A 72,089-nucleotide genomic window follows, 5' to 3' on the forward strand; every position below is an offset into this window, starting at 1 on the left:
CCATAAGTGTCCGTCATCCACAGATTCCCCCCATAAGTGTCCGTCATCCACAGATTCCCCCCATAAGTGTCCGTCATCCACAGATATCCCCATAAGTGTCCGTCATCCACAGATATCCCCATAAGTGTCCGTCATCCACAGATCCCCCCATAAGTGTCCGTCATCCACAGATCCCCCCATAAGTGTCCGTCATCCACAGATCCCCCCATAAGTGTCCGTCATCCACAGATCCCCCCATAAGTGTCCGTCATCCACAGATCCCCCCATAAGTGTGTGTCCGATCCACATTTCTTTCTTTTTTTATTCTCTTATACGTTAATAAGGATACAGTGTTATGCAGAGGTGTACTTATAACAATTTTATAGACAAAAGATACTATTTACAGTCGCGCGGGGGGGCGCAAAATGTTTTCTTCTTCCTAGGGGGGGCATGACAGAAAATAATTGAGAAGCACTGGACTATGGATATAATTATTATTTTTTTGACTGGGTCGCTAACTTTTTGCCCTATACACTCACCTAAAGAATTATTAGTAACACCATACTAATACGGTGTTGGACCCCCTTTTGCCTTCAGAACTGCCTTAATTCTACGTGGCATTGATTCAACAAGGTGCTGATAGCATTCTTTAGAAATGTTGGCCCATATTGATAGGATAGCATCTTGCAGTTGATGGAGATTTGAGGGATGCACATCCAGGGCACGAAGCTCCCGTTCCACCACATCCCAAAGATGCTCTATTGGGTTGAGATCTGGTGACTGTGGGGGCCATTTTAGTACAGTGAACTCATGGTCATGTTCAAGAAACCAATTTGAAATGATTTGAGCTTTGTGACATGGTGCATTATCCTGCTGGAAGTAGCCATCAGAGGATGGATACATGTTCTCATTCTGTTTACGCCAAATTCGGACTCTACCATTTGAATGTCTCAACAGAAATCGAGACTCATCAGACCAGGCAACATTTTTCCAGTCTTCAACAGTCCAATTTTGGTGAGCTCGTGCAAATTGTAGCCTCTTTTTCCTATTTGTAGTGGAGATGAGTGGTACCCGGTGGGGTCTTCTGCTGTTGTAGCCCATCCGCCTCCAGGTTGTGCGTGTTGTGGCTTCACAAATGCTTTGCTGCATACCTCGGTTGTAAGGAGTGGTTATTTTAGTCAACGTTGCTCTTCTATCAGCTTGAATCAGTCGGCCCATTCTCCTCTGACTTCTAGCATCCACAAGGCATTTTTGCCCACAGGACTGCCGCATACTGGATGTTTTTCCCTTTTCACACCATTCTTTGTAAACCCTAGAAATGGTTGTGCGTGAAAATCCCAGTAACTGAGCAGATTGTGAAAAACTCAGACCGTCCCGTCTGGCACCAACAACCATGCCACGCTCAAAATAGCTTAAATCACCTTTCTTTCCCATTCTGACATTCAGTTTGGAGTTCAAGAGATTGTCTTGACCAGGACCACCCCCCTAAATGCATTGAAACAACTGCCATGTGATTGGTTGACTAGATAATTGCATTAATGAGAAATAGAACAGGTGTTCCTAATAATTCTTTAGGCGAGTGTAATATATATATATATATATATATATATATATATATAATTATCCCTCACATAATTTTCTTTTTGTTGTTCCGCCAGTAGGAGCCGCTCATCTTCCAATTTAGAAACTTTCTCTATCCAGTCTTTGTAGTTTCTATCTATGGGGTTTTCAATGTAATTTTTTTTCATATTTTTCTGCCTCTTGTTCCAAGTCCATTATTTTTTTCTTATCCTTTCTTGTATATTATTGTATATTTTACAAAAATCCCTCTAATGTAAGCCTTTGCAGCCTCCCATACTATATTAGTTACTGCTGAGCCTTCATATATATAAAAAAACTCTGCTATCTCTTTTGAGATCCTATCGTGTATTCCCATTATATTTATCCATCCTAAATTTATGTGCATCCCTCTTGTTTTTTTATTTATTGTTTTTAAACTTATAATAACTTGGTTATGATCCGAAATCCCACGCTGTCCATATCTAACCTGTTCAATTTCAAACGAACCTTTATTATTGGTGAAAACCCGTGATAAACTCCTGTGGGTCTTTGAAAAACATGAATATTTTTTTAATTTAGGGTGCATTACTCTCCAAATATCAATCCAGCCCATTTCCTCCGTGATATTTTTTAATTTAGATCCTGTACAAACGTTCTAAACATTGCCTACCCTACATCTATCTATTTTACTATCCATAACATTATTAAAGAGGACCTTTCACCAGACTAAAGTATCTAAACTGACTATACAGACGTGTAGAGCGGCGCCCAGGGATCCCCCTGCACTTACTGTTATCCCCGGGCGCCGCTCCGTTCTCCGGTTATAGCCTTCGGTATGTTCATAGTTAGGCTCCACCCAGGGGAACCTGCCATGGTCTCCTTCTCCTATGCTGTAGCGCTGGCCAATCGCATACTTTAGTCTGGTGAAAGGTCCTCTTTAAAGTCACCCGTGACTAAAAGTGGTTTATCCCCTACCTTAAGCAGTCGTGAATTTTCAATAGGACCTCTGTTTTAAAAGGTGGTGGTATATAACCGTTGGCTATTTATCCATGGTCTCTCTTCCAATAAGCAGTCAATCAAGACATATCGGCCCTCCCCGTCTATAGCTGTTTTCCCTATTTTAATCTCAATATCACGGTGAATTAATACGCTCACTCCTCTAGCGTATGATGAATAGACTGAATGAAAGGAGTGCTGTATCCACAGTCTAAACAGCCCATTTGTCGTCTCACTTGTCGTCAAATGTGTCTCCTGTAAACAGACTATGGCCGGTAGGGTTCTGTGTATTGCATCAAACACCGCCACTCTCTTTATACCCCTACTCAGACCACTGATATTCCAAGAGACAATTCTCATACAGGCCTATTTTATGTTCTATCTTTTCCCAAGTTGTGCTGGAGAACCCCTGCAGGGAGTGGGAGAGAGAAAGGCAAACAAAAAATAATAATAAAAAAAAAAAAAGAAATAATAAAAAATAAAAAAATACCCTTCCCAACCCCACTCCCTTCTGGATGAGCCAGGCTACCTCCGTCCTGGTTCGCTATCTAAGCATACCTCCTCCCCAGCCAGCCCCCAGACCAATTTACCCCTCAACTCCCTATCTTTTCTTTGATCCATATTTCAGCCGCCTCCACTGTGTCAAAAAAACAGTTCTTGCTTTCCCATTCTATCCTCAATTTAGCCGGGAACATCATCGAATATTTCACATTATTTAAACGTAAAGTTTTTTTCACGTCAATAAAGTGACTTATTTCCTTCACCGTTTCTTTTGCGTAGTCAGAGAATAACATTACTATTGCTCCTGAATATTCTAACTTCCCTTTCTTCCTCGACCTGCGTAATATCTCCTCCTTATCCCTAACTGATAATAGATTGAAAATGATAGGTCTCGTTCCGGGTGGGGGCAACTTTGACGGTTGTCTGTAGGCCCGTTCCACAAAGTTTTTATAATCTGAGATGTCCTGGCCCAGTTGTTCCTTCAACCAAGTTAGTATAAACGCGCAGGAGTCTTGCCTATTTTTCAGTTCCCTATTTTCCTCCTTTAAGGAATTTTTTTCTTTAATTATTGTCTGCAGGAGGTCCTCAGAGTCAGATGCTCTTTTCTCTATTTCTGTAAACCTTTCTTTGTATTTTCTTACATCCGCTCTGAGGAGTCCCACAGACTCCCTAATATTTCCAGTCTGGAGAGACTGCCAAGCTGCATTTTTTTTATTTCTTGGAATATATCTTGCAAGCTAGGAACCTGCTCTTCTTTTGTGAAGGCCTTTTCTTCCAGTTCCCTTAACTGTTTACTGCCTCTCTCCCCAGACTGGAGGCCAACCTCAGATACTTTCAACCCCAAATTTTCATCTATGATAGACTCACCCTCTTAATCTTGCCACACCTCCTCTTTTTTTTTTTTTTTGAGGGACTAGTCTGCCCACGCATATTGGTCAAGAGTAATTGCTTGGAGCTTTCTGTTTTTTTAAGTATTGGGGAGATTGAGGTATTTAACTCCACTTGCGCCTTGCCCTTTTTTCCCACCCCCTGTTTAGCCATCTCTGAAACCTTCCCTGCTACCTACCAGTCTCCCCGCTTCCCCCCCCCCAGCACCCTCACAAATTCTGCAAAAAAAAAAAAAAAGACCATCAGAGAAGGGAATCAGCATTCGAACCCAAAACATCAATACATTAAACAATCATGTAGTACTTTATCAGGTCTGCAGTCAATCCATAAATCCACTAGTATACCATCTCCTCCTCAATACATTATACATTATATTACGTTGTAGTGCGGTTAATTTATTTGAGGTCTTTGGGTGGTTATCCAGCCCGCAACTCAGACCCTGATAGTACAAAAATCAGTAGCAGTCTCATGATTAATTTCCTGAGTCAGTTAAGTTAGTTCATGGTACTAGTAGTAGTCGCATAGTTGGTTAATTGATTAGCTGGATTAGTTGAGTTAGTTCGTCAAATTCTTGTTAATATAATATGTTAATATTTGTATTATATAAACATAACACTGACAATAGGGATCTCATATTATTATAGCTTTGCAAAACCCCTCAGTTACATAAATGACTCGTAGCTACCAATTTTCCAGGGCCAACATTCTCTGCTATTGGAGATTAAAGCTGTATATTGAGCCCCACGCTATAGTCCCTTTTTCAGGGGAGCCACCTCCAGCTCACCCCCCTCCCCCCAAACCCCCAGTCACTGAACGGTAGGTAATTCAAGCCTGTGCAACCTTCCAGCTTAGATCATAGCACTTGCGGCCTTTTTGCACCGTTGATAGCATTCCTCCTTCTTTATCATCTCCATACTTTTGCACAGGTTTTCAGGGGGGGGGGGGGGCACTTTTAAAACCCGTTCACGTGGCCCCCTTCCAGCACCCCACAGCCCACGCCCTCTCTCCGTTGTTGTCTAAAGTTTTTCAAATAGCAAATTTCCAAACAGGGAAGAAAAGAGTCATCAATGCATCTCACCTCATCTTCGTGAGGAAGGGGGGAGGGTGGCTGGGCGAAAAGCACTCACAGACCGCCGCGCCAGTGTACTTCCCCTCCTGTCTCAGCTTTGCAGTCGGCTCCGATTCGGCTTGTTGTATTCCGCTAGAGGTGCAGAGGAATGAGGCAGCAGAGCAAAGCAGGTGGTCAGCGGTATAGCAGCAGACAGTGGATCCTCACTACCAACAGGGGAAAGGGTAGAGCAGCGGCAGGAGCAGCATCACATAGCAGGGCTTCACATCGGGCTGGAAGCTCAACGGCCGGAAGGGAGGTGCGTGCGAGGCAGCAGAGCAGAGCGGAAGGTCAGCGGTATAGCAGCAGACAGCGGATCCTCACTACCGACAGGGGAAAGGGTAGAGCAGCGGCAGGAGCAGCATCACTTAGCAGGGCTTCACATCGGGCTGGGAGCTCAGCGCCCGGAAGGGAGGTGCATGCGTCACCTACGTGCTCCCGCCTCCATGCCTTCGCAATCCCCTTGGGCACCTTAAGTAAGTGATTGACAGGTTATAAAAAACAGTTTTTTGGGCAAATAGAGCCACAGTGAAGTTTAATAAGGCCAGCTTAGGATTCTTCTTATTAGTCTGGACATGAGCATATGTTTAGGTTAGAGGGCTTAAATCTGATGACAGAATCCCTTTAACTTCATTCCAGACCAGCTCTTTAAAGGGCATCTGTCAGCAGTTTTGTACCTATGAAACTGACCTGTTACATGTGCACTTGGCAGCTCAAGACAACTGTGTTGGACCCATGTTCATATGTGCCCACATTGCTAAGAAAAACTGTAATTAGGCTTACCGGTAATTGTTTCCTTGAGTCCACCATGACTGCTACACATGAGATTGACCCCTTGATCTCTGTAGGGGCAGGAACACAGAGTTTAAAGGGCCACCACCCACTCTCACCCTCAGTGTTTACAAATTACCAAAGTAGTTCTTTTTGAGTAGTTCTTCATACTGGAACCTATTTATCATTTTTAGGGGGGGAAATACGAGCCGTCACGGTGAACTCAAGGAAACAGAATTACCGGTAAGTCTAATTACGGTTTTCCATTTCGTCCACCATGATGGCTACAGATGAGAACTATCAGATTACTTGGTAGTGAGGGAAACTGCTTGTAATACCTTCTGGTCAAAGGTCATATCAGCAGAAGCAGAGACATAAATATGATAATGTTTTATAAATGTATTTATACTCGACCAGGTGGCGGCTCTACAGATTCTATCAAGTGAAACGCGAGCTCTTTCCATCTATGAAGAAGCCACTGCCCTCGTGGAATGGGCTCTAACATTTGAGGGGCTAGTAAGACCTGACATTTGGTAGCAGCAGGATATTGTGGATTTAATACAACGACCTATAGAGGCCTTGGAAGCTTTTTTTCCCCTTTGTTTTGACCTGCGAATTGAATAAGGAGGTTGTCATCCTTCCTGAATTCTTTTGTAGCTGCCAGGTACTGAATAATTGTCTCCCTTACACCCAGGAGCTGGAATTGTTCTTCAGATGAACTTTCTGTGTCTGTAGAAAAAGAAGGTAGGATGATTTCCTGATCTCTATGAAAGTCTGTGACGACTTTTGGAAGGAACCCCGGATCTAGCTTCAAAACAATTCTGTCCGGAAAAATAGAGAGATATGGTTCTCGGCGGGACAGAGCCTGAATTTCTCCCAGGCGTCTAGCTGAGGTTATGGCTATTAGAAATGCTGCTTTGAAAGAAAGGTATTTAATTGAGATGTCCAGTAAAGTAGAAAATGGTGGTTTCATTAGCTCTTTCAAGACCAGGTTTAAATCCTACTGGGGACCCCTTGGGGTTATAGAGGGTCTTAGTCTAGAAGCGGCCCTTTTAAATTTTCTTATCCATCTATGGTTGGCTAAATCTATATCATAGCAAGCACCCAAAGCAGAGATCTGGACCTTTAGCGTACTAGGCCTGAGACTGATATCCAAACATTTCTGGAGAAAATCTAAAATTTTCTCGATACTTGGGGGAGACATAATTGGGGAGTTCATACCTATACTTATACCTAGGGTCTTCACAGTTTTTCCACACATCGATATTCATTCCACCTGTCTCCTTAGGACAGGAAACAGAACTGGGGATATGGGAGGATGTTCCCTCCTTTCAGTTATTTTGGTTCCCGATTCCTGTAGAAGGATGTGGTCTCTCCAGGGATGTTGTCATAAGGCGAAGGGGGAAATGGTCATACTGAACATTCTCACTGCAGAAAAACATCTTCGAAACAAAATGTTCTTTCACATATACACATGCTTGTCCAGCGTGTAGTGCTGCTTTTGTTTTCCTCTATGCCCACTTTAAAGGAAACCCGTCACCAGGATTTAGTGCATAGAGCTGGGGACATGGGCTGCTAGATGGCCGCTAGCACATCTGCAATACCCAGTCCCCACAGCTCTCTGCGCTTTTATTGTGTTATAAAACCGTTTTGATCAATATGCAAATGAACCTGATATGTGTCCTGTGTCCGGAGAGGAGTCCAGCGGAAAGGAGCCCAGCATCGCCCCACGTCCTCCGAATCTCCTCCTTGCTGGCTGACGTCACAGAGCTGGAGCGCCGAAATCTCGCGATGCGCGAGCTAGCGCATGCGCAGTGTCGGCATGTTCATTCCCTGTGCTGGCATCAGCACAGGGAACGAACTACGCATGCGCTAGCTCGCGCATCGCGAGATTTCGGTGCTCCAGCTCTGTGACGTCAGCCAGCAAGGAGGAGATTCGGAGGACGCGGGGCGTGCTGGGCTCCTTTCTGCTGGACTCATCTCCGGACACAGGACACATATCAGGTTCATTTGCATATTGATCAAAACGGTTTTATAACACAATAAAAGCGCAGAGAGCTGTGGGGACTGGGTATTGCAGATGTGCTAGCGGCCATCTAGCAGCCCATGTCCCCAGCTCTATGCACAAAATCCTGGTGACAGGTTCCCTTTAACTTTCCCTACCCAGATCTGACTTAATAGATTGCCATTAGTTACAGAAAAATGCATATTAGTAGCTAGCCCCAATGGTCTTTATGCAGTGCTTCCTAGAGGAGTAACATTTTATGCACATTATTGTTAAGGTCAACTGGCTGATTGGCAAAAACATGGCACAAGAAATGCTGGTGTAAAGCAGTGTCATTGTAAAATGGCCCCATTAGTTTTCAACTAGAGACAGAAGAGGTAACCTAAACATAGTATTTTTTTGCATGGCAAAAGAATTAGGTTTACCCAAAAATGTACCCTCCAAAGAGAAGTTCATCAATGGAGACCTTTGAAGAAGACTGAGTGTAAGAGATATAACAAATACAACAGCACTGTGTAATGAAAATCTCACAAAAGTTCTACTAATCCAAAGAATATAAAGCAATGTGTTTCCAGAATTAATATAGTAACTAAAAATGTATATTAAACTGTATATTAAAAAAATCTGAACATTTCAAAACACAATGATTTTCACAGCATATAAAAATGTTCCCAAATACAACATCTGAAGAAAATGTAGAACAAAGCCCCGGGATTTTCTTTTTCTCTACTAGGCCTAACATGGCAGAAGACGTACTGTTGGATTGAAGTGCAATTATTTTTACAGCACGGTCTACTAATCTGTTCCTATAACCGCTTGTGTCATTATTTTACTTTGGTTCTGAATGTAGCTGACCCCTCGAAGTTATAGTCGGAGGTCCATGTATAAAAAGCTCCAAGATGTTGTGGGAAATCTAATCATATCCATTTTAAATTATAACAAGACTAAAAGGATGCCTTCAAAATGACGACTTTCTGTCAATACTTTAAATCGTAAACAGGGCAGGTAAAGTATTTGGGGACAACCAGAAGTATTCAACCAAACTATACTGCATGTGCCCCATAAAGAAGCCAAATAACACATCTGTTACATTGTGTCTACCCAGCATGACTCTGGACAAACTAACCACTATAGCCCAAAGCATCACAAGGATCCTAACTGGAACAGCTAGTACAAGGTGATTAAGCATAAAACGAGAAACCATTGCAGCTCGTGTAGCATGACCTGATGGGAAGGAATACTTGTCCACAGAGAATGTAGCAAACATGTCCATGCGATTCTGGGTAGGTCTACGACGCTTCACTATTCCCTTCACAATTCCCACAAGAATGATATCCAAAAGAAGAGCTGCCAAGAAAAATAATTCGCACATTAAAATGTTTTAGACTATTTGGACTGAGTTTTAATAAAACTTTTGATATGTCACAGAGACAAAGATTTTGGTCGGTGGAGGTCCGAGTGCTGAGACCCCAACCAATCTTGAGAAGGAGGAGAATGAACTGCTCACATAGTGCATTCTCTCTCCTCGCTGCAGGAGACGAGCTCAATAGAAAGTTTGAGGGCCCATCTCAATTAAGCCCCCTGCAATGAGGAGAGAAGCTGTGATATGCATGTGCTTCTCTATTCGTGTTCTAGAAATTGGTCTCAGCACTCAGACCATCACAGATCCAACCCTAGGTCTCTGACATGTCAAAAGTCTTAAGATAACTCAGTGACACTTTAAATCAAAATTATTCAAAGACCATAGACAGCAGCACATTGTTCCATGCACAAAGACACATGCAAACACTGGAAACATAGATAAATCTAACTATATGAAAATTAGAAGCTCTTTTCACACATTTTTATCAAAATTGTGGCAGGGCCCATCTACCAGCTTGAGGCTTCGGTGTCTATTTCAGGAATATACCAATACAGGCCACTAAGTGGCAGCATTGTATTGGTATAGTGCAAATGAAGTCTTCAATGATGGCTATTTAGCCATCAATGAACACAATGGGCAATCTAATGATTGTCAGTTATTGTCACCCAAGGCGACAAAAAAAGTTACAAAAAAGTTTTCACAAATAAATAAAGTTCAAATCACCCCCCTTTCCTTAAAATAAAAATACTTAAACAATGAAAAATAAATATCATGGGCATTGCCGCGTGCGAAAATGCCCATACAATTAAAATATAACAATATTAATGGCATACGGAAAATGAAAAAAAAAAAAAAAACTTCAACTACCCAATAATTTTTTTTAATAAAAAGTGATCAAAAGGTTGCACACACTTCAAATTGGTATCACTGAAAAGAACCGATCGTCCCGCAAAAAATGAGCCCTCACACAGCCCTGTACAGAATACTACAAAAAAGTTATAGGGGTCAGAATATGGTTATAACCTGGAGCAGGGGGCAACTGATGGGAGTTACCTGGAGCAGGGGGGCAACTGATGGGAGTTACCTGGAGCAGGGGGCAACTGATGGGAGTTACCTGGAGCAGGGGGGCAACTGATGGGAGTTACCTGGAGCAGGGGGGCAACTGATGGGAGTTACCTGGAGCAGGGGGGCAACTGATGGGAGTTACCTGGAGCAGGGGGGCAACTGATGGGAGTTACCTGGAGCAGGGGGGCAACTGATGGGAGTTACCTGGAGCAGGGGGGCAACTGATGGGAGTTACCTGGAGCAGGGGGGCAACTGATGGGAGTTACCTGGAGCAGGGGGGCAACTGATGGGAGTTACCTGGAGCAGGGGGGCAACTGATGGGAGTTACCTGGAGCAGGGGGGCAACTGATGGGAGTTACCTGGAGCAGGGGGGCAACTGATGGGAGTTACCTGGAGCAGGGGGGCAACTGATGGGAGTTACCTGGAGCAGGGGGGCAACTGATGGGAGTTACCTGGAGCAGGGGGGCAACTGATGGGAGTTACCTGGAGCAGGGGGGCAACTGATGGGAGTTACCTGGAGCAGGGGGGCAACTGATGGGAGTTACCTGGAGCAGGGGGGCAACTGATGGGAGTTACCTGGAGCAGGGGGCAACTGATGGGAGTTACCTGGAGCAGGGGGCAACTGATGGGAGTTACCTGGAGCAGGGGGCAACTGATGGGAGTTACCTGGAGCAGGGGGCAACTGATGGGAGTTACCTGGAGCAGGGGGCAACTGATGGGAGTTACCTGGAGCAGGGGGCAACTGATGGGAGTTACCTGGAGCAGGGGGCAACTGATGGGAGTTACCTGGAGCAGGGGGCAACTGATGGGAGTTACCTGGAGCAGGGGGCAACTGATGGGAGTTACCTGGAGCAGGGGGCAACTGATGGGAGTTACCTGGAGCAGGGGGCAACTGATGGGAGTTACCTGGAGCAGGGGGCAACTGATGGGAGTTACCTGGAGCAGGGGGCAACTGATGGGAGTTACCTGGAGCAGGGGGCAACTGATGGGAGTTACCTGGAGCAGGGGGCAACTGATGGGAGTTACCTGGAGCAGGGGGCAACTGATGGGAGTTACCTGGAGCAGGGGGCAACTGATGGGAGTTACCTGGAGCAGGGGGCAACTGATGGGAGTTACCTGGAGCAGGGGGGCAACTGATGGGAGTTACCTGGAGCAGGGGGCAACTGATGGGAGTTACCTGGAGCAGGGGGCAACTGATGGGAGTTACCTGGAGCAGAGGCAGGATCACTAATGGATGGACACTAGGGCAGGAGTATTACTACTAGAGGCAAATACCAAGCCTGCTGCAGCCCCCTGCACTCAGCACCTGATGCCGCTGCCTACACAGAACATCCTCCTCCGAACCCCCCTCAGAGCTGAGCCCCGGGGAGCAAGTCCTCTGTCAGGCAGCCTCACGCAGAAGTGCCCGGGCTCTGGAAGAGGAGGGAGCAGTGTGCAGGCCGCAGAGACTGCAGGATCTGGTGATGGCGCCGCTGCGGGTGCTGGAGCTGTACAGCGGCATCGGAGGCATGCACTACAGCCTGTCAGGTAATGGGAGCCCCGGCCCTCCGTGCGGACACCTGGTGCGGAGTACAGCTGTGTAATGAGCGGTGCGGGCAGTGTGTGGAGCGCCGTGTGCTGATTAGTCGGTGCTCCGCGCATGCGCAGTTTAATTATTGGCACACACGCACGGACACGGAGCACGCACACAGGGCTTTTATTATTATTATACATTGTGTTTGAGGGAATCAATGGTACAAGCATTCTCTTATAATAAAAGCCCTGTGTGCGTGCTCAGGGCTGCGTGTCTGTATGTGTGTGCCGATAATTGAACTGCACATGCGCGGGAGCCAACCAATCACATGGCGCTCCACACACCACCCGCACCTTCGTGCCGCCCAATCACCGCCGCCACTCGCAGGTTATGGTGCGCTCTCCACGTCGGAGCATCGTCATTACAGTCCCAGCACTCAGCAGCCGCTACCAGCAGTCTCAGCCACAGCCACCAGTCACAGTGCCAGCAGTCTCAGACACCAGTCACAGTGCCAGCCATCTCAGCCATCAGTCAGTGCCAGCCATCTCAGCCATCAGTCAGTGCCAGCCATCTCAGCCATCAGTCAGTGCCAGCCATCTCAGCCATCAGTCAGTGCTAGCCATCAGTCAGTGCTAGCCATCAGTCAGTGCTAGCCATCTCAGCCACAGTGCCACCAGTCGCTGCCAGCAGTCTCAGCCCCACCAGTCAGTGCCAGCTATCCCCTTGCCATTTAATATAGACTGTTCCTACTAATGTTTATGCACTACTCGTTATTCTAACGCGCCTAATGCCTAGTAGGAAAGTGAGTGCTATGCCTAGAAGAAGGGGCAATTATGTCAGTTTTAGATCCTGTCTGTTGGAAGCTGCTTTGTTGCTGGTAAATGGGCCTGCCATAATTTTGATCAAAAATGTGCACAAAGTGCTTCTAATTTTCATATAGCAAGTATAGCAGTAATGCCATTCAGATTTATCCATGTATGCCTGTGTCTGCGCGTGGAGCAGTAGTGTTAGCATGCTCCTGAACTTTATTTCAGATCTTGTGGGGTGCTGGTTTAACTTTATTCTTTGTATTAAAAATGTATAAATTTCACTTGTGAGTTAGCTGTAATTACTAGACTGAGTTTACAGGCCAAAGTTTTTTATGTAGTTTCTGAAGCCAAAGCAAGGAACAGATCACAAATGGAGGACGAATAACAGAAAGGCTGAGTATTTTATTTTTGAATACGCTTCTGGTGTTTGCTTCAAAAACTGCATAAAAAAGCTGAATGTGAAAAGCCAGCAGAGTCTTACAAGATATTGCTTTAAAGATATAGGGGGGGGGGGGGGGCATTTATTAAGACAGAATCTTCCACACCAGTCTCAAGTCCCTCTACGCTGCTGGAGGAAGCACCAAAGTTATGTTAAGGCGCAGGCCTCGACATATGTTTGGTGCCACGTCCAACAGGCCGTAACTCTATGCCAGCCCTCTCGCTTGAGTAGATTGAAGCCATTTTCCATGGCAAAAACCAGCATGGAAAATGATAAATGAGCTGGGCCCGCTTCCCCACCCACACCATGCCCCCTTTTCTCATCACTATGGAAAAAAAAGTGGCGTGAATGGTGAAAAGTTGCAAGTATTGTCGTGCACCAATACTTGCAACCCCTTTTGGCATAATAAATATCCCCCATACTTATTTTCAGCTGGCTGCTCTCTACTCTGGCTAAGGTTCTATTCACACGACTATTTTCGGTCTGCATTTCTTGCAGACTGGATGCAGATCCATTCATTTCAATGAGGCCACAAAAAAAGCGGATGGCACACCATGTCCAGTCCGCAGTCCCACAAAAAAAAAAAGGCCTCTTTAACATGAGCGATATGATATAGTGTCAGGATCTGTTCAGGAAAAAAAATAAAATGATTGAACTTGCCCAAGCAAAATTCTCGTTCATCGGGTGAGGTGATCTTTCATTCAGCGCATTAAATCAGACTGTGCAGTGTGAACTGCGATCTGCTTCCCAGAAACAGCACACTTACACAGAGTCCCGTCAGATAATAGCTTGCTCTGTAGCTCGCATCGCTGACTATGGCTAAATTCTTATCAAACTGATAACAATATGGCTTAAAGGGAGTTTGTCACCTGGCTAATCACTATTAAACCTAGACTATGTCCTTACAGCAATTCATACCTTCTTTCCAGGTGTGTTTTTTTTCCTTGCAGCTCGCTTTATATCTATAGAAAATCCACTTTGATCCATATGCCAATGAAGCATTAAGGTGTGCAGAGGGGCGTTTAATTCAAAGGAGCCCAGGCCTGCCCTCCTGTAGAGCCCAAGCACGCCTCTCCTCTGCTCATATACTACGCCCCCTGCAGTGCCATTGCCTCCCCACCCCGGCTATTTCACTAGCAGCTGATAGCCCCACTCACCCTTCGCAGATAAATCTCACTGCCTGCGCAATTCCAGTGAAACTAAGTGGATAATTCTCAACTGTTCAACTAGGCATGTGCCAAAAACGTCACTGGACCCAAAGTCCCGAACGCTGCCTGCACGAGATTTGTCTGTGATGCTGAAGGGAAAAGATGGGCAGGGGTAATTGGCTGCTAGTCACGGCGCTGCTGGGGGGCGTAGTCTATGAGCGGAGGAGAGGCGTGCTTGAGCTCTGCAGGAAGGCGGGCCTGGGCACTCGACGGAGGCATTCCTGGGCTCCACCGAATTAAAATATCACTCCTCTGGGCACCTTAATGCCTCATTAGCAAATTAATCAACGTGGATTTTCTTAAGATATAAAGTGAGCTGCAAGGGGAAAAAAATTGTGTGAAAAGAAAGTATGAAGAGCTGTAAGGGCACTCACTGCGCCAATACTTTTGGATTAATACAGGGCTCCAGATGGCGACCAAAATGGTCGCCAATGCGACTTAGAATTGCAAAATAGTGACAAGACTTTGTAGTCTTGTCGCCATTTGTGCCTAGACCCTCCGCTGCTCTGCCTCTTTCACACACGAGTTAAACTGACATGGCACGCGCTGCTGTCAGCACGTGCCATGTTTTCCTCAGCAGCACAGGGGAGAAGGAGGCAGTCCCTCCCCCCCTGTGCCACTACCAAGAATTGACTGATAGCAGGGAGGAGGGGAGGAGCTGTGGCCACTGCACCACCAATTAATATAGTTTATGCCTGAATACAAACGCAGGCTGCGGGTGCCGGCCATATCCCATACCTGGCACCCAGCCGCTATGACTGCGCGTTGCAATCCGCCGCTATTAACCTGTCAGGTGCGGCACCTGAGGGGTTAATTGCGGCAGATTGCAGCGCGTAGTTAGAGGCCAGGTATGGGATATGGCCGGCACCAGCCTGCGTTTGTATTCAGGCATAAACTATATTCATTGTATTATAAAGTATAATCATTGGTGGCGCAGTCCTCCCCCAACCCCAAGTATTATAACTATTATAATCATTGGTGGCAGTGGCCACAGGGTCCCCTCCTCATTGGTGGCAGTGGCAGCGGCAGCTTCTGATCGGATCCCCAGCAGTGTAATCCTGGGGCTCCGGTCGGTTACCATGGCAGCCATAGGCAGTGAGAGTGTAAAGTCCTATTCACCCTGATAGAGCTCTATTAGGGTGAATAGGACAAGGGATGAAAAGATCCCAGGTTCTAGCCCCTAAAGGGGTAAATAGTTATTAAATAAAAAGTTTAAAAAAAATAATAATAATTTAAAAAAAAACAAACACCAAAATATTATGTTTAAATCACCCCTTTTCCCAATTTTACATATAAAATATATAAACAATGAATAATTACATATCGCCACACCCAAAAAAGTGCGAACTATTAAAATACCGTATTTTCCGGCGTATAAGACGACTTTCTAACACTAGAAATTATTTTCAAAAGTTGGGGGTCGTCTTATACGCTGGGTATACTCAGATCAGATGGTATATTCTAACCCCCAGGCGTTCCCATGGTGATGGGGACGCTTGCCTGGTGGTTAGAATATACAGGGCCCCGCTGCTCACAGGAGTATACATTTATCAACTGTAATCCGTAACTTTAACTTTAAATCAGCGATCATCTCTTTACTAGGGTACCTTACTCTCAGCTCCGGTAACAGGCAGTGCGGGCGGTGACTCACTGACGTCATGTGCCTGCTCCTCCCAATAGGCGGCGCAGGCGCGTGACGTCAGTGAGTGAGAACCGCCCGCACTGCCTGTTACCGGAGCTAAGGGTAAGGTACCCTACTAAAGAGATTAGCGCTGATTTAAAAGTTAAAGTTACGGATTACAGTTAATAAATGTATACTCCTCTGAGCGTCGGGGCGGGGGATCTGTGGATGGCACTGTTATGGGGAAGGGGATCTGTGGATGGCACTGTTATGGGGAAGGGGATCTGTGGATGACACTGTTTAGGAAGGGGATTTGTGGATGACACTGTTTAGGAGAAGGATCTGTGGATGACACTGTTATGGGGAGGGGGATGGCACTGTTATGGGGAGGGGGATCTGTGGATGGCACTGTTATGGGAGGGGGATCTGTAGTCGGCACTGTTATGGGGAGGGGGATCTGTAGATGGCACTGTTATGGGGAGGGGGATCTGTAGATGGCACTGTTATGGGGAGGGGGATCTGTGGATGGCACTGTTCTGGGGAGGGGTATCTGTGGATGGCACTGTTATGGGGAGGGGGATCTGTGGATGGCACTGTTATGGGGAGGGGGATCTGTGGAAGACACTTATGGGGAGGAGGATCTGTGGATGACACTGTTTAGGGGGATCTGTGGATGACACTGTTATAGGGAGGGGGATCTGTGGATAACACTGTCATGGGGTGGATCTGTGGATGACACATATAGCATAAGATGTCATCCACTGATCCCCCTCCCCATAACAATGCCATCTACAGATCTCCCTCCTCATAACAGTGCCATCCACAGATCCCAGTCAGTTCCCTGGACTGGAGAAGATAGTCTTGAAGACAGGGAGGGCTGGGCATTCAGGGGTAGTCTTATATGGCGAGTATAGCCCAAACCCTATATTTTAAATGGAAAAGTTGGGGGTCGTCTTATACGCCCAGTCTTCTTATACGCCGGAAAATACGGTATTTAAAAATATATCCTATGGGGTGAACAGCAAAAAAAATAAAAAAAAGTGCAATTTGCAATTTTTTTTGTCACCTTGTCCCGACAAAAATTAGGATCGGACAGTTCTATTATGGTCCAGACGTTCCATAAAATGTGGAATGCATGCGGCTTTTTGGGCGTTTTATTTTTTTCACGTGGTATCGAGTATCGCAATACTTTTTTATGGTATCGAAATAGAGTCAAAATTTTGGTATTGTGACAACCCTAGGTAAGACATGTCTTTTTTTTTTTTATTATACCGTAAATATATATATTTTATATTTGGCGGGTTAGGAGCCAATGGCTCCTTGATATTTTTTTTAGTCTGGAGCCCTGTAATAGCGATTAACCACGTGCCTAATTCCCTATAAATGTGTGTTTATTAGCTGTCAGGAATTCAGAGATAAGGCTACAGAGGCAGAGGTCAGAAAAGCACTGTAAAACAGAAAACTGCACATAGACAGACTTAACCCTGTAGCACAAAAACTGTTGAACATATTTAATAAAATATGGAAAATTGAAAAAAAAATATTTTTTAGCCCAATATGAGTAAAACAAAGGTGTTCAAAGCCTTAAAGATGTTCAGGACTTTTTTTCTGTCTAAAATCATGAATCAGACTTTGCTATTCTCCCTATTAAAAGCAATGGAAACCTGAGAGAACAAAGGGCAAACACAGTCAAAAGTTATTTACCGAAAAGCAGATTCAGTATGACCTCCCGGCCAGCTGAGCTGTCACTTCTGTACAAGCAATATATTGTACCAGCAATCCAAGGAATGCCATGACCAGAAATCTCCACCAACTTCATCATAGGACGTGCACTGCCCCATGAAGATCCGTCTCTTGCACAAACTCCCATCTTTTTGGACAACCATAAATCTACAGCCAATAATGACCTTAGTGCAATTCCAAGAAAAGATGGGTTTAATTTCATGCAGTCTTCTTCTGGAAGCTGCTGCTGAGAAGAAGAGGAGTTGGAGTCTTTGCGGTGGACAGGACTGTCTGATGTCCGATGCCTTGTTAATGTTTGATCTGAAACACTGGTCTTGTTAGTCAGTAGGGACATAAACTCAATCCTTCCGCTGACATTAGGATTGCTGGTGTTGGCTGCTCTGGTGACTCTTGGACTTGGCATCTTTGCAGGCTGTGCTGCTGTGGATCTGTAGACACAATAAATAACGTACCTGATTAAGTTACCCTAATAATGATCACGGAACATAGACATCCAGCCCATTGTGCTGGGCTTTAAATCCACACCACTTTAAAAAGGTAGTGTGCGGGGACGCAGAGGAGAAGACAAAAAAAGACTGCAATATCGCTATTGTTTTTAGGGTTTTGGTATTGTTTTTAAGGTGTTCACTAGGTAAAAACTTTTTTCTGCGGGTCAGTACAATTATGGAGACACCAAATCCATCGAATTTGTGATGCTTTGCTAATTAAAAAAAAATGAAAAAGCTATATTTTTTTTATTTTTTTTATAAAATTGCTTTGTGTCACCATATTCTGGTACCCATAACTTTGTGTTTTCTGCCACTGGTGCTGTGAGGGCTTGTTTTTTTGCGGGGCGAGCTGTAGTTTTAATTGATACATATTATCTTTTTAGTTTTATTAGGGGCAGCTCACATGCATTTTTTGGTGCTGATTTTGGAGCAATTCCGCTTCAAAATCAGCTCCAAAAAATGCCTCAAAACAGCCTCCCATTCGTTGGGGGGAAAAAAAGAAAGTGCTGCTTCCCAAAAGCATGTCCTCTCTTAGGGCGGAATCTGCACTAAAACTCCCATTTAAATGAGTAAGCATAATAAAACAGTTCTGAGTGTCCGTGCCTTTTTAATACATTCTCTGCAGTTTTTAGCGCAGATCCACACCAAAGATCACAAGATAGAAAACGCATAAAAAAACAACAAGGATTCAGAGGTGAAGTTTGTAGGCGGATTTTCAAAATCCATCGTGTGAACATACCCCTAAAGTTTTGGAGACTTATCCCTCAGGATAGGTCATCACTATCTGATCAGTGGGGGTCTGACATGAATGGGACTGAGCTGTTATTAGGCTAGGTGAATTTAATGTTTATTGGTGGTCACATAGGGAGAGGCTTTTTAAAGGGTTTCTGTCATGAGAAATAACATCATGTAGCTGACTGACATTAGCGAAAGTCAATCAACTGGACCTGGCACACCCAGGTCCAGTTGATTGACTTTCGAGTTCTCCTCAGTGTCCCGTAAATCCCGCGTCTGCGCCATGCAGTTTAGTATTCGGCGCAGGCGCAGTGAGTGAAGGAAGCGCTCCTGCTGCTGGCTTCCTTCCTTCGGCGCAAGCGTAGTGAGGAAGTCGGCAGCAGGAGCGCGTTCTTCACTCACTGAGCCGAATACTAAACGGGACGGCACAGGCGCGGGATTTACGGGACACTGAGAACTCGAAAGTCAATCAACTGGACCTGGGTGTGCCAAAGGTTGCGTAGACCGAGCCTCTAGGTGCTGAAGCAACGCCCTAATAGCACCTAGAGGCTCATTAGCATATTTTAAAAGTCTTTATTTTAAGAGAACGGCGGCAGGCAGGGAGTTATAAAGCACACTGTTATGTAGTGCTGACATTAGCACATCGCTAATGTCAGTCCGCTACATAACGTTATTTCTCATGACAAAAACCCTTTAAGCACTTACTGTACACAGTGCTGCACTTTCCAGACATTTGCATCAAGCTGTCACAATCTAAGTTCCCCATCAGTATGTCTTTGGAGTGTGGGAGGAAACCAGAGTACCTGGAGGAAACCCACACAAACACTGGGAGAACATACAAACTCCAGGCAGATGTTGTCCTTGGTCAGATTCAAACCTAGAACCCCAGTGCTGCAAGGCACCACTGCTAACCACTGAGCCACCGTGCTGCTCCAGCTTAGCAAGCCTGATGCCCACAGATAAGACACTGATGACTAGGGACGAGCAAATAGACTTTGGATATAACTTTGTTACAGTACTAGAATGTATTGGCTCAGATGAGCCTAAGTTATTCCTTCGCGAAGTCTCAAGAGACTTCGGGTAATAACCTCAGAAATTAATTTCTACTGTTAAAAATCTTTCACCAAACTCAGTACCTTGGAACCGAACCAGAGTTCGGTAAAAGGTTGTTAACAGTAGAAATTAATTTCTAAAAATATGTGAAGTCTCGCGAAACTTCGCAAAGTAATAACTTTGGCTCATCGGAGCCAGTACATTCTAATACTGTATGGATCGCTCACTCGCTCCATACAGTATTCTGTTCTCCACAGCTACACAATAGAGAAGGAGGGAGTCCCTCCCTCCCCACTGTGCCACTACCGCCGATGACAAGAGAGGGGAGGAGGAGGGGAGGGGCTGAGGCCACTGCGCCACCAATGAAAACAATTTACCTGTTAATACAAATGTATGCTGCGGGTGCCGGCGGTATCACATACTCGGCACCCGCCCTCTAGGGCGCTGCGATCTGCCGAAACGTGGCAATTACCTCCTCAGGTGCTGCACCTGAGCGGTTAATTTGAGGGGATTGCAGCACCTTGTTATAGAGGTCGAGTATGTAATGCAGCCAGCACCCGCATCCTACATTTGTATTAACAGGTTAATTATCTTCATTGCTGGCACATTTCCCCCCCCCCAACCCCAGTATTATAGTCATTGGTGGCAGTGGCCACAGTGTCCCCTCCTTATTGGTAATGTAGTGGCAGCTTCCAATTGGAGCCCCAGCAGTGAAATCTTGGGGCTCTGATCGGTTACCATGGCAGCTAGAACGCTACTGAAGCATTGGCTGCCATGGTAATCTCCCTGCTGCTGTGTGCACTATGCACAGGGCAGCAGGGAGAGTGTGAAGTCCTATTCACCCTAATAGATCTCTATCAGGGTGAATAGGACAAGGGATTAAAAGATCCCAGGTTCTAGCCCCTAAGGGGGAAATAGTTATTAAATAAAAAGTAAAAAAAAAAAAAAAAAAGTTTGACACCAAAATATTGAGTTTAAAATCACCCCCTTTCCCAATTTTACATATAAAATATATAAACAATAAAAAATTAAAATAAACATATATCGCCAAATCCGAAAAAGTCCAAACTATTAAAATATTAACAAATATATCTCCTATATATTTGTTAATATTTTAATAGTTTGGACTTTTTCGGATGTGGCGATTTATGTTTATTTTAATTTTTATTGTTTATATATTTTATATGTAAAATTGGGAAAGGGGGTGATTTTAAACTTAATATTTTGGTGTTAAACTTTTTTTAACAGCGTCTAATATACCTGCTACCTGGTCCTCTGGTGGTCCCTTTTGCTTGGATCGACCACCAGAGGACACAGGCAGCTCTGTAATAAGTAGCACCAAGCACCACACTACACTACACCCCCCCCTGTCACTTATTAACCCCTGATCACCCCATATAGACTCCCTGATCACCCCCCTGTCATTGATCACCCCCCTGTAAGGCTCCATTCAGATGTCCGTATGTGTTTTACGGATCCACGGATCGGATCCGCAAAACACATACGGACGTCTGAATGGAGCCTTACAGGGGGGTGATCACCCCATATAGACTCCCTGATCACCCCCCCGTCATTGATCACCCCCCTGTAAGGCTCCATTCAGACGTCCGTATGTGTTTTACGGATCCACGGATCCATGGATCGGATCCTCAAAACACATACGGACATCTGAATGGAGCCTTACAGGGGGGTGATCACCCCATATAGACTCCCTGATCACCCCCCCATCATTGATCACCCCCCTGTAAATCCATTCAGACGTCCGTATGTGTTTTACGGATCCACGGATCGGATCCTCAAAACACATACGGACATCTGAATGGAGCCTTACAGGGGGGTGATCACCCCATATAGACTCCCTGATCACCCCCCCGTCATTGATCACCCCCCTGTAAGGCTCCATTCAGACGTCCGTATGCGTTTTACGGATCCACGGATCGGATCCGCAAAACACATACGGACGTCTGAATGGAGCCTTACAGGGGGGGGATTAAAGACAGGGAGGTGATCACCCCATATAGACTCCATGATCACCCCATATAGACTCTCTGATCACCCCCTGTCATTGATCACCCCCCTGTAAGGCTCCATTCAGAAAAATTTTGGGCACAAGTCAGTGGTAATTGATTTTTTTTGTTTTTTGTTTTTCTTACAAAGTCTCATATTCCACTAACTTGTGACAAAAAATAAAATCTCACATTAACTCCCCATACCCCTCACGGAATCCAAATGCGTAAAATTTTTTAGACATTTATATTCCAGACTTCTTCTCACGCTTTAGGGCCCCTAAAATGCCAGGGCAGTATAAATACCCCACATGTGACCAGGGCTGTGGAGTCGGTAGATAAATGTTCCGACTCAGACTCCTCTGTATTAATATGCGAATGTATTTTATACATTCCTTGAGGGAAAGAAACGCAACCTACCACAGGACTACTGGCTGGGAAGCTGCCTTCTCCTTTGTGTGCTTATCTGCTGCTGAAGATAGGGCAGTGGGAGGATCCAGGAAGGGGCATTTATTCTAAAACATGATTTTCATTTATTCTAAAACATGATTTTCCTAGAAGAATCCCATAGTCCTGTTTAAAGTTTAAGCTAACAATCTGAGTTTACACGTTTTTATAGCCTTAGCTAAATGACAGCAGTTTTTCCAATGGTTTACAGCTTCAGTCTTGAACTATTGGCCGGCCCTCCATTCCCTTCACTTATACAAGTGTCTCTAGTCCTGCAAAAAACATTTATTTAATCCCTTATCAGTGAGAGGCTAGGTTACACATGGACGCTGCGTTCCCTGTAAAAGCAGAACACAACACTATGGAAAGTATAAGGGTCCATTCACACGTCCGTTGTTTCTTTCCTGATCTGTTCCGTTTTTTGCGGAACAGATCTGGACCAGATCTGGACCCATTCATTTTCAATAGGTCCTGAAAAAAAACGGACAGCTCAAGGTCTGATTTTTTTTCAGGACCCATTGAAAATGAATGGGTCCAGATCTGGTGCAGATCTGTTCCGCAAAAAACGGAACAGATCAGGAAAGAAACAACGGACGTGTGAATGGACCCTAAGTATTGCAGCTCCTAATTGTGCGTTGCGTGCCATATAGTGAAGCACATGAAAAGCATGCTTCTTCACAGTCACTTAACGTGTTCGTTTTGCGGTTACGTGAGGCACTGCATGCATTGGTCTTTATTCTTACAGTAGAGAAGTCATTAACTTTTTGTGAATTGGGACATTTAAACTAGGGTTGTCCCGATACCACTTTTTTAGGACCGAGTACAAGTACCGATACTTTTTTTCAAGTAGTCACCGATACCGAATACCGATACTTTTTTTAAATGTCATGTGACCGTTTTGGGGGATCTGTGGATGACGCACTGTCATGTGGGGGATCTGTGGATGGCACTGTTATGGGGGACCTGTGGATGGCACTGTTATGGGGGATCTGTGGATGGCACTGTTATGGGGGATCTGTGGATGGCACTGTTATGGGGGATCTGTGGATGGCACTGTTATGGGGGATCTGTGGATGGCACTGTTATGGGGGATCTGTGGATGGCACTGTTATGGGGATCTGTGGATGGCACTGTTATGGGGGATCTGTGGATGGCACTGTTATGGGGGATCTGTGGATGGCACTGTTATGGGGGATCTGTGGATGGCACTGTTATGGGGGATCTGTGGATGGCGCTGTTATGGGGATCTGTGGATGGTGCTGTTATGGGGGATCTGTGGATGGCACTGTTATGGGGATCTGTGGATGGCACTGTTATGGGGGATCTGTGGATGGCACTGTTATGGGGGATCTGTGGATGGCACTGTTATGGGGGATCTGTGGATGGCACTGTTATGGGGATCTGTGGATGGTACTGCTATGGGGTGGGATATCTGTGGATGGCATTGTTATGGGGTGGGGGGATCTGAGGATGGCATTGTTATTTGGTGGGGGATCTGTGGATGGTGCTGTTATAGGGGATCTGTGGATGGAACTGTTATGGGGAGGATCTGTGGATGACACTGCTATATGTCATCCACAGATCCCCCTCATAACAGTGTCCCCCAATACACCGGGCCCCGCCGCTCACCGAAGTATTTATAAACGTGAATCCTTATCCTGTTATTAAGTTGAACTAACGCTGCCCTCTCCCATGTTCCCCTGTATCCCCACAGCACTTACTTAAGCTTCCATAGCAGGCAGAGCGGACGGCACCAGTAACGTCACTCACTGACGTCGCGCGTCTGCTCCGCCTGCTTCACTCATAAAGTGGGCGGAGCAGGCGCTCCACGTCAGTGAGTGACGTTACTGCTGCCGTCTGCTCTGCCTGCTATGGAAGCTTAAGTAAGTGCTGTGGGGATACAGGGGGATACAGGGGAACATGGGAGAGGGCAGCGTTAGTTCAACTTAATAACAGGATAAGGATTCACGTTTATAAATACTTCGGTGAGCGGCGGGGCCCGGTGTAAGAGTACAGTGACTGCACCGGGCCCCGCCCATAGTTACGCCCATAGTATTCTATTTATGTATCGGGGCGGGGTATCGGCGGCTGAGTACCGCCGAGAAAACTCGGAATCGGTCCCGATACCGATACTAGTATCGGTATCGGGACAACCCTAATTTAAACTTGCTTTTTTTTTTATTCCAATCTAAATTTAGTAGGAGTCGGAGTCGGAGTCGGAGCATTGTTTGCCGACTCCGACTCCAGGTACCCAAAATTTCCCCCGACTCCGACTCCTCGACTCCGACTCCACAGCCCTGCATGTGACCCCATTTCGGAAAGAAGGCACCCCAAGGTATTCGCTGAGTCCATGAAAGATTGAAATTTTTGTCCCAAGTTAGCGGAAAGGGAGACTTTGTGAGAGAAAAAAAAAAAAAAATCAATTTCCGCTAACTTGTGCCAAAAAAAATAAATTTCTATGAACTCGCCATGCCCCTCATTGAATACCTTGGGGTGTCATCTTTACAAAATGGGGTCACATGTGGGGTATTTATACTGCTCTGGCATTTTAGGGGCCCTAAAGCATGAGAAGAAGTCTGGGATCCAAATGTCTAAAAATGCTCTCCTAAAAGTTATTTGGGCCCCTTTGCGCACCTAGGCTGCAAAAAAGTGTCACACATGTGGTATCGCCGTGGAGGTCTCTGTTAAAGGGGCGGGCACTGTGGAGGTCTCTGTTAAAGGGGCGGGCACTGTGGAGGTCTCTGTTAAAGGGGTGGTTGATGCTAAAAGGGGCAGTCACTGTTAAAGGGGCAGGCGCTGTGAAGGTCATTGTTAAAGGGGCGGGCACTGTGGAGGTCACTGTTATGGGGGAAACTGTCGATATCTTTTTACGACACACAGAAACATAAAATGAAATTGATGAAATATACCCATGCGAAGCCGGGTCCTTCTGCTAATATATATCTTAGGGCTGCAACGATTAATCGACTTTATCGATAATATTCGATAACGGGATTCGTTGTCGACGAATCCAGTTATCGAATAATCGCCGATTCGTTGCTATGCGGGCGGTTTACTTTAAATCACTGCATCTTTATTTTACCTTACAATGAAGCTCCGGTAACAGGCAGAGCGGACTGCGGCGTAACGTCACTTACTCACGTGACGCGCCTGCTCCGCCTCCTTCATTCATAAAGTGGGCGGTGCAGGTGTGTCATGTTACGCCGCCGCCCGCACTGCCTGTTACCTGAGCTTCAATGTAAGGTAATAAAGATGCGCTGACGCTGAGTAAAAGTTACTGCCAGAATAGTCTGCTGTGAGCAGCGGGGCGGGGCTGTTATGGGAGGAGGATCTGTGTATGGCACTGCTATGGGAGGGGGATCTGTGCACTGTTATTGGGAAGGGGATCTGTGCACTGTTATGGGGAGGGGGATCTGTGCACTGTTATGGGGAGGGGGATCTGTGGATGACACATATAGCATAAGATGCTATATAGTGTCATCCACAGATCCCCCCTCCCCATAACAGTGCACAGATCCCCCTACCCATAACAGTGCCATCCACAGATCCCCCTACCCATAACAATGCCATCCACAGATCCCCCCTCCCCATAACAGTGCCATCCACAGATCCCCTCCATAACATTGCTACCCACAGATCCCCTCCAAAACAGTGCCACCCACAGATCCCCTCCATAACAGTGCCACCCACAGATCCCCCATAACAGTGCCACCCACAGATCCCCCATAACAGTGCCATCCACAGATCCCCTTCATAACAGTGCCATTCACAGATCCCCTATAAACCTCTTTGTTCTGTAATTTTGGTGTGTTTCCCGATTAATCGATTAAATTATCGACAACTAATCGATTATTCAAATAATCGTTAGCTGCAGCCCTAATATTTTATATACATACACACACACACACACACAGTGGATATAAAAAGTCTACACACCCCTGTTAAAATGTCAGGTTTCTGTGATGTAAAAATAATGAGACAAAGATAAATAATTTCATATTTATTTTTCCACCTTTAATGTGACCTATAAACTGTACCACTCAAAAAAAACAAAAACTGAATACTTTTAGGTGGAGGGAAGAAAACATGTGGTTGCATAAGTGAGCACACCCTCTTATAACTGGGGATGTAGCTGTGTTCAGAAATAAGCAATCACATTCAAAATCATGTTAAATAGGAGTCCGCATACACCTGCCATCATTTAAAATGCCTCGGATTAACCCCAATTAAAGTTCAGCTGCTCTAGTTGGCCTTTCCTGAAATTTTCTTAGTCGTATCCCACAGCAAAAGCCATGGTCTACAGAGAGCTTCCAAAGCATCAGAGGGATCTCATTGTTAAAAGGTATCAGTCAGGAGAAGGGTACAAAAGAATTTCCAAGGCATTAGATATACCATGGAACACAGTGAAGACAGTCATCAAGTGGCGAAAATATGGCCAGTGACATTATTAAGAACTGGACGTCCCTCCAAAATTGATGAAAAGACGAGAAGAAAACTGGTCTGGGAGGCTACCAAGAGGCCTACAGCAACATTAAAGGAGCTGCAGGAATATCTGGCAAGTACTGGCTGTGTTGTACATGTGACAACAATCTCCTGTATTCTTCATATGTCTGGGCTATGAGGTAGAGTGGCAAAGCCTTTTCTTACGAAGAAAAACATCCAAGCCAGGCTACATTTTGCAAAAACACATCTGAAGTCTCCCAAAAGCATGTGGGAAAAGGTGTTATGGTCTGATGAAACCAAGGTTGAACTTTTTGGCCATAATTCCAAAAGATATGCTTGGCGCAAAAACAACACTGCACATCACCAAAAGAACACCATACCCACAGTGAAGCACGGTGGTGGCAGCATCATGCTTGGGGCTGTTTTTCTTCAGCTGGAACTGGGGCCTTAGTTAAGCTAAAGGGAATTATGAACAGTTCCAAATACCAATCATAATTGGCACAAAACCTTCAGGCTTCTGCTAGAAAGCTGAACATAAAGAGGAACTTCATCTTTCAGCATGACAACGACCCAAAGCATACATCCAAATCAACAAAGGAATGGCTTCACAAGAAGATGAAAGTTTTGGAATGGCCCAATCAGAGCCCAGACCTGAATCTGATTGAAAACCTGTGGGGTGATCTGAAGAGGGCTGTGCACAGGAGATGCCCTCGCAATCTGACAGATTTGGAGTATTTTTGCAAAGAAGAGTGGGCAAATCTTGCCAAGTCAAAATGTGCCATGCTGATAGACTCATACCCAAAAAGACTGAGTGCTGTAATAAAATCAAAAGGTGCTTCAACAAAGTATTAGTTTAAGGGTGTGCACATTTATACAACCATATTTTATTTTTATATTTTATCTTCCTTCTACCTAAAAGATTTTAGTTTGTTTTTCAATTGAGTGTTACAGTTTATAGGTCACATTAAAAAGGTGGAAAAAGTTCTGAAATGATTTATCTTTGTCTCATTTTTTGACATCACAGAAACCTGACATTTTAACAGGGGTGTGTAGACTTTTTATATCCACTATAAAATATATATATTATATATTTTTTTTTTTTTTTTTTTAAGGAAAATATATGGGCAGTCATGATGGATTAAAGGAAACGGAATTACCGGTAAGACTAATTACGGTTTTCCATTCCATCCACCATGACAGCCACAATGAGAACTAACAAATATTTAAATAGGGTGGGAAGCCGCCTGCAGAACCTTTTGGCCAAAAGCTAAATCTCCAGAGGTGGAAAGATTAAGGCGATAGTGTTTTACAAACGTGTTGCGACTTGACCAGGTAGCAGCTTTGCAAATTTGGCCTAATGAAACACCAGCACTTTCTGCCCAAGAAGAGGCTGTAGCCCTGGTAGAATGGGCTTTTATACCCTCCGGACAAGGTTTGTTCTGAAGGAAGTAGCAGCATTCTATAGTGGATCTGATCCATCTAGCTAACGAAGTTTTCGAAAGCTTTTTTTCCCTTATTTCGGACTCCAAACTGAATTAGGAGGTTGTTGTCTTTCCTGAAATTTTTAGCTGCATCTAGATACTGTAGTATGGTGTTTCTAACATCCAGGAGTTGCATCTTCTCTTCTACCTCCTTTTCTGGGTAGCTGGTGACAGATGGTAATACTATCTCTTGTTCACAATGAAAATTTGAAACCACTTTGGGGAGAAAACCAGGATCTAGTCTTAGCACAATTTGATCCTCAAAGACCAGAAGATATGGTTCTCTACATAAGAGGGCCTGGAGCTCACTTAGTCGTCTGGCGGAAGTGATGGCCATCAGAAAAGAAGTCTTAAAAGGACAGATGTTTAATAGAGATCTCAGATAAGGGAGAAAAGGGGAGTCTAGTTAGCCCCTCTAATACTGTATTAAGGTCCCACTGAGGAATCCTAGATCTTAAGGTTGGTCTTAACCTAGGCCGCCCTAATAAATCTCCTTATCCATCTGTGTTCTGCGAGACTAGTATTGTGCTTAAGGCTGATATTTGGACCTTAAGGGTACTAGGCCTCAGGCCCAATTCTAGTCCATTTTGCAGGAAATCTAGTATTTTATTTACCAGCAGAGAAGTGTCCGGATGATCTTCTCCCAGCCAACTGCAAAATCTTTTCCAGACTTTAAGATAAATGGCTTATGTGATACTCTTTCTGCTTGCCTTAAGAGTAAGGCAGGGCTCCAGATGGCGACCAAAACGGTCGCCAATGCGACTTAGAATTTGAAAATAGCGACAAGACTTTGTTGTCTTGTCGCCATTTGCACCTAGACTCTCTGCTCTGCCTCTAAGAAAAAAAGGCTTTCATCCAGAAGACATACGCTGCAGACGTCTGCTGTGTGAAGATCCGCCCCTCACACTGTGACCAGTGATGGTTTTGATGCCACTGCAGCCAAATCTTTTCATGGTGAAACCCAAGACGAGTAGCGGAGGCCTGGAAGCAAATGAGCCAGGACCCAGCACCTAGGAATTACCAACGTGAATCTGGCTAGTCTGACAGGTCATGGAAATGAGTGCACAATCCCTTTAACTGCGTGGACTGTAGCTTAGAAAACCCCATGCTCCCAGCTATATTATATGTATTTTAAATTTAGCGACTAAAAATTTCATTTGACTCCTAAATTTTTCAGGAGCACTGTAAGGATTACTCTGTATGAAAGACCTTGTCTTCTGAGTGATTCACTCTCAGGATCCAGGCTGCCAAATTGTAGATCTGGGGGTTTGGGTGGTTTATTGGGCCCTGAGAGAGCATGTTCTCCCAGAAGGGTATTTTACAAGGCTCTTCTAGTGCCAACTGTCTCAGGATTGAGAACCAGCTTCTCTTTGGCCAGTGGGGAGCTACCAAGATTACTGTTGTTTCCTTCTGCAATTTCTGTAGTAAGCGAGGAATCAGCGAAAAGGGTGGAAAAGCATAGTCTAGGTCCCACTCCCATCTTATTGATAAGGCATCTACTGCCCATGGTCTGTCTCTTGGATTTATTGAACAGAACTGTCGGACATGGGCATTTTCCCTGGGGGCAAACAGGTCTATCTCTGGTAGTCCCCACCTGGAGGTGATCCAGTGAAATATGTCGCGGTTTAATGTCCATTCTCCTGGATTGATTTTTCTTCAGCTTAAGAAGTCCGTCTCTAGGTTCTCTGACCCTTTTAGGTGGACCGCTGTTAAGGAGAGAACATTTGCTTCTGCCCAGGAAAATATTCTTTTTGCTACTTCCGACGTGCCCCCCTGGTGTTTCAGGAATGCCACTGTCATTACATTGTCCGAGAGGACAATCAGATGCCCGTTTTTTAATTGGTCTACTGCCTCTGTGAGCGTCATAAGGGCTGCATTCAGCTCTCTGTAATTTGAGGATCTTTCTTTTATGCTGTTTGGCCAGTCTCCCTGGAAAAACTGGTTGCCTACCTTTGCACCCCAACCTGAAGGGCTGGCATCGGTTATGACCTGAGCTTCTGGGATTCTGAGCCATTCTATACCCTGAAGCAGATTTTTCTCTTCCTTCCACCAGTCTAGGTCTATTTTGACTGTTGGAGGCACCTGTATCGTCCTGTCTAAGGATGACAGTTTCCTGTCCAATTTCTTCAAGATCCATGACTGCATGATTCTTGTGTGAGCCTGACTCCATGGAACTGAGTTTATGCATGTGTTAAGTTCCCTAACAGGTTCACTGCCCTCCGAATGGAACACCTGTGGGATTTTTGAAAGCGACTTATCTTGTCTATGAGAGTTCTTACATTTGTCCTGCGGTAGATAGGTTCTCTGGGACACAGAATCTAAGTCTACACCCAGGAACCTTATTTTTGTAGATGGGGAGAGTATTGATTTTTTTAGATTTATCACCCATCCTAAACCTGAAAGGGTACTTATGGGTTTCTTCTTTTGAATATCCACTTATTAGGACATCATCTAGGCAAGGGATGATATTGGTTCCCTTCCTGCATAGAAAGGCGATCATCTCCATCACCAGCTTGGTGACTTTTCTTGGGGCCGATGAGATACCAAAGGGGAGGGCTACGTACTGGAAATTATGGAGGAGTCCCCCAGGATCTCTTACCGCAAGCCTTAGATATTTCTGGGAGGCCTGATGAATTGCTATTTGATAGTAGGTGTCCTTTAGATCCACTGACGTCATAAAGGCACTTTTTGGAATCAGCAGAATCGTAGATGCAATTGATTCCATCTTGAACCTCCTATATACTATAGATCTGCTCAAAGGTTTTAGATTTATTATTGTGAAGAATGTGTTGTCGGGTTTTTTTTACTAGAAAGAGGCCTGAGTAGAACCCCTTCCCCTTTTCAGAGTCTGGTACCTCTGTGACTACACCCGATCTGATTAAGTCCTGAATTAACTGCCAAATTTTTCCTGTATGCCTCTGTCGTGGGTGGTAACGGAGACTTTTTCTGGAAGCGTTGAAGAAAATTCTATTCTGTATCCCTGGGCTATGATGTTTAGTGCCCATGGATATGACATAACCAGATTCCACTGGTTTAGAAAATTCTTCAACCTACCTCCCACTCTGGTGTCATTGTTTGTTGCTCTGTTTATTTTGGGGATTAAGGATAAATCCTCTACCCGTTCCACCTTTTGGGTAGCTCCAGCGGCCCGTTTTACCCTTACCTCTGTAGGGTTTAGATTGTGAAGGGAACTGACGAAAGGGCCTCTTTTTTGTTTCTTTCTGCTCCAGAAACCCTTTCTTTTTGTCAGCCGCTTTCTCCAGTATCTTATCTAACACTGGGCCAAAAGCAAACTCCCCCGAGAAGGCAATACAGCATAGTTTAGACTTGGAGGCTTTATCCCCAGACCATGCCTTCATCCATAAAGCTCTTATGGCTGCATCTTTTGCGGCAAAAACGTACAGTCGTGGCCAAAAGTTTTGAGAATTACATAAATATTGGAAATTGGAAAAGTTGCTGCTTAAGTTTTTATAATAGCAATTTGCATATACTCCAGAATGTTATGAAGAGTGATCAGATAAATTGCATAGTCCTTCTTTGCCATGAAAATGAACTTAATCCCCAAAAAAACATTCCACTGCATTTCATTGCTGTCATTAAAGGACCTGCTGAGATCATTTCAGTAATTGTCTTGTTAACTCAGGTGAGAATGTTGACGAGCACAAGGCTGGAGATCATTATGACAGTCTGATTGGGTTAAAATGGCAGACTTGACATGTTAAAAGGAGGGTGATGCTTGAAATCATTGTTCTTCCATTGTTAACCATGGTGACCTGCAAAGAAACGCGTGCAGCCATCATTGCGTTGCATAAAAATGGCTTCACAGGCAAGGATATTGTGGCTACTAAGATTGCACCTCAATCAACAATTTATAGGATCATCAAGAACTTCAAGGAAAGAGGTTCAATTCTTGTTAAGAAGGCTTCAGGGTGTCCAAAAAAGTCCAGCAAGCGCCAGGATCGTCTCCTAAAGAGGATTCAGCTGCGGGATCGGAGTGCCACCAGTGCAGAGCTTGCTCAGGAATGGCAGCAGGCAGGTGTGAGCGCATCTGCACGCACAGTGAGGCGAAGACTTTTGGAAGATGGCCTGGTGTCAAGAAGGGCAGCAAAGAAGCCACTTCTCTCCAAAAAAAACATCAGGGACAGATTGATCTTCTGCAGGAAGTATGGTGAATGGACTGCTGAGGACTGGGGCAAAGTCATATTCTCCGATGAAGCCTCTTTCGGATTGTTTGGGGCATCTGGAAAAAGGCTTGTCCGGAGAAGAAAAGGTGAGCGCTACCATCAGTCCTGTGTCATGCCAACAGTAAAGCATCCTGAGACCATTCATGTGTGGGGTTGCTTCTCATCCAAGGGAGTGGGCTCACTCACAATTTTGCCCAAAAACACAGCCATGAATAAAGAATGGTACCAAAACACCCTCCAACAGCAACTTCTTCCAACAATCCAACAACAGTTTGGTGAAAAACAATGCATTTTCCAGCATGATGGAGCATCGTGCCATAAGGCAAAAGTGATAACTAAGTGGCTCGGGGACCAAAACGTTGCCATTTTGGGTCCATGGCCTGGAAACCCCCCAGATCTTAATCCCATTGAGAACTTGTGGTCAATCCTCAAGAGGCGGGTGGACAAACAAAAACCCACTAATTCTGACAAACTCCAAGAAGTGATTATGAAAGAATGGGTTGCTATCAGTCGGGAATTGGCCCAGAAGTTGATTGAGAGCATGTCCAGTCGAATTGCAGAGGTCCTGAAAAAGAAGGGCCAACACTGCAAATACTGACTCTTTGCATAAATGTCATGTAATTGTCGATAAAAGCCTTTGAAACGTATGAAGAGCATGTAATTATATTTCACTACATCACAGAAACAACTGAAACAAAGATCTAAAAGCAGTTTAGCAGCAAACTTTGTGAAAACTAATATTTGTGTCATTCTCAAAACTTTTGGCCACGACTGTACAAACTCTGCTGAGGCATCTGCCGAAAAAGCAGTTGCTGAATAGCGGTATGGAATTTATGATATCTTCCCTGGGAGTTTTGTTCTTTAGGTAATCCTCTAACTCTGACAACCAGAAGTACATGGCTCTTGCCACGGATGTAGCCGCAATGTTGGTTTTTACACCAAACATAGATGCTTCCCATGCTTTCCTTAATAAAGAATCTGCTTTGCGTTCCATCGGATCGCTTAGTTGTGACGAATCCTCAAATGGTGAGGCCGTCTTTTTGACTAACTTTGCCACCTGAATATCAATTTTGAGTATCTCCTCAAAAATGTTACATTCAGCCTGATCAAAATAGTAATCTGTTCCTGAACTCTTTGGACACATCCCAGTGTTATGCGCCCTGGTTCTGCCTCCTCCCGCCTGCCGGCTGTAAGATCAAAGGGACGCTGCACTCCTATCTCGCGCGCGCGTCCCACGTGAATCCGGCATCAGCGGTCTGCTTATGATCCACAGTGGAAGGGAGACCGTGAAATAAGAGGGAGCGCAGGTCCCAGCATTAGCCGGGGCGAGCGTCCACGTTGCCCACTGCTGACCAGCCTTAGCCCTTGCCGCGGGAAGGCAGCAGGTGATTAAGGTAACTTCCTTGCTGATCTTCACCTCCCCACAGGTCTGAAAAACGTGTGGGGAGAACTCCAGATGGCAGCCCTACAAATTTGGTCATAGAGGCAGAGGCTCTCACTGCCCAGGACGTAGAGACCGCTCTGGTAGAGTGGGTACCAAATCCCGTCGGCGGTGGAACCCCCTTGGAGGAATAAGCTAACAGAATAGCCTGTCTTATCCATCTGGCTATAGTTTGTGAGGAAGTGGCCAAACCTTTTTTTCTTGCCATGAAAAGAAATGAGGAGCTTAGAGGAATATCTCCAAGATTGGGTGATTTCCAAGTACTGTAATAAACATCTCCTGACATCTAAACAATGGAATTCTGATTCTTTTTATTTTTTGGAGAGGCACAAAAAGGAAGGCAAGATGATATCCTGAGAGCGATGAAAGGAAGAAGACACCTTAGGAAGGAAGGATCCGGTGAAATAATCACCCGATCTTCCAAAATGTTTAAAAATGGCTTTTCCGTAGAGAAGGCTGAGATTTCACTTACTCTCCTAGCTGATGTAATGGCTAGTAAAAAAGCTAACTTCAATATTAAGACCTTTATAGAAATCTCTTTGGGTTCAAAGGGTTCTGACGTAAGGGCGGACAGAACTAGATTTAGATCCCATGGAGGAACTCTAACCTTTTGTACTGGGGATAATTTGGAGATCACCGTAATAAATCTTTTTTATAAAGGGATGCTCAGCCAGCCTGAACTCAAACAGAGCACTCAAGGCTGAAATGTTTACTTTTAGAGTACTAGGTCTAAGCTTCTTTCTCCATCTTTCTTGTAGAAATTCTAAAAGTTAAGTCAGGAGCTTCAAATACATTGACTGGTCTATTTGCAAATGCACAGAAGGCTTTCCAAACTCGCAAGTAGATTTTGGACGTGACGGCTTGCTAAAAGAGTATTTACTACCTCATCTGATAGCCCCTTCTTCCTCAAAATCTGCCTTTCAACAGCCAGGCAGTCAAATGCAGATTCTCCACCTCTGGATGAAGGATGGGACCCTGAGTCAGAAGTCCCGGGAAGACTGGTAGGACCTAAGGGGAAGATACTGACATCCTGCGTAGCCAAGAAAACCAAACCCTCCTTGGCCAAAAGGGAGCTATCATGATCACCAAGCCATTTTCCTCTTTTATCTTCCTCAGTACTCTCGGCCGTAACTTCAATGGGGGAAAAGCGTAAAGAAGTCCCTCTCTCCAAAACTGAACAAGGGCATCCACAGCAGATGGACGCTCTTCTGGAAAAAGAGAGAAGAATTTCTTTACCCTTCTGTTGTGTCTAATGGCAAAGAGATTGATGATTGGGAGACCCCATTATGCAACTATCTTGTTGAATATCTCCTGATATAAAGACTATTCTCCCTGGCGAATCTGATGGCGGCTTAGGAAGTCTGCTGTTACATTCTCTTTTCGTTTTAAATGAACTGCAGAAATTGATGAGAGAATTTTCTGCCAGACAAAACATTTTTTGACTGAGAGACATAAGACTCTGGGATTTTGTACCTCCCTGCCTGTTGATGTATGCCACCGCTGTCATGCTGTCTGAGTAAACCTGAACATTTCTGCCTTTTATTACCTAAAGACTCTCGCTCAGGGCCATTAAGATAGCGTTTAATTCCCTGAAATTGTGAGATTGGGCCTGGATCTCCTGATTCCACTGACCTTGCAGGAGGAGAGATTCTATGTGAGCCCCCCAACCGAAAGGGCTTGCATCTGTGGTCAGGAATAAGACATTTTGTCTCTGCCATGGAACACCTCCCTGAAGGTTTAACAGGTTCATCCACCACTCCAGTGAGGAGAGCGTCTGGGGTGATAAATGAATCTCTGAGTCTAGGGACAAAGGATTTTTGTCCCACATTTCCAGAATTTGTTGTTTGAGAGGTCTCGAGTGGAATTGAGCCCACTCCAGTCCGGGAAAAGCCGCAGTCATGAGACCCAAGACTGACATGGCCTCCCTCAGAGACACTGACTGGCGAGAAGAAAGCCACTGAACCCGGGATCTGATGAGGCAAGCTTTGTGAAGGGGAAGAAAACACATCTGCGTTCTGGAGTCTAGGGACATCCCCAAAAAAGGTACACACTTGACTCGGCACTAGGCTGGACTTCTCTATGTTCAGGTCCCAACCTAACCTGTCTAATATCTCCCTGAACCATGAAATCTGCTGTTCAAGCTGATTTGACGTCAGAGAGGAGAAAATCGTCTAGATATGGGATAATGACCAGATCTCTCTCTCAGATGGGCCATAATTTCTGCCACAATCTTTGTGAATATTCTGGGGGCTTGAGATAACCCGAAGGGAAGAGCCCGAAATTGTACATGAAGGCTTTTGTCCTGCAACTGAACCGCTACTCTTAAGTATCTCTGATGATCGGGATGTATGGGGACGTGATAGTATGCATCCCTGAGATCCAGGGATGGCATAAAACAGTCTGGAAGCAGAGGTGCTAGGGCGATTCTCCAGGAGGCTATTAACCGACTCCCTCACCGACTCCTTAACTTCATCCCGGATCATCTGCTTTAGGCTTGTCATAAGAGATGGGGCCTCATCCTCTAGTAGCTTGTCTACGCAGACTTGACAAATAGGTTTTACCCATAGAAACATAGAATGTGTCGGCAGATAAGAACCATTTGGCCCATCTAGTCTGCCCAATATACTGAATACTATGAATAGCCCTTGGCCCTATCTTATATGAAGGATGGCCTTATGCCTATCCCATGCATGCTTCAACTCCTTCACTGTATTTGCAGCTACCACTTCTGCAGGAAGGCTATTCCATGCATCCACTACTCTCTCACTAAAGTAATACTTCCTGATATTACTTTTAAACCTTTGCCACTCTAATTTAAAACTATGTCCTCTTGTAGCAGTTTTTCTTCTTTTAAATATTCTCTCCTCTTTTACCTTGTTGATTCCCTTTATGTATTTAAAAGTTTCTATCATATCCCCTCTGTCTCGTCTTTCTTCCAAGCTGGGTTATGCGCATGCGCCGAACTGGGGTTACACCGAGTGTACCTTTCCATTTCTGCTTGTAGTTACTCATCAATGCGCAACTTCCGGGTGTGCGTTGTGTGTCTGCCCTTCAATGCGGCGATTACCTAGCACACCTGTGTTAACTTTCCTCACATTTGCTTGCGCCATATAGATCACGCCCAGTTGGGAGGTGTCTCCTCTGGGACCCTTCACTATTGGCTATTTTGGTGGGAGTTGTAGAGAAGTTGAGAGATTACAGGGGTATTTATACCTGGCCTGTGATCAGGAGAAACTATAGGCCCCCTGAAGAAGCGAGGTGAAGCGCACGTTGGGCCAGGAGCCATCACCTCATCCTCGTCTGGTTAGTATAGGCTGCTCCACTGTCTATTGTATTTTGTATTGCTTGTTGCAGGCAGGTCAGCTACTTGGCCTTGTTCCCATTGTCTTGCTGACCTCCCTGCAATATTATTGCGACCTATGTATATATTTTTTTGTGACATGTGGTCGCATAATTGAGACTACGTGTCTTCTGTGTGGTTATTTATAGGTAATTATTACCATTTATCACAGCAGTATAGACAACACTGTGTCTCATTCAACCCTATGTATTATTTGACTTACCAGTCTAGGACTATTGGTGGCTCCGTGCACTTGTCACTTTATCCTCCTGCATTTTTTACCACCAATTGTACCGCTGTATGTGTATTATCTATTATTTGTGTCTTTCTATTAATAAAGATTTATCAATTATATATGTGTGAGACTTTCTAGGTTTTCTATTTATCTACACACATATTCTGTTATATGCTAGCCTAACATCTTTGGTTGTGTATACTAATTTTTCCTGTATTTTCTACAGAAGGCTGTTCCTTAAAGGGATTATGAATTCCCGTTCACGAGATAGCTCCTGGTCTTCCCAGGTGGATGCGGTATTTGCAGGGGGTATTGTGGCGGTGGGGGACCCAGGTCAGAGGAGCACTGTTGAGCTCAGGGCTCAACTCAAACATATGTTGCACAGAAGGATGAAGGTGTGGTGGAATAAAGCCACCCTTGAAAAATATATTTCTAGAGGATTGATACCGAGAGGCTTAAGGGTCCAGACCTTTCCCTCATACGGTAGAGATGAGGACTTTTGTAAAAAAAGGGAGTCTATCTGTGGCCTGTGTTCTGGCTCTCTCATGCGTTTGATTGTGGAGCTCAATACGAAAACCCTAACGACACTGGAATCAGAGATTGGCACGGTGGAAGACCAGATATCCCAAAAATGATCCTCAGAGGAGCTCGAGGCCTTTAAGAAGGAGATCGATGAGGCCTTCATTGCATGGGAGCGGCAAATCAAGGCCGCAAAGACAAAAAAATTCCGGGTGTACCGCTGGAGAAACATGGTACAGCAAACACGGACACGATCCAGGTCTGTCTCGTCCAACACCTCCATGAGTGACGACGGAAATCCCCCGACAACCAAGGACCAGAGGTACCCTAAACGGTTCCCCAAACGGAGAGGGGTCACGAGCCAAGATACTGGCCAACGTGGCCAAGCTGGTAACCACCAGCTCCAGGTAATCAATCTCTCAGATCATGTCCTTACCCGGAACCAAACATCGACGGGCTCTCCTTTTCACCAGCTTGTAACCTTGACCTTTTTTCTGTAGTGAAGGATCTTCACCTTTTCGCAAGAAAACTGGTTTTTAAAAAATTATTTAGTGGTAAAAGTGATCCGAATTTCCCGACAAGATCCGAACAAGAGGCCCTAGCGACACTCAATGCACTTTTGGAGGAGCAAGACGTCACACCAACCGCGGGTGAGTTCCCCAAACATCTCCTCCCCAAATCCAAAAAATTCCCTCCCCTATCCCTGTACCCCAATGTGGACATATTTGTAAAGCTGGTTGAGGCAGAACTACGCATGATCCCCATTGGGGGAGGAAGGGATAATTGCACCAGGGGGAGAGAGCAGCCATTCGTGAGATTGGGGGTTGGAGGGATGTCGTGGTTAAGCCGGCGGACAAGGGTGGGAACATTGTACTGTGGCCAGTCACCCTATATGAGAGCGAGGCACACAAACAGCTCAGCAATGGTGACTGCTACAGAAAGCTCACCTTCAACCCGTCTATCAAATTCAGGGCTGAACTGGAGCTCCTGTTGAGGATGGGGGTGGACACTGGAGTTTTGTCTGAACATTCCAACACTCTACTTTCTCCCCAAGGTACACAAGGCCCTGTCGAACCCATCCGGGAGACTGATCGTCTCCGGAACCAACGGCATGATTGACCCCATTTGCAGATATGTTGAACATTTTCTACATCCTTTGGTGGAGGAACTTCCTTCATATTTGAAAGACACGATGGATGTGTTGAAGAAAGTTGAGAGCATTCAGTTGGAATCTGATATGTTGATAGCCACCTGTGATGTCGAATAGCTCTACACCTCGATCCGACACCAGGATGGACTAGAAGCAACACAATTCTTTCTACAGACAACCAACTGGGGTAAGGATAAGTGCAGTTTCATACTGTCTCTGCTTGGGTTTGTGTTGACCCATAACTTTTTCACGTTTGGGGGTTCTTTCTACCTAAAGCTCCAGGGAACAGCGATGGGGGCGTCTTGTGCGCCCTCGTACGCAAATCTGTTCCTGGGGCTGTGGGAGAGGGAGATCCTCAAGACGGATCCCCTGCCAATGATGAGCAAGGTCCTCTTTTGGGGATGCTACATCGATGATGTGCTCATCATTTGGCAGGGGACTGAAGAGGAATTTGGGCTCCTCATTCGTGAGCTCAACAACAATAATAAAAACATTAAACTCACTTTCAAGGTGGGTCGGACCAACATGGAGTTCCTGGACGTGGTCTTTCGGGTGGATTCGCAGGGCCTCTTGGGGACGGATCTGTATAGAAAGGAGACGTCTGTCAACTCTCTTCTCAGCGCACAATCAGCACACCCCAACAATCTCATCAGAAGTATACCAGTGGGCCAATTCCTTCGGGCAAGGAGGGTCTGTTCCACGGATTCCTCCTTTGAATTACAGGCAGAGGACCTACGACATAGTTTCCAGCAGCGTGGCTATGGTAAGCAATGCATATTGCAATGCATAATGCAATGCATAATGCACAATGCACAATGCATAATGCATCAAGCGTATTTGAGAGTCAAATCGGAAAAGAGGTCTGATCTTCTGTTTAAGAAAAGGAAACAGGACTCTGGCGATGAGATCCGACTGATCACGAATTTCCATAAACAATGGAGAGAAGTACGTGCGGTCCTAACCAAATACTGGGGTGTGTTACACTTGGATCCTCAATTACAAACTTGGGTTCCCCAGTATCCACGTATCACCTATCGTCGAGCCAAAAATATCAGGGACCATTTAGTTCGGAGCCACTATACGCAGAAGGCTCCAGGTCTCTTTGGCACAAAAGGTGCACCTTGGGGTAGCAGAGAGTGTGGCAAGTGTGTGGGATGTTCCAACATGGACAGGGCCACACACTTTTGGGATTCTGGCCACACTAGGGAATTCAAGATCACACACCCCATAACATGCACCACTATAGGTGTTAGCCCAATAAATATCTGCCCCTGTGATCTCATATATATCGGCCTAACATCCAGAGAACTGAGGCTGCTAAAGAGGAAGAGGACACATTGCAGCTTAAGACACTGGCCAGGCATTTTAAGGAGCGGCACAACTGTGATGGATCCCTCCTAAGGTTTAGGGGGATCGATCGAGTCATTGTGGCGATTGGAAAAAGATACTTGGCCAAAAAGAGACAAGGTGGATCTACACCTTGAATACCAACGCCCACCTGGGTCTCAATGAGGGTAGCAGCTTTATACCTTTCCTATGAAGTATCCAGTAACACTTGGCCCTCAATTTCATCCTCTTTATCCTCTGTTTCCAACATATCTTATCCTAGCCCTGCTATTTATATATATGCTCGGCGGTGCTGCCTCTGACCTGGTGTCCCACAGTACCGACTGTTTTTATCAGTTACTCATGTTTTAATTTAACCCTCATGTTTTTAACTGTCTTTCGGATCATTAACTGCACGGTTCTCCTGTTCTCTTTATTTATGTGAGTTATGTTTTTCTAGAACTTGCCAGGACTAGGCGATGTCCATCAGCTATGCCACGGGTGCCCTGTATCGTTGGAATTGAATACATCGTCTTGATGCAACCTGCCCATTCAGGATCCCCTTCTCTTTCCTTCCCTTCTCCTGCCCCATCGCTCTATCTGTTCTTGGAGATAGTTTATATCCCATTGGGCCATCTAGGTCAAGGAGGATTCCAGACTTGGACGGATTCGGACTGAGCTGCATGATCTATGGCCCATGTTGTTCCTACTGAGAACAACAATTCTGCATATATAGCCACTGGGTGGCCGGTACTATTGGGCCACTCTGCATGGTCCTGGGTTTTTGGTATATACTTATACACTGTTGTATACAATAATATATATATTTTAGTGTACTATTATTTCACTCACACGGCACTCTTTGCACTTCTTTTTCACTTGCACTGCCTTTTTCCTATCTCTTTGGGCACTGCCTTATTACCATGTTTTAGCATATAGTTATGCTGTCGCTTCAGGGACCACTTCTTTCCTCGCTGTGACTTATATTACAGCCTTACGGTTATTGTTAGATTGCACTACTCTGCATAGTGTTTGCTGGTGCGGGCTGCCGGAGGTTTTTGGGTCCATCGGCACCTCACCTCCAAACACATCTTTATGAATATATCAGCCCAGGATTTTCTATATGTATCATTGTTTTATATGCATTGCTTTTATTTTATACTTCTAAACGTCTGCAGGCGCATACAGGGTCGGTCCTTGACCCTAGTCACTTTTATGGGTATAGTTTAACTGATATATATGGATTTTAGATATGGATTTTCCAAGATTGTTTTGGTTCTGTCTCATGTATGCGTAGTGACACTTACTGCCATGGCTTAATATGGCGGTGGTGTGCTCACATGGGCGGATCATATGACTTGTCGGCTGGTGTGGGCGGTCCGGGACTGTGTTCCGGCCCACCACCTTAGGCTACTTTCACACCTGCGTTCAGGTGTCCGTTCGTGAGCTCCGTTTGAAGGGGCTCACGAGCGGCCCCGAACGCAGCCGTCCGGCCCCAATGCATTCTCAGTGGAGGCGGATCCACTGAGAATGCATCCGCCTGCCAGCGCTAAGCCTCCGCTCCGCTCAGTGAGCGGACACCTGAACGCTGCTTGCAGCGTTCGGGTGTCCGCCTGGCCGTGCGGAGGCGAGCGGATCCGTCCAGACTTATAATGGAAGTCAATGGGGACGGATCCGCTTGAAGATGACACCATATGGCTCAATCTTCAAGCGGATCAGTTCCCCATTGACTTTCAATGTAAAGTCTGAACGGATCCGCTCAGGCTACTTTCAGACTTAGAAAATTTCCTAAATTATAATGCAGACGGATCCGTTCTGAACGGATGCAAACGTCTGCATTATAGGAGCGGATCCGTCTGATGAAACATCAGACGGATCCGCTCCGAACGCTAGTGTGAAAGTAGCCTTAGCCGCGTTCCCGTAGTCATGTGATTACTCCCATATCCTTAGGGTCATTGCGGTTCTCCTCCTTTTCGTAGGGTGCGCAAGCGTCATTACCGGGGTTACAGTGCACACAACCATGGTAGCTCGTCTTCACGCCGGCACTCTCGCGGGATCTCTATCTTGTGCGGAATGACGTTCCATTGTTACGTCCCTGGCTGGTGGGTTAATGCGCATGCGCCGAACTGGGGTTACACCGAGCGTACCTTTCCATTTCTGCTTGTAGTTACTCATCAATGCGCAACTTCCGGGTGTGCGTGGTGTGTCAGCCCTTCAATGCGGCGATTACCTAGCACACCTGTGTGTTAACTTTCCTCACATTTGCTTGCGCCATATAGATCACGCCCAGTTGGGAGGTGTCTCCTCTGGGACCCTTCACTATTGGCTATTTTGGTGGGAGTTGTAGAGAAGTTGAGAGATTACAGGGGTATTTATACCTGGCCTGTGATCAGGAGAAACTATACGCCCCTTGAAGAAGCGAGGCGAAACACGCGTTGGGCCAGGAGACATCACCTCATCCTCGTCTGGTTAGTATAGGCTGCTCCACTGTCTATTGTATTTTGTATTGCTTGTTGCAGGCAGGTCAGCTACTTGGCCTTGTTCCCATTGTCTTGCTGACCTCCCTGCAATATTATTGCGACCTATGTATATTTTTTTTGTGACATGTGGTGGCATAATTGAGACTACGTGTCTTCTGTGTGGTTATTTATAGGCAATTATTACCATTTATCACAGCAGTATAGACAACACTGTGTCTCATTCAACCCTAAGTATTATTTGACTTACCAGTCTAGGACTATTGGTGGCTTCGTGCACTTGTCACTTTATCCTCCTGCATTTTTTACCACCAATTGTACCGCTGTATGTGTATTATCTATTATTTGTGTCTTTCTATTAATAAAGATTTATCAATTATATATGTGTTAGACTTTCTAGGTTTTCTATTTATCTACACACATATTCTGTTATATGCTAGCCTAACATCTTTGGTTGTGTATTCCAAGCTATACATGTTAAAGGTCCTTTAATCTTTATCCTGCAATCCATGTACCAGTTTAGTAGCTCTTCTCTGAACTCTCTCCAAAGTATCAATATCCTTCTGGAGATATGGTCTCCAGTACTGAGCACAATACTCCAAATGAGGTCTTACTAGTGCTCTGTAATGCGGCATGAGCACCTCCCTCTTTCTACTGGTAATTCCTCTCCCTATACACCCAAGCATTCTGCTAGCATTTCCTGCTGCTCTATGACATTGTCTGCCTACCTTTAAGTCTTCTGAAATAATGACCCCTAAATCCCTTTCCTCAGATACTGAGGTTAGGACTGTATCACTGATTTTATATTCTGCTCTTGGGTTTTTACGCCCCAGGTGCATTATCTTGCACTTGTCAACATTAAATTTTAGTTGCCAGATTTTTGACCATTCCTCTAGTTTTCCTAAATCCTTTTCCATTGGTGTATCCCTCCAGGAACATCAACCCTGTTACAAATCTTTGTGTCATCAGCAAAAAGACACACCTTACCATCGAGGCCTTCTGCAATTTCGCTGATAAAGATATTAAACAATATGGGTCCCAGAACAGATCCCTGAGGTACCCCACTGGTAACAACATGGTCTGAATATACTCCATTGACTACAACCCTCTGTTGTCTGTCCCTCAGCCACTGCCTAATCCATTCAACAATATGGGAGTCCAAGCCCAAAGACTGCAATTTATTGATAGGCCTTCTATGTGGGACAGTATCAAAAGCCTTACTAAAGTCAAGATAAGCGATGTCTACAGCACCTCCGCCATCTATTATTTTAGTCACCCAATCAAAAAAAAATCAATAAGATTAGTTTGACATGATTTCCCTGAAGTAAACCCATGCTGTTTTTCATCTTTCAATCCATGGGATTTTAGATGTTCCACAATCCTCTCCTTAAGTATGGTTTCCATTAATTTCCTCACTATTGATGTCAGGCTTACTGGCCTATAGTTGCCCGATTCCTCCCTACTACCTTTCTTGTGAATGGGCACAACATTTGCTAATTTCCAATCTTCTAAGACGATTCCTGTTGCCAGTGATTGGCTAAATAAATCTGTTAATGGTTTTGCTAGTTCACCGCTGAGCTCTTTTAATAGCTTTGGGTGTATCCCATCAGGCCCATGTGACTTATCTGTATTAATTTTAGACAGCTGACTTAGAACCTCTTCCTCTGTAAAGACACATGCATCAAAAGATTCATTAATCTTCTTTCCTAACTGAGGTCCTTTTCCTTCATTTTCCTTTGTAAAAACTGAACAGAAGTATTCATTGAGGCAGTCAGCTAGTTCTTTATCTTCTTCCATATACACTGCTCAAAAAAATAAAGGGAACACTTAAACAACACAATGTAACTCCAAGTCAATCACACTTCTGTGAAATCAAACTGTCCACTTAGGAAGCAACACTGAGTGACAATCAATTTCACATGTTGTTGTGCAAATGGGATAGACAACAGGTGGGAATTATAGGCAAATAGCAAGACACCCCCAATAAAGGAGTGGTTCTGCAGGTGGTGACCACAGACCACTTCTCAGTTCCTATGCTTCCTGGCTGATGTTTTGGTCACTTTTGAATGCTGGCGGTGCTTTCACTCTAGTGGTAGCATGAGGCGGAGTCTACAACCCACACAAGTGGGTCAGGTAGTGCAGCTTATCCAGGATGGCACATCAATGTGAGCTGTGGCAAGAAGGTTTGCTGTGTCTGTCAGCGTAGTGTCCAGAGCATGGAGGCGCTACCAGGAGACAGGCCAGTACATCAGGAGACGTGGAGGAGGCCGTAGGAGGGCAACAACCCAGCTGCAGGACCGCTACCTCCGCCTTTGTGCAAGGAGAAACAGGAGGAGCACTGCCAGAGCCCTGCAAAATGACCTCCAGCAGGCCACAAATGTGCATGTGTCTGCTCAAACGGTCAGAAACAGACTCCAGGAGGGTGATATGAGGGCCCGACGTCCACAGGTGGGGGTTGTGCTTACAGCCCAACACCGTGCAGGACGTTTGGCATTTGCCAGAACACACCAAGATTGGCAAATTCGCCACTGGCGCCCTGTGCTCTTCACAGATGAAAGCAGGTTCACACTAAGCACATGTGACAGACGTGACAGAGTCTGGAGACGCCGTGGAGAACGTTCTGCTGCCTGCAACATCCTCCAGCATAACCGGTTTGGCATTGGGTCAGTAATGGTGTGGGGTGGCATTTCTTTGGAGAGCCGCACAGCCCTCCATGTGCTCGCCAGAGGTAGCCTGACTGCCATTAGGTACCGAGATGAGATCCTCAGACCCCTTGTGAGACCATATGCTGGTGCGGTTGGCCCTGGGTTCCTCCTAATGCAAGACAATGCTAGACCTCATGTGGTTGGAGTGTGTCAGCAGTTCCTGCAAGACGAAGGCATTGATGCTATGGACTGGCCCGCCCGTTCCTCAGACCTAATTCCAATTGAGCACATCTGGGACATCATGTCTCGCTCTATCCACCAACGTCACGTTGCCCCACAGACTGTCCAGGAGTTGGCAGATGCTTTAGTCCAGGTCTGGGAGGAGATCCCTCAGGAGACCATCCGCCACCTCATCAGGAGCATGCACAGGCGTTGTAGGGAGGTCATACAGGCACGTGGAGGCCACACACACTACTGAGCCTTATTTTGACTTGTTTTAGGGACATTACATCAAAGTTGGATCAGCCTGTAGTGTGTTTTTCCACTTTAATTTTGAGTGTGACTCCAAATCCAGACCTCCATGGGTTGAAAAATTTGATTTCCATTTTTTAATTTGTGTGTGATTTTGTTGTCAGCACATTCAACTATGTAAAGAACAAAGTATTTCAGAAGAATATTTAATTAATTCAGATCTAGGATGTGTTATTTTTGTGTTCCCTTTATTTTTTTGAGCAGTGTACCTTCCTTCTTTTGTTTTTAATTTGGTAATTCCTTGTTTTAGTTTCCTTTTTTCATTTATGTATCTGAAGAATGCCTTCTCGCCTTTTTTCCCTGACTGAGCTAATTTCTCTTCTGCCTGTGCTTTATAAGCTCTTATAACTTGTTTGGCCTCTCTCTGCCTAATCTTATAAAAAAAACTTTTTTTTTTTTTATAATTACTAAAAGCTATCTTTTTGCTTTTAATGATTTTGGCCACTTCTGCTGAGTACAACAGTGGTCTCTTCCTTTTTCTGACAATCCTAATGCAATTTTCTGTTGCCTTCAATAGTGCCACTTTTAAGTAGTCCCATTTCTCCTGGACTCCAATGAAACTGTTCCAATCTGATAGGGACTCGTATACCACTAATCTAATTTTAGAAAAGTCAGTTTTTCTAAAATCTAAAACTTTTGTTTTTGTGTGGTGTGACTCAGTCACTGTACTTATAGTAAACCACACTGACTGGTGATCACTAGATCCCAACCTTTCCCCTACAGTAATATCAGATACCAAATTCCCATTTGTGAATACTAAATCTAAAATGGCCTCCTTCCAGGTTGGCTCCTCAACTACTTGCTGTAGAGATAATCCCAGTAGGGAATTTAGAATATCTGTACTCCTGACAGAACTAGCTATTTTGGTTTTCCAGTTTACATCAGGAAGATTGAAGTCTCCCATAATAATAACTTCCCCCTTCAAGGTCATTTTAGCTATTTCCTCAACTAGTAGATCATCTAATTCTTTGACTTGGCTAGGTGGTCTATATATCACACCTACACGAGTTACCTTATGATTATCAAGCTGCAAGGTAACCCAAACTGACTCTAAATTGTTCTCGCTAACTTGTATCAAATTAGATTTTATGCTATCTTTTACATACAGGGCCACCCCTCCCCCCTTTTTGCCTTCTCTGTCTTTCCTGTATAGAGAGAACCCTGGTATTGTCATATCCCAGTCATTACTCCCATTGAACTACGTCTCAGTAACAGCCACTACATCCCAGCCTGAGGGTAACTATTTCTTACAAATAGCACACCCTTTGTCTTTAGATCTGGAAACCCTTCTACTCTCCTTGGAAACCTAAATATAAAAATAGCCTTATAAGAAACTTAAGCTATAGAGATTTTGGGGTATTCACCCCTCTTACCCCACCACGGTACCGAAGATTCATTGGTGGTCTCAGTGGGTTCTGCGCGCTGCGTCTGTTCCATGATCTCACTCTCTAGTCAGCAAAAAATGGAGACAGATACTGCTAGCTTCTTCTCCAGCTAGCAGTATGAGCTGGCTAAACTTAAAGGGCTTCTGTCACCCCCTAAAGTGATATTTTTTTTTTGGGCTAGTTAAATTAGTTATATAGCGATATCTGAAAATATAATAGTGTTCCTTACTTTGATCCAGCAGTTTAGCCAAAAAACGAAGTTTAATCCTATGCAAATTCGGTCTCTACCAGCAAGTAGGGCAGCTACTTGCTGGTAGCTGCTGCAGAAATCCGCCCCCTCCTCTTGTTGATTGACAGGGCCAGCCGGGATCTCCTCCTCCGGCCAGCCCTGTTGGCGTTTCAAAAATCGCGCGCCCGTGTTGAATCTGCGCAGGCGCTCTGAGATGAGGAGGCTCGTCTCCTCAGAGCTCCCTCAGTGCGCCTGCGCCGATGACATCATCGAAATAGAAGACGTCATCGGCGCAGGCGCACTGAGGGAGTTCTGAGGAGACGAGCCTCCTCATCTCAGAGCGCCTGCGCAGATTCAACACGGGCGCGCGATTTTTGAAACGCCGACAGGGCTGGCCGGAGGAGGAGATCCCGGCTGGCCCTGTCAATCAACAAGAGGAGGGGGCGGATCTCTGCAGCAGCTACCAGCAAGTAGACGCCCTACTTGCTGGTAGAGACCGAATTTGCATAGGATAAAACTTCGTTTTTTGACTAAACTGCTGGATCAAAGTAAGGAACACTATTATATTTTCAGATATCGCTATATAACTAATTTAACTAGCCCAAAAAAAAAAAAAATCACTTTAGTGGGGTGACAGAAACCCTTTAAACTCTGCCGAGCGCGCACCGGCTCCACCCACTTCCGGTCTACAGCATTGTGCTTCCTCCTGCTCCCGAAACCGGAAGTGACGACAGATGCCGGCAGCCGAGCATGCAGACACGGCCACAGAGGTCCGCGCGTCCAGGAGACCTGTAAAACCTCCCGACGGAGAAGAGTCAGAAGTCCAGGCTCTGCAGCGGCTTTCTGAGAAGACTTATGCCGCCGGGTAGGCCCTCCTCATAAGTACTCACAGCTCTCCTTGGCGTGGTTGTGAATCCAAACTCTGTCCCTTAGGACAGGAAACAGAACTGGCGTGAGGGAGGTTGGTACCTCCTTTAAAGTGGTTGTGTTCCTTGTTTCATGTCCTGAGGAGGGGGCGGACGCTATCCAAGGGTGCTGTCATAGGCGAGGTGGGAAAAAAAAATTATTATTAAAGATTCTATGAAACACCTGTTGAGTGAAGTGCTCACTACACCCCTTAAAAATTCCTTGGGTTGTGTAGTTTACAAAATGTGGTCACTTTTTGGTGGTTTTCATTATGGGGATACCTCAGGGTCTCTTCAAATGCAACATGGTGCCCAAAGACCATTCCAGCACAATCTGTCCACCAAAAACCATATGGCGCTCCTTTTGCCTTCTGTGCCCAAACAGCGGTATACGACCACATATGGGGTGTTTCTGCAAACTGCATTATCAAGGTAATAAATATTGAGGTTTGTTTTGTTGTTAACCTTTGATGTGTTCCAGGAAAAAAAATTATTAAAATGGAAAATCTGCTTTAATTCCTGTGGAATACCTAAAAGGTTAACAACATTTCTAAAACCAGTATTGAATAGTTTGAGGGGTGTCATTTCTAAAATGAGGTCATTTATGGGTTGGTTCTATTATGTAAGCCCCACAAAGTGACTTCAGAACTGAACTGACCCTTAAAAAAAGTTGACTTTGGAAATTTTCTTAAAAATTTAAAAAATTCTAAAACCTTCTAACATACTAAAAAAAGAAAATTACATTACTAAAATGATGCCAACATAAAGTAGACATATGGGGAATTTTAATGAATATTTTATGAGGCATCACTATCTGTCTTAAAAGCAGAGAGATTGAATTTAGAAAATGGTGAACTTTTTAAAATTTTCATTAACTTGGATTTTTTATAAATAAAAGGTAAAACGTATTGACTCAAATTACCATTAACATGAAGTACAATATGTCATGAGAAAACAATCTCTGAAGTAAAAGCAGTCCAAAGACACATTTCAGATTTGCAAAATTAGGCCTGGTCACGAAGGGGGTAAATGGCCCGGTCTGGAAGTGGTTAAATAATGAGCTATAGTTTGAATACAAATGACTTTTAACCCCTTAAGGACATAGAGCGTACAGGTACGCCCTTGTGTCCTGGTACTTAAGGACACAGGGCGTACATGTACGCCCTGTGTATTTTCGATCACTGCCGCGCGGCGGGCGGTGATCGGAACCCCGTGCCTGCTCAAATCATTGAGCAGGCACTTGGGGCAAATGCGCCAGGGGGTCCTGTGACTCCCCCATGTGTGCGATCGCAGAAAACCGCAGGTCAATTCAGACCTGCGGTTTGCTGCGCTTTCTGATCAGAAACTTTAGTATTCCTAAAATATATATGTTTCACCCCCCCCCTGCACCCCTGAATGATATTATGGCGGCGGGTGGTGCAGAGGGGGTGTTGCGGGCGGTGCGGCAGGCGGGATCGCGATCCCCCGCACGCCTCCTCTTGAATAATCGTTGGTGGCCAGTGGGTATACCAGGGTGTCAGCACATTGCTGACACCCTGGTATAAACGGCTGACATCTGTGATGCGATGTCAGCCGTTTAACCCTTTCCATACTGCGGTCCATACGGAGCGCTGTATGGAAAAGGTTAACAGCTCAGGGAGCTCCCTCCCTCTCCCATCGGCCCCCAGACAGCCCCCCTCCTTACCCTTCCCCGTCTGCGCAGTTCTGGCCACTACTGAGCAGACGGGGAAGGTTCCCATGGCAACAGGACGCTGTCTCAGGCATCCTGCTGTCCATGGTGCTGAACAGATCTGTGCTAAAGGCATAGATCTGTTCAGACAAAGTGTAAGTAAAACACAGTACAAAACACTATATAGTGTACTGTACTGTAATATACAGACATCAGACCCACTGGATCTTCAAGAACCAAGTGGGTCTGGGTAAAAGAAAAAAAGTGAAAAAAAGTAAAAATCAAAAAACACATTTATCACGGATTAAAAATGAACAAAATAAAATTCCCTACACATGTTTGGTATCGCCGCGTCCGTAACGACCTGATCTATAAAACGGTCATGTTACTTTACCCGAACGGTGAACGCCCAAAAAATCTAAAATAAAAAACTATGATGAAATTGAAATTTTGCCCACCTTACTTCCCAAAAAAGGTAATAAAAGTGATCAAAAAAGTTGCATGTACGCCAAAATTGTAACAATCAAACCGTCATCTCATCCCGCAAAAATCATACCCTACCCAAGATAATCGCCCAAAAACTGAAAAAACTATGGCTCTTAGACTATGGAAACACTAAAACATGATTTTTTTTGTTTCAAAAATGAAATCATTGTGTAAAACTTACATAAATAAAAAAAAGTATACATACTAGGTATCGCCGCGTCCGTATCGACCGGCTCTATAAAAATATCACATGACCTAACCCCTCAGGTGACCACCGTAAATTCTTTTAAATAAAAACGGTGTAAAAAAAGCCATTTTTTGTCATCTTATGTCACAAAAAGTGTAATAGCAAGCAATCAAAAAGTCATATGCACCCCAAAATAGTGCCAATCAAACCGTCATCTCATCCCGCAAAACATGAGACCCTACTTAAGATAATCGACCAAAAACTGAAAAAACTATGTCTCTTAGACTATGGAGACACTAAAACTTTTTTTTGTTTTAAAAATGAAATCATTGTGTAAAACTTACATAAATAAAAAAAATTGTACACATATTAGGTATCGCCGCGTCCGTGACAACCTGCTCTATAAAATTACCACATGATCTAACCTGTCAGATGAATGTTGTAAATAACAACAACAAAAAAAGGTGCCAAAAAAGCTATTTCTTGTTACCTTGCAGCACAAAAAGTGTAATATAGAGCAACCAAAAATCATATGTACCCTAAACTAGTACCAACAAAACTGCCACCCTATCTCGTAGTTTCTAAAATGGGGTCACTTTTTTGGAGTTTCTACTCTAGGGGTGCATCAGGGGGGCTTCAAATGGGACATGGTGTAAATAAACCAGTTCAGCAAAATCTGCCTTCCAAAAACCGTATGGCATTCCTTTCCTTCTGCGCCCTGCCGTGTGCCCGTACAGCAGTTTACGACCACATACTGGGTGTTTCTGTAAACTACAGAATCAGGGCCATAAATAATGAGTTTTGTTTGGCTGTTAACCTTTGCTTTGTAACTGGAAAAAAAATATTAAAATGGAAAATCTGCCAAAAAAGTGAAATTTTGAAATTGTATCTCTATTTTCCATTAAATATTGTGCAACACCTAAAGGGTTAACAAAGTTTGTAAAAATCAGTTTTGAATACCTTGAGGGGTGTAGTTTCTTAGATGGGGTCACTTTTATGGAGTTTCTACTCTAGGGGTGCATCAGGGGGGCTTCAAATGGGACATGGTGTCAAAAAACCAGTCCAGCAAAACCTGCCTTCCAAAAACCAAACAGCGCACCTTTCACTCTACGCCCCGCTGTGTGGCCGTACAGTAGTTTACGGCCACATATGGGGTGTTTCTGTAAACAGCAGAGTCAGGGCAATAAAGATACAGTCTTGTTTGGCTGTTAACCCTTGCTTTGTTAGTGGGACAAAATGGGTTAAAATGGAAAATTAGGCAAAAATATGAAATTCTCAAATTTCATCCCCATTTGCCAATAACTCTTGTGCAACACCTAAAGGGTTAACGAAGTTTGTAAAATCAGTTTTGAATACCTTGAGGGGTGTAGTTTATAGAATGGGGTCATTTTTGGGTGGTTTCTATTATGTAAGCCTCGCAAAGTGACTTCAGAGCTGTAGTGGTCCCTAAAAATTGGGTTTTTGTAAATTTCTGAAAAATTTCAAGATTTGCTTCTAAACTTCTAAGCCTTGTAACATCCCCAAAAAATAAAATATATCATTCCCAAAATAATTCAAACATGAATTAGACATATGGGGAATGTAAAGTCATCACAATTTTTAGGGGTATTACTATGTATTACAGAAGTAGAGAAACTGAAACTTTGAAATTTGCAAATTTTTCCCAATTTTTGGTAAATTAGGTATTTTTTTTATGCAAAAAAAATTTGACTTCATTTTACCAGTGTCATGAAGTACAATATGTGACGAAAAAACTATCTCGGAATGGCCTGGATAAGTTAAAGCGTTTTAAAGTTATCTCCACTTAAAGTGACACTGGTCAGATTTGCAAAAAATGGCCTGGTCCTAAAGTGAAATAAGGCTGTGTCCTTAAGGGGTTAAAACATTTGTACAGTTTTCCCCTAATAAAACTAAAAAGTATATTAAAAAGCCCTGTGTAGTGTCATCAAAAGCTACAAAAGTTATTTTAGTAGTCCAACAAATAAATAAGTTACAAGTGTTTGAACCACTTGCGCTAAATCACAAAACAGTGACTGGTCATTAAGGCCTTTTCAGGCCTGGTCATTAAAGGGTTAACCAATAAGTGCTTTTCCCGCTAGTAAGGCCTCATACACACAACCGTACTGTGTTTTGTGGTCCGCAAAACACGGATACCGCGTGTTCTGCATTTTGCGGAACAGAGTAACGGATGCAGACAGCAAATTGTGTGCTGCCCGCATCTTTTGCGGCCCCATTGAAGTGAACGGGTCCGCCTTTGCGGCTCGGATGCGGATCAAAATAATAGTTGTGTGCATGAGCCCTCAAGGAAAGTGCTTGCCGGTTATTGCAGGACCCCTATATCTGGGGGGCAGGAGGCGGTAATAGCCAGTGAGCACCATCCTGTGCAGTGAAGGAAAGTGCTTACTGGTTATTGCAGGACCCCTATATCTTGGGGGCAGGAGGCAGTAAGAACCAGTGAGCGCTGTCCTCTGCAGTGAAGGAAAGTGCTTACTGCTTATTACAGGGCCCCTATATCTTGGGGGCAGGAGGCAGTAAGAACCAGTGAGCGACGTCCTCTGCAGTGAAGGAAAGTGCTTACTGGTTATTGCAGGGCCCCTATATCTTGGGGGCAGGAGGCGGTAATAACCAGTGAGCGCTGTCCTCTGCAGTGAAGGAAAGTGCTTACTGGTTATTGCAGGGCCCCTATAACTGGGGGCAGGAGGTGGTAATAACCAGTGAGCACCGTCGTCTGCAGTGAAGGAAAGTGCTTACTGGTTACTGCAGGACCCCTATAACTGGGGGCAGGAGGTAGTAATAATCAGTGAGCGACGTCCTCTGCAGTGAAGGAAAGAACTTACTGGTTATTGCAGGACCCCTATATCTTGGGGGCAGGAGGTGGTAATAACCAGTGAGCGACGTCCTCTGCAGTGAAGGAAAGTGCTTACTGGTTATTGCAGGGCCCCTATAACTGGGGGCAGGAGGTGGTAATAACCAGTGAGCGCCGTCCTCTGCAGTGAAGGAAAGTGCTTACTGGTTACTGCAGGACCCCTATAACTGGGGGCAGGAGGTGGTAATAACCAGTGAGCGCTGTCCTCTGCAGTGAAGGAAAGTACTTACTGGTTATTGCAGGACCCCTATAACGGGGGGCAGGAGGCGGTAATAACCAGTGAGCGACGTCCTCTGCAGTGAAGGAAAGTGCTTACTGGTTATTGCAGGACCCCTATATCTTGGGGGCAGGAGGTGGTAATAATCAGTGAGCGCTGTCCTCTGCAGTGAAGGAAAGTGTTTACTGGTTATTGCAGGGCCCCTATAACTGGGGGCAGGAGGTGGTAATCAGTGAGCGACGTCCTCTGCAGTGAAGGAAAGTACTTACTGGTTATTGTAGGACCCCTATAACTGGGGGCAGGAGGTGGTAATAACCAGTGAGCACCGTCGTCTGCAGTAAAGGAAAATGCTTACTGGTTACTGCAGGGCCCCTATAACTGGGGGCAGGAGGTGGTAATAACCAGTGAGCGCTGTCCTCTGCAGTGAAGGAAAGTACTTACTAGGGATCGACCGATTATCGGTTTTACCGATATTATCGGCCGATATTGAGGATTTTGAACCTTATCGGTATCGGCATCTATTTTGCCGATATTCCGATAACGTATTGGGAACACAGAACGCGCTGCTGACAGCGCGTTCTGTGTTCCCTCCGCAGCACAGGGGAGAAGGAAGCAGTGTCTCCCTCCCCCTGTGCTGCTGCTGCCGCTGCCGCCAATGGCAGGAGAGGAGACAAGAGGAGGGGAGGGGCTGTGGCCGCTGCGCCACCAATGAAGATGAGTCTTTCATTAATTCATATACAGGAGGCGGGAGCTGGCTGCAGAATCACATAGCCGGCTCCCGACCTCTATGAACGGCAGCTGCGGTCCGCGGTAGTTAACCCCTTAGGTGCCGCGGATCGCAGCTACCGCTCATAGAGGTCGGGAGCCGGCTATGTGACTCTGCAGCCAGCTCCCGCCTCCTGTATATGAAAGAGAGGTATCTTCATTGGTGGCGCAGTGCGCCGCCCCCCCCCCCCAAGCCCCCTAGTATTAATCATTAGTGGCGCAGTGCGCCCCCCACCCCCATCCCAGTAGTAAAAACATTGGTGGCGCAGTGCGCCCCCCCCCCCCCCCCCCCCGCAGTATTAATCATTGGTGGCAGTGGCCACAGGATCCCCTCTCCCCTGCTCCTCCGATCGGAGCCCCAGCTGTGTAAGCCTGGGGCTCCGATCGGTTACCATGGCAGCCAGGACGCTATTGAAGCCCTGGCTGCCATGGTAAGCTCCATGCTGCTGTGTGCACAAAGCACACAGCACACAGCAGCAGGGACAGTGTGAGCTCCTATTCACCCTGATAGAGCTCTATCAGGGTGAATAGGACAAGGGTTCTAGTCCCTAAGGGGGCTAAAAGTTAGTAAAAAAAAAAAAAATATTAAGTATAAATGAAAAAGATTTACAAAAAAAATAAAATAATAATACACGTTAACAATAAACATTAATTTTCAGCAGATTTGTGTAGGAAAATTTTTTTTCCCTCAAAAATAAAAATACCCAGAATATAGGTATAAATTATCGGCTATCGGCCTGAAAGTTGACAAATTATCGGTATCGGCCTTAAAAAATCAATATCGGTCGATCCCTAGTACTTACTGGTTATTGCAGGGCCCCTATATCTTGGGGGCAGGAGGCAGTAATAACCAGTGAGCGCTGTCCTCTGCAGTGACGGAAAGTGCTTACTGGTTACTGCAGGGCCCCTATAACTGGGGGCAGGAGGTGGTAATAACCAGTGAGCGCTGTCCTCTGCAGTGAAGGAAAGTGCTTACTGGTTATTGCAGGGCCCCTATAACTGGGGGCAGGAGGTGGTAATAACCAGTGAGCGCTGTCCTCTGCAGTGACGGAAAGTGCTTACTGGTTATTGCAGGACCCCTATAACTGCAGTGCTCCAGACAAAAAAAAAAAATACCTAGTAGCCATTGGCTCCTGAACTGAAAAATTTGCCAAATTACATTTATTGTCGCCAAATCGAAACCAAATCAAAATTTTGGTATCGTGACAACGCTACACCGATCAGATAGACGTAGGGTTGTTTAGATACCAAAATTTTGATTGGCTTTCGACACCATAAAAAAGTATTGCGATACTCAATACCACGCGGAAAAAAAAAAATATAAATCTGCTTGCATTCTGCATTTAATGAAACGTTCGGCCCATAATAGAACCGTCCTATCCTATTTTTTGGGGTGACAAGGTGACTAAAAAATGGCGAATCGCATGGTTTTCATTTATTTATTTCTGTTACGGCGCTCACCGCATAGGAGATATTTTTTAATAATTTAATAGTTTGGACTTTTCGGACGCAGCGCTATGTACCGTATTTTTCTCCCCATAAGACGCACTTTTTCTCCCCCCAAAATGGGGGAAAAATGCCCCTGCATCTTATGGGGCGAATGCTGACAGTTTAACATCGCAGGATGCGATGTACGAGCGAGCGGGGAGGAGCTGGGGGCCGGCAATAGCGGCAGGGCGGTGCAGTCAGTGTACTATAGCCCCGCCGCTCCAGTGCTGCAATATTCAAATATAAAATGTCTTATTCAATTAAAACTGATTATACATGCCCCCTCACTGCTATTATTACCATACATCCTAACAGCTTCAGTAGAATGCAGGCAGGCAGGCCGGGCGGGCGGCAGCATAACTCCCTGATGTCACGTGCCTGCGCCGCCTACTTTATGAATGAAGCAGGCGGCGCAGGCAAGTGACGTCAGTGAGTGACACGCCGGCCGCCCGGCCTGCCTGCCTGCATTGTACAGAAGCTGTTAGGATGTATGGTAATATTAGGAGTGAGGGGGCATGTATAATCAGTTTTAATTGAATAAGACATTTTATATTTGTATACTGTAGCGGCGGGGGATCTGTGGATGACAGTTTTATGGGGAACATCCGTGGATGGCACAGTTATGGGCTGGGGGGGGTCTGTGGATGGCACGGTTATGGGGTGGGGGGTCTGTGGATGGCACATATATAACAGTGTCCGTCATCCACAGATCCCCCCCATAACAGTGTCCGTCATCCACAGATCCCCCCCATAACAGTGTCCGTCATCCACAGATCCCCCCCCATAACAGTGTCCGTCATCCACAGATCCCCCCCATAACAGTGTCCGTCATCCACAGATCCCCCCCATAACAGTGTCCGTCATCCACAGATCCCCCCCATAACAGTGTCCGTCATCCACAGATCCCCCCCATAACAGTGTCCGTCATCCACAGATCCCCCCCATAACAGTGTCCGTCATCCACAGATCCCCCCCATAACAGTGTCCGTCATCCACAGATCCCCCCATAACAGTGTCCGTCATCCACAGATCCCCCCCATAACAGTGTCCGTCATCCACAGATCCCCCCCATAACAGTGTCCGTCATCCACAGATCCCCCCATAACAGTGTCCGTATTCCACAGATCCCCCCCCATAACAGTGTCCGTCATCCACAGATGAGAGCGAGAGGCCACAGAGGATTAGGAGGCGGTGCAGAAGTCTGGAAAGGCGGCGCTGGGCACGAACGGCGGTGGGTGCGGCCGGCACCTTGCATGCCTTGACATCCCCTTGGGCACCTTATTTCTTTGAGTGACAGGTTAGTAAAACCTGTTTTTTAGCAAAATAAGGCTACGGATCACATTTAGAAGCCCACATTAGGAATCCTGATGAGGCCCTGAACATCAGCATATGTTTAGCTGACAGGGGTGAAACCTGGTGAATCCCTTTAAAAACTATAACTTGTCCTCTGCAAAAAAAATAAGACCTCATACAAGTACATTGATGAAAAATATAAAAAAAAGTTATAGCTCTTGGAATGCAATTTTACAAAAATGTGCGTGTCCACTAAGGGGTTAATACAACCAGATCCGGCGAAAACGGATCCATTAACAGCACAGATTGTGAAACAGAACAGAAAAAAAAAGTTATGGCTCTTGAAAGACAAAGAAAAAAATGAAAGCGCAAAAAGACTGTCCCAGTCCTTATGGGGTTAACAGAGACAAGACATGCACAGAGATAGAGAGCATACATGACAGATGGGTGACACCGCTGGCATATGCAGCAGTAGAAAGTGATCCATGTATGGGCTGGGGGCCCACTGACCTCGGGGTAAAGCACCTGTGCCGCAATCCAGACACCACTTCCGGCAACCAAGTCATCTGCATTAAACCTAGAATGAATTGGCTTCTCTGAGGGCATGACGTCATGGGATCATGTGACTGCTTCTTCCCGCCCCTTACGGACTTGCCAGATGCAGGAAAATAGCTGTAAAAAAAAGCAAGAGCAGGGAGAGTGCAGGCCCTTTTACTGTGGTCAGTGATTTCTGGTGGGGGCTTTATTTTTATGTAGTTTGTAGGGGAGTATATAAGGGGTCTGAGAGCTGCTAGAAGGCTACATACTATGGTAGTGACTAGAATGGAGTTGCTCCTGGCAGGTATGATGATGTCAGAGGAAGAGGCGGAGTCTCGTTATCCAGGGGGCGGGGCCTCGGGATCTGCTGGAGATTCTACAGAGCAGGTTGTTGGAGAGAGGAGCAGAGGCTGCAGGAGGCGGCTGTGTGGATGAGGACATGACTGTTCTTTTTACTTGGGGGGGATTTTTACAGGGGCTGAAGGGAGGGGGAATAATCCTTGTACTGGAGACTATGTTTGGAGGGGGGGGGATTTAATTACATGGGACTATATGTTGGAGGGACTGAAGGTAGGGGAGAATGACATTTTACATGGGACTGTATGCTGGAGGTATCTGTGGGGGTGATATCATTTACATAGGACTGTATGCTGGAGGTGCTGAAGACAGGGGGAGTGATGTATTTTACATCGGACTCTACGCTGGAGGGGTTGAAGGTAGGGGGAATGTATTTTACATGTCTGGAGGGGCTGAAGGCAGGGGAGTGATGTATTTTACATGGGACTGTAAGCTGGAGGGGCTGATGGTAGGGGGGTGACGTATTTTCATGGGACTGTATGTTGAAGGGGCTGAAGACAGTGGGAGTGATGTATTTTACATGGGACTGTAACGCTGTGGCCGCTGCGCCACTAATGAGAAGAGAGGAGTAGGGGACGGGCTGTGGCCATTGCGCCACCAATGAGACTTGCCTTCTTAATACAAATATAGACTGCGGTTGCTGACCACATCACATAGCTGGTCTCAATAACAGGAAGCAGTGATCCCGCGAACCGTGGAAATTAAAGGGCTTCTGTCAGCCCACTAAACCGGTTTTTTTTTGTTTTTGTTTTTTTTGCTTAATAATAACCCCTACACTGCGATTTATCCATACATAAGTAAAATAATAATTTTGGTTCAGTAGAATTTGCTAAAACCCTATTTTTATAATATGTAAATTACCTTGCTACCAGCAAGTAGGGCGCCTACTTGCTGGTAGCAGCCGCATCCTCCGATGGTAATGACGCCCCCTCTGCTTCTTGATTGACAGGGCCAGCGGACGGGATCTTTCTTCGCTGGCCCTGCCTATTTTCATTCAATATCTGGCGCCTGCGCCGCGGCCGTACCTATCTTCAATCGGCGCAGGCGCACTGAGAGGCGGCCACTCACTCGGCCGCTTCATCCTCAATGCGCCTGCGCCGATGACGTCACATCTACACCCGGCGCAGGCGCATTGAGGATGAAGCGGCCGAGTGAGTGGCCGCCTCTCAGTGCGCCTGCGCCGATTGAAGATGGGTACGGCCGCGGCGCAGGCGCCAGATATTGAATGAAAATAGGCAGGGCCAGCGAAGAAAGATCCCGTCCGCTGGCCCTGTCAATCAACAAGCAGAGGGGGCGTCATTACCATCGGAGGATGCGGCTGCTACCAGCAAGTAGCCGCCCTACTTGCTGGTAGCAAGGTAATTTACATATTATAAAAATAAGGTTTTAGCAAATTCTACTGAACCAAAATTAATTTTTTACTTATGTATGGATAAATCGCAGTGTAGGGGTTATTATTAAGCAAAAAAAAAAAAACGGTTTAGTGGGCTGACAGAAGCCCTTTAACCCCTCAGGTGTGGCACCTAAGGGGTTAATTGGCACTGTGCAGAGGGATCCCTGTCATTGAGGCCAGGTGGCGGCTGTGTGATAAGGCCGGCACCCGCAGTCTATATTTGTATTAAGAGGCTAATTAAATTCAGTGGTGGTGCAATGTGCCCCCGCACCCCCCAGTACTAGAATCATTGGTGGCCCAGTCCCCTCCCCTCCTCATTGGTGGTGCAGTGGTAGCTACTGATCGGAGCCCCAGCAGTGAAATTGCAGGGCTCCGATCAGTTACCATGGCAGCCAGGACGCTGCTGAAGCCTTCCATAGTTGTCATGGTAAGCTCTCTGCTGCCGTATGCGCAAAGCCTAGGGCAGCAGGGAAAGAGAAGTCCTATTCACTCTAATAGAGCTCTATTAAGGTGACTAGGGCAAGAGTACTAGCTCATAAGGGGGCTAATAGTTATTAACCTCTTCAGGACACAGGGCGTACAGGTACGCCCTGATGTCCTGGTACTTAAAGGGGTTGTCCGTGTTCAGAGCTGAACCCGGACATCCCTCCATTTTCACCCCGGCAGCCCCCCCGACTTGAGCATCGGAGCAGGTTATGCTCCGATGCTCTCCTTTGCCCTGCGCTAAATTGCACAGGGCAAAGGCATTTTTAGGAGTTCCGGTGACGTACTGGGGCTCTCCATGGGGCTGACAGGAACCCCGGTGACATCACCGACACTGATGGGCGGGATTTAGCTGTGCCCTAGCCAGTAAAACGCCTAGGGCAGAGCTAAAGCCCGCCCCTCAGAGCCGGTGACTTCACCGAACACACTGCCGGGCGGAAGTTACCGCCCGGCAGTGTGTTATTGAAAACAAAAAAGCCTGTGCCCTGCGCAATTTAGCGCGAGGCACGGGAGCGCATCAGAGCATGAGATGCTCCGATGCTAGCCTCAGGGGGGCTGTCTGGGTGAAAATAAGGTTAAGCTCTGAACCCGGACAACCCCTTTAAGGACACAGTGTATTTCCGATCACTGCCGCGCGGCGGGCGGTGATCGGAAGCCGATGCCTGCTCAAATCATTGAGCAGGCACCTCGGCTAAATGCGTGGGGGAATCCCGTGATTCAGACCTGCGGTTTGCGGCTTTTTATTGTGCGGGCGGCGGCAGTGCCATCGGGTCCCCATGGGGCTGTAGGGGGGACCCGATGGCATGGAAGGCAGCGCGATGCCTTCCGGTGATGAGCCTGTGAGATCCAGCCCCCTGGATCTCACAGGCCGGAAGCTGTATGAGTAATGCACACAGTATTACTCATACAGCCAATGCATTCCAATAGAGAAGTATTGGAATGCATTGTAAAGGATTAGACCCCCAAAAGTTGAAGTCCCAAAGTGGGACAAAAAATAAAGTGAAAAAAAGTTGAAAAATAAAGTTTTCCCCCCAAAAAAATTAAGTTTCAAGTAAAAATAAACAAAAACGGCATTTTCCCCAAAAAAAAAAAAAAAAAAAAAAGGGGGGGGGGGGGGAATAGACATATTAGGTATAGCCGCGTGCGTATCGACCGGCTCTATAAACATATAACATGACCTAACCCCTCAGATGAACACCGTAAAAAATAAAAACTGTGCTAAATAAACCATTTTTTTGTCACCTTACATCACAAAAAGTACAACAGCAAGCGATCAAAAAGGCATACGCCCACAAAAATGGTACCAATTTAAGTCACCTCATCCCGCAAAAAATGTGCCCCTACCTGAGACAATCGCCCAAAAAAAAAAAAAAACTATGGCTCAGAATATAGAGACACTAAAACATAATTTTTTTTTTGTTTTAAAAAAGCTGTTATTGTGTAAAACTTACATAAATAAATAAAAAAGTATACATATTAGGTATCGCCGTGTCCGTATCGACCAGCTCTATAAAAATATCCCATGACCTAACCCCTCAGATAAACACCATAAAAAATAAAAACTATGCTAAATAAACCATTTTTTGTCACCTTACATCACAAAAAGTGTAATAGCAAGCGATCATAAAGTCATATGCACCCCAAAATAGTTCCAATCAAACCGTAATCTCATCCCGCAAAAATTATACCCTACGCAAGATAATCGCCCAAAAACTGAAAAAAACCTCAGACTATGCAGGGCTCCAGATGGCGACCAAAATGGTCGCCAATGCGACTTGGAATTGCAAAATGGCGACAAGACTTTGTAGTCTTGTCGCCATTTGCGCCTAAACCCTCCGCTGCTCTGCCTCTAAGAAGAAAAGGCTTTCATCCAGCAGAGACACGCTGCAGCCGTCTGCTGGATGAAGATCCGCTCGCTCACACTACTCGGCATAGAGAGGTGGTTACCAGTGTATCACTATACTACGGCGGCAGCAGGAAGCGCACGGCGTCATAGCAACCAATGACGCCGTGCGCTCCTGCACTCAGCAGGACTCCGGGCCGGGATCTACGGCGGCAGCAGGAAGCGCACGGCGTCATAGCAACCAATGACGCCGTGCGCTCCTGCACTCAGCAGGACTCCGGGCCGGGATCTCACAGACGTCGTGTGAATTCGGCACTCCTACATCGCAAATCCTGTCAAGCTCCTAGCAGACCTTGGACTCCAGTTTTCCCTCACAACGAACTGATGTGACTAACAAGTCTCAAATTTTGCCGCTTACCCCCTCGCTGCCTGGTTCTTTGGTTTCCAACACCTCAAGTGCCTTGGAATCCAGCCCCATCCACAAAGGCCCCCCTTTTCAGGGACCAGTCCATAGTGTCCTTCCTCCAGACACACCACCTGATCCCCCAAGAACAGACACATTATCCCATCAATGGACCCTTCTGCCTCAGAAACAGAACCAGAGGCGTCTCCACTGAAAAAGTGCAGACTCCTAACATTCCCTCTGAGATCGCTAATGGAGCTTCTCCAAACATTCTCCCCTGGATGGGCTCCCCTCACCCATCCAGCAAAGTAAATCATCCTGAATCAATGGATCTTTCTAAGGGCAAAGAACAGGGCTACAGGTTCAATGGTCGCTCTCGGGCTGAGAGACCTTATAGTCGTAGGTCACGTGGTGATAGGTTATCCAGCTCCAGATACTCAGACTTCGGCCTCTTGCACACGACCGTATTCATTTCGCAGTCTGCAAAAAATGGTTCTGCATAAAATCCGGATGACGTCCGTGTGCATTCTGTATTTTGCGGAACGGATCAGCCGGGCCCCTAATAGAACAATCCTCTCCTTGTCCGTAATGCGGACAATAATAGGACATGTTCTATTTTTTTGCGGAACAGAAGAACGGACATACAGAAACAGAAAGCACACGGAGTAACTTCCGTTTATTTTGCGGACCCATTGAAATGAATGGTTCTGTATACGGCCTGCAAAAAAAACAACGAATGGAATGGACATGGAAAGAATATACACGTTCGTGTGCATGAGGCCTTAGATGGCTTATATGCTCCTAAGCATCCCAGCTATATTATATATATATATTTTAAATTTGGCGACTAAAAATTTCATTTGGCGACTAAAAATTTCAGGTTAGGAGCCAATGGCTCCTTCATATTTTTTTTAGTCTGGAGCCCTGCTATGGAAACACTAAAACATGTTTTATTTTGTTTAAAAAATGAAATCATTGTGTAAAACTTACATAAATAAAAAAAATTGTATACATATTAGGTATTGCCGCGTCCGTGACAACCTGCTCTATAAAAATACCACATGATCTAACCTGTCAGATGAATGTTGTAAATAAAATTAAAAAAACTGTGCCAAAACAGCTATTTCTTGTTTACCAAAAATCATATGTACCCTAAACTAGTACCAACAAAACTTCCACCCTATCCTGTAGTTTCTAAAATGGAGTCACTTTTTTGGAGTTTCTACTCTAGGGGTGCATCAGGGGGGCTTCAAATGGGACATGGTGTCAAAAAACCAGTCCAGCAAAATCTGCCTTCCAAAAACCGTATGGCATTCCTTTCCTTCTGCGCCCTGCCGTGTGCCTGTACAGCATTTTATGACCACATATGGGGTGTTTCTGTAAACTACAGAATCAGGGCCATAAATAATGAGTTTTGTTTGGCTGTTAACCCTTGCTTTGTAACTGGAAAAAAATTATTAAAATGGAAAATCTGCCAAAAAAGTGAAATTTTGAAATTGTATCTCTATTTTCCATTAATTCTTGTGGAACACCTAATATGTTAACAACGTTTGTAAAATCAGTTTTGAATACCTTGAGGGGTGTAGTTTCCAGAATGGGGTCATTTTTGGGTGGTTTCTATTATGTAAGCCTCACAAAGTGACTTCAGACCTGAACTGGTCCTTAAAAAGTTGGTTTTTGAAAATTTCTGAGAAATTTCAAGATTTACTTCTAAACTTCTAAGCCTTGTTACGTCCCCCAAAAATAAAATGTCATTCCCAAAATGATCCTAACATGAAGTAGACATATGGGGAATGTAAAGTAATAACTGTTTTTGTAGGTATTACTATGTATTATAGAAGTAGAGAAATTGAAACTTGGAAATTTGCTGATTTTTCCAAATTTTTGGCAAATTTGGTATTTTTTTTTTTATAAATAAAAAAATATATAATTTTACTCCATTTTGCCAGTGTCATGAAGTACAATATGTGACGAAAAAACAATCTCAGAATGGCCTGGATAAGTCAAAGCGTTTTAAAGTTATCACCACTTAAAGTGACACTGGTCAGATTTGCAAAAAATGGCCTGGTCCTTAAGGTGAAATAAGGCTGTGTCCTTAACCCCTTAAGGACTCAGCCCTATTTCACCTTAAGGACTTGGCCATTTTTTGCAAATCTGACCAAAAAGGTTATTTACAACATTCATCTGACAGGTTAGATCATGTGGTAATTTTATAGAGCAGGTTGTCACGGACGTGGCGATACCTAATATGTATACAATTTTTTTTTATTTATGTAAGTTTTACACAATGATTTCATTTTTAAAACAAAAAAAAATGTTTGTGTCTCCATAGTCTAAGAGCCATAGTTTTTTCAGTTTTTGGGCGATTATCTTAAGTAGGGTCTCATTTTTTGCGGGATGAGATGATGGTTTGATTGGCACTATTTTTGGGTGCATATGACTTTTTGATCGCTTGCTATTACACTTTTTGTGATGTAAGATGACAAAAAATGTCTTTTTACACCATTTTTATTTTTTTACGGTGGTCACCTGAGGGGTTAGGTCATGTGATATTTTTATAGAGCCGGTCGATACCTACGGTAATATGTATACTTTTTTTTTATTTATGTAAGTTTTACACAATGATTTCATTTTTGAAACAAAAAAAATCATGTTTTAGTGTTTCCATTGTCTAAGAGCCATAGTTTTTGGGCGATTATCTTGGGTAGGGTATGATTTTTGCGGGATGAGATGACAGTTTGCTTGGTACTATTTTGGCGTACATGCGACTTTTTTGATCACTTTTATTACCTTTTTTGGGAAGTAAGGTGGGCAAAATTTCAATTTTCTCATAGATTTTATTTTTTTATTTTTATGGCGTTCACCGTGCGGGGAAAGTTACATGACCGTTTTATAGATCAGTTCGTTATGGACGCGGCGATACCTAATATGTGTCGTGTATTTTATTTATTTTATTTTTATTCAGTGATAAAAAAATTTATCTTAACTTTTTTTTTTACATTTTTTGGACCCAGACCCACTTGGTTCTTGAAGATCCAGTGGGTCTGATGTCTGTATAATACAGTACAGTACACTATATAGGGTACTGTACTGTATTTTACTTACACTTTGTCTGAACAGATCTATGCCTTTAGCACAGATCTGTTCAGCACCATGGACAGCAGGATGCCTGAGAAGGCGTCCTGTTGCCATGGGAACCTTTCCCCGTCTGCTCAGTTGTAGCCACAACTGCGCAGACGGGGAAGGGTAAGGACGGGGCTCTCTCCCTCTCCCATCGGGGGGCTGCAAAGGCACAGCAGCCCCCTGATGGGAGAGGGAGGGTGCTCCCTGAGCTGTTAACCTTTTCCATACAGCGGTCCGTACGGACCGCTGTATGGAAAGGGTTAAACGGCTGACATCGCATCACCGATGTCAGCCGTTTATACCAGGGTGTCAGCAATGTGCTGACACCCTGGTATAACCACTGTCCACCAACAATTATTCAAGGGGAGGCGGGCGGGGGATCGCGATCCCGCCTGCCGCACCGCCTGCGACACCCCCCCTGTACCACCCGCCCACATAATATCATTCAGGGGTGCAGGGGGGCGTTAATAAAACTTTATTTCGGGCATTTTAAAGTTTGATCCCTGTGGTCAGAGACCGCGGGGATCAAAATCTGCTAAAAGCGCAGCAAACCGCAGGTCTGAATTGACCTGCGGTTTGCTGCGATCGCCGGCTGACAGGATGCCGGCTGAATGATTTCAGCCGTCATCCCGTTCGGATTAACCCCCGGGGCCCCGCAATCTTATTTTAAACTCATGACGTACTGGTACGTCATGGGTCTTTAAGGATTCGGGAAACATGCCGTACCGGTACGTCCTAAGTCCTTAAGGGGTTAAGGAGTTAAATAAAAAGTAGGGGAAAAAATACCACCAAAATATAAAAATTTTAAATCATCCCCTTTTCCAGTTTTTTTTTTTTTTTTTTTTTATTGTTTATATATTTTTTTTTTATGTATCGCCAGGTCCAAAAAAGTACAAACTATTAAAGAAGTATTAAAAAATATCTCCTATGCAGGGAACACCGTAACAGGAAAAAAAAAAAAAAAAAACAGACAGTTTGCCTTCTTTTGTTTTTGTTACCTTGTCCCCTCAAAAATAGGAAAGGACTGTTCTATTATGGGTCGGACGTTCCATGAAACGCGGAATGCACACAGCTTTTTTGGCGTTTTATTTTTCTTTTGTGTGGTATGGAGTATTGCATTACTTTTTTATGGGACCGAAATTGAATAAAAATGTTGATATTGTGAAAACCCTAGTCACGGGGGCATAACGTTATCTGAAATCCATTAGGTGACAAAGAAATGGCATCTAGTGGCTATAAACCCCTGGAGCCAGGAAACCGGCGCTGGATAACAGCCGCTGCGCTCAGGTGGCTGCTGCGTGGAAAGGCAGGGGCCGAGATAACAGTCGCTGCGGTCTGGGGTTGCGGTTATATGACTGTAGTGTGTAGGGACTAAGACCCATATGGAAAGCACTGGTCTTTAGCAAATGACCCCCAATGTTTTATTTGGCTGAAAGACCTGTTTATGATGCCAGTGTGCCCTTTCTGACTGTGCACCTATGATGGGCACACTCTGAACAACCCACTTATCAGGGTTTTCCGCTAGCATGTCCCATTGTCTATGGAAGTGTCAGAGATAGCTGATCGCTGTTATCTCCAGCACTCCCAACCGGCCGCTCCATCAGATTGGGGGGGGGGGGGGGGGGGGAGGGGAGACAGTGACGCTGTTCTTGGTGTGCAACTAACACATTACTGTATGGGGGCATCAAGGAGACATTATACTGTATGAGGGCAACAAGGAAACACCAGTACACGTTTTGAGTGTTTTTAATTCTATGGGCATTTATCGCGATATATATAGTTATTACGATAAATTTCTTAATATCGTTATCGTGGGAATATTTTTGATATTGCCCAACCCTAGCTGAAGGCAGGGGAGAATTACATATTTTTCATGGGACTGTATGCTGGAGGGCCTGAAAGCAGGGGAGAATGATGTATTTGACACGGGACTGTATGTTGGAGGGAGCTGAAAGGAGGTTAGTGGTATTCTTGTAGTGGTGAAGGTAGGGTTGGGCGATAAACCGGTATCTATGATATACCGCAGTATTAATTAACGGCGGTGTCACCATTATTTAATTACCACAGTATTTTAGTGACATCAGGCCCTCTTCTACCATGAGAAGGCCTGAAGCCCATGAGGCAGTAGAACGGTGCAGGTGGTCGTGATAACATTATCACGAACTCGCCAAGTCATGGGCGGTGCAACAACACGGTCATGTGCCTACATCGTAACGCCGCCTGTGACCTGGAGCAGGAGGTTGAGGTGATGTCATTGCCACCGCCTGCATCGCAGAAGAATACAAGTGAGTATAATGTTTGTGTTTTTAAATATATCTATGCATGACACTACGGGGGTGAAGAGAGCATTATCTGTGGGGTCATTGCACTACAGGGGCAGATCTTTATATAGGGCATTATGCTAGAGGGGGAGAGGTTTGTATATGGGGCATTATACACCCCATACACCTGACAGCGTGCAGCGCCAGGTCATAGTGCGCGCACTACGTCCTGATGCTGTATGGGGTCAGGACAGTGCAGTGCGGGCCCCATAGAAGACCAGTAAGGGTGAGTATCGGAAGCGCTTGCTGCGCTTCTTCCCCGCTCCCGGCACCCAATGCATACTACTGCGCGCTTCCATTACTATTCGCTTTCTATGCATTATCGGTATATCGGCAAGGTTAGATGCCGATACCGATAATGTACAAAATCCTGAATATCGTACGATTATATCTGTACTTCCAATAATCGGTCGATCCCTAATGGGAGCATTATATTAGAGACGGAGAGCATTATATATGGGGCATTATACTAGAGGGGGAGAGCATTATATTTGGAACATTATACTAAAGGAGGGAGCATTATACAGTATATGGAGCATTATACTAGAGCAGGAGAGCATTATATATGGGAGCATTATACTATAGGGGGAGAGCATTATATATGGGAGCATTATATTAGAGGGGGAGAGCATTTTATATGGGGCATTTATACTAGAGGAGGAGAGCATTATATATGGGACATTATACCAGAGTGGTAGAGCTCACAGGATCGCAAGGTAAATAAGTTGATCTACAGGCTGCCAGCGGCGATCATTCGCTGGCAGGCTGTAGATGCGATTTTTATTTTATTTTTTTAACATCAGAAAGGTATATTAGACGCTGTTTTGTTAACAGCGTCTAATATACCTGCTACCTGGTCCTCTGGTGGTCCCTTTTGCTTGGATCGACCACCAGAGGACACAGGCAGCTCTGTAAGTAGCACCACACTACACTACACCCCCCGTCACTTATTAACCCCTGATCACCCCATATAGACTCCCTGATCACCCCCCCTGTCATTGATCACCCCCCTGTAAGGCTCCATTTAGACGTCCGTATGTGTTTTGTGGATCCGCAAAACACGGACACCGGCAATGTGCTTTCCGCATTTTGCCAGAACTATATAGAAAATGCCTTTTCTTGTCCGCAATTGCGGACAAGAATAGGACATGTTTCTATATTTTTGCGGAACGGAAGTGCGGACCCGGAAGTGCAGATCCGCAATTCCGGATCCAAGCGGGACAAAGTCTGTCCCCATAGAAATGAATGGGTCCTCAATTCCGTTCCGCAAAATGCGGAACAGAATTGCGGACGTGTGAATGGGGCCTAAGGGGTCCCTTATCACCGCCAGTTAGTTAGCCACTTGTTAGGTAGTTAGCGCCCACCGCAGTCACTGATTAATCGCTGATTAACGTCATCGCTGTCGCTAATCAGCACTAGAACTATATAGTATCTGTAAGTAATCAAGACTGATCGCAATCAGATCTATATCGGTACATTAGGGTCACCATAGGCTCTACAAAAAACGCAGTGTTCGCCCGATCAGGCCTGATCTTGTGCGCACACTTGCGTTCAGTCCGCCCCACCGCAGTGACAGAAATGTTTTTTTTCTGATCACTGCAAAAACACCGTAAAATCGCTGCGGCGCTATTAAGATCACTTTTGAGCTTTTTGGATCTTTATTAGCGATCGCAGCTTTTTTTTTTTTTTGCACATTTGTTGGCAGAGATTTTTTCATCCACATTGATCGATGCGAATGAAGAAATCTGTGCTGTTCATTTTTTCTTTCAGCCCAGAGGCTGAACGGAAAAAAAATATCATTACCCATATGCTCAATATAAGGCGTCATGCACACGACCGTGCCGTTTTTTGGGGTCCGCAAACCGCGGATGCGCAATAAACGGAAGGCGGCCGCGTTGACTTCCGCAATTTGCGGAACCGGCGCCGGCAATATAAATGCCTATTGTCCGCAAAGCGCGGTCAAGAATAAGACATGTTATATTTTTTTAGCGGGGCCGCGGAACGGAGCCACGGATGCGGACAGCACACGGAGTGCTGTCCGCATCTTTCGCGGCCCCATTGAAATGAATCCTAAAAGTACTCATTGGAATTTGGGCCCCTTTGCGCACCTAGGCTGCAAAAAAGTGTCACATGTGGTATCGCCGTACTCAGAAGAAGTAGGGCAATGTGTTTTGGGGTGTCTTTTTACATATACCCATGCTGGGTGAGAGAAATATCTCTGTAAATTGACAACTTTGTATAAAAAAAATGGGAAAAGTTGTCATTTACAGAGATATTTCCCTCACCCAGCATGGGTATATGTAAAAATACACCCCAAAACAAATTGCCCTACTTCTTCTGAGTACGGCGATACCACATGTGTGACACTTTTTTGCAGCCTAGGTGCACAAAGGGGCCCAAATTCCAATGAGTACCTTTAGGATTTCACAGGGCATTTTTTACGCATTTGGATTCCAAACTACTTCTCACGCTTTAGGGCCCCTAAAATACCAGGGCAGTATAAATACCCCACAAGTGACCCCATTTTGGAAAGAAGACACCCCAAGGTATTTCGTGAGGGGCATGGCGAGTTCATGTAAAATTTTATTTTTTGTCAAGTTAGTGGAATATGAGACTTTGTAAGAGAAAAAAATAAAATAAATAAATAAATCATTTTCCGCTAACTTGTGCCAAAAAAAAAATATTCTAGGAACTCGCCATGCCCCTCACGGAATACCTTGGTGTATTTTAGGGGCCCTAAAGCGTGAGAAGTAGTTTGGAATCCAAATGCGTAAAAAATGCCCTGTGAAATCCTAAAGGTACTCATTGGAATTTGGGCCCCTTTGTGCACCTAGGCTGCAAAAAAGTGTCACACATGTGGTATCTCCGTACTCAGGAGAAGTAGGGCAATGTGTTTTGGGGTGTATTTTTACATATACCAATACTGTGTGTGTGAGAAATATCTCTGTAAATAACTTTTTAAATTTTTTTTATACAAAGTTGTCAATTTACAGATATTTCTCTCTCCCAGCATGGGTATATATAAAAATACACCCCAAAACATATTTCCCTACTTCTCCTGAGTACGGCGATACCACATGTGTGACACTTTTTTGCAGCCTAGGTGCGTAAAGTGGCCAAAAAACCAACGAGTACCTTTAGGCTTTACAGGGTTGCTCACAATTTAGCCCCGCCCAAAATGCCAGAACAGTAAACACACCCCACAAATGACCCCATTTCGGAAAGTAGACACCCCATGGTATTCACTGAGAGGCATAGTTAGTCCGTGGGAGATTTTTTTTTTTTTTTTTTTGCCAGAAGTTAGCAGAAATGGAAACTTTATAATTTTTTTTCTCAGAGTGTCATTTTCCGCTAACTTGTGAAAAAAATGTAATCATACATAAACTCACCATGCCCCTCCGCGAATACTTTGGGGTGTCTTCTTTCTAAAATGGGGTCATTTGGGGGGTATTTATACTATCCTGGCATTCTAGCACCTCAAGAAACATGACAGTCAGAGCTGCTTCAAAATGTGGAAATTCACATTTTTGTACCATAGTTTGTAAATGCTATAACTTTTGCGCAAACCAATAAATATACACTTATTGAATTTTTTTTTATCAAAGACATGTAGCACAATAAATTCGACACAAACTTGTATAGAAATGTAATTATAGTTGAACAATTTAACCAGAGAAAGTTAAAAATACACTTTTTTTGAGAAAATTGCGGCCCATTTTGATTAATATCGGAAAAACAAAAAATCTTAGCAATCAAATACCACCAAAAGAAAGCTGTATTTGTGAGAAGAAAAGGAGGTAAAATTCATTTGGGTGGTAAGTTGTATGACCGAGCAGTAAACCGTGAAAGTAGTGTAGTGCAGAATTGTAAAAAGTGGTCTGGTCATTAAGGGGGTTTAAGCTAGGGGGGCTGAGGTGGTTAATGCCTGATCCAGCAGTAATGCATTGCAATTGAAAGTAATGGCAGATCCCGCATTCTGTTATGTGTTCAGGAATTTTGGATGGAGTTCTTGCATTTTGGTCTAAGATAATACCGCAGCATGCTGCTGTATTTTCTACATCCAAAACGC

At 45.0% G+C, this 72,089-nt stretch overlaps 1 protein-coding gene across 2 annotated transcripts; it reads right to left on the reverse strand.

Moving 5' to 3' along the window:
* Positions 1-7,956: 7,956 nt before the first annotated feature.
* On the reverse strand, positions 7,957-58,149 carry PLPP6 (phospholipid phosphatase 6). 2 transcript variants are annotated; one of them, XM_040407728.1, is made up of 4 exons: positions 58,071-58,099; positions 39,595-39,673; positions 17,531-17,997; positions 7,957-9,155 (listed from the first exon to the last, which is right to left on the reverse strand). In XM_040407728.1, the coding sequence occupies exons 3-4, from the start codon at positions 17,970-17,972 to the stop codon at positions 8,794-8,796; spliced, it is 804 nt and encodes a 267-aa protein (XP_040263662.1). In that variant the 5' UTR covers positions 17,973-17,997; positions 39,595-39,673; positions 58,071-58,099; the 3' UTR covers positions 7,957-8,793. The 2 variants fall into 2 exon arrangements, with proteins under 2 accessions (XP_040263662.1, XP_040263661.1); XM_040407727.1 differs by lacking the exon at positions 39,595-39,673 and having other exon boundaries at positions 58,071-58,149.
* Between the last annotated feature and the right edge of the window lie 13,940 nt (positions 58,150-72,089).

The sequence above is a fragment of the Bufo bufo genome, chromosome 9 (assembly GCF_905171765.1).
Source record: "Bufo bufo chromosome 9, aBufBuf1.1, whole genome shotgun sequence".
Taxonomy (NCBI): Eukaryota; Metazoa; Chordata; class Amphibia; order Anura; family Bufonidae; genus Bufo; species Bufo bufo.

Bases quoted from the DNA above. Each gene is read 5' to 3' on its own strand.
- PLPP6 (XM_040407727.1), bottom strand. From the start codon at position 58,132: ATGCAGATGACTTGGTTGCCGGAAGTGGTGTCTGGATTGCGGCACAGG. The intron at 17,998-58,070 runs GTCAGTGGGCCC...TTGTGTCTACAG, and splicing joins CACAGGTGCTTTACCCCGAG to ATCCACAGCAGCACAGCCTG. The intron at 9,156-17,530 runs GTAAATAACTTT...TTTTCTTGGCAG, and splicing joins CATACTGAATCTGCTTTTCG to CTCTTCTTTTGGATATCATT.